Source organism: Musa acuminata, chromosome BXJ3-9, assembly GCF_036884655.1.
Source record: "Musa acuminata AAA Group cultivar baxijiao chromosome BXJ3-9, Cavendish_Baxijiao_AAA, whole genome shotgun sequence".
Classification (NCBI taxonomy): domain Eukaryota; kingdom Viridiplantae; phylum Streptophyta; class Magnoliopsida; order Zingiberales; family Musaceae; genus Musa; species Musa acuminata.
Window position 1 is genome coordinate 45,309,340 of NC_088357.1, and position 60,948 is coordinate 45,370,287.

The 60,948-nt window shown below is 35.7% G+C and overlaps 8 protein-coding genes and 1 long non-coding RNA gene across 13 annotated transcripts; 4 read left to right on the plus strand and 5 right to left on the minus strand.

Moving 5' to 3' along the window:
- Nucleotides 1-14,408: 14,408 nt before the first annotated feature.
- Nucleotides 14,409-15,314, minus strand: LOC135649175 (jacalin-related lectin 35-like). The gene is made up of 3 exons (XM_065167327.1): nucleotides 15,279-15,314; nucleotides 14,937-15,158; nucleotides 14,409-14,835 (listed from the first exon to the last, which is right to left on the minus strand). The coding sequence occupies exons 1-3, from the start codon at nucleotides 15,279-15,281 to the stop codon at nucleotides 14,590-14,592; spliced, it is 471 nt and encodes a 156-aa protein (XP_065023399.1). The 5' UTR covers nucleotides 15,282-15,314; the 3' UTR covers nucleotides 14,409-14,589.
- A 1,276-nt stretch (nucleotides 15,315-16,590) lies between these two features.
- LOC135648660 (uncharacterized) lies at nucleotides 16,591-17,571 on the minus strand. The gene is made up of 3 exons (XR_010501030.1): nucleotides 17,476-17,571; nucleotides 17,112-17,330; nucleotides 16,591-16,981 (listed from the first exon to the last, which is right to left on the minus strand). It is a non-coding gene; the product is annotated as an uncharacterized LOC135648660 (long non-coding RNA).
- Nucleotides 17,572-24,200: 6,629 nt separating this feature from the next.
- On the minus strand, nucleotides 24,201-25,122 carry LOC135648677 (jacalin-related lectin 3-like). Its single transcript, XM_065166566.1, has 3 exons — nucleotides 25,037-25,122; nucleotides 24,674-24,892; nucleotides 24,201-24,559 (listed from the first exon to the last, which is right to left on the minus strand). The coding sequence occupies exons 1-3, from the start codon at nucleotides 25,037-25,039 to the stop codon at nucleotides 24,314-24,316; spliced, it is 468 nt and encodes a 155-aa protein (XP_065022638.1). The 5' UTR covers nucleotides 25,040-25,122; the 3' UTR covers nucleotides 24,201-24,313.
- A 12,086-nt stretch (nucleotides 25,123-37,208) lies between these two features.
- Nucleotides 37,209-37,683, plus strand: LOC103999399 (horcolin-like). Its single transcript, XM_009421156.2, has 2 exons — nucleotides 37,209-37,379; nucleotides 37,507-37,683. The coding sequence occupies exons 1-2, from the start codon at nucleotides 37,209-37,211 to the stop codon at nucleotides 37,681-37,683; spliced, it is 348 nt and encodes a 115-aa protein (XP_009419431.2).
- Nucleotides 37,684-38,140: 457 nt separating this feature from the next.
- Nucleotides 38,141-39,243, plus strand: LOC135649359 (horcolin-like). The gene is made up of 3 exons (XM_065167628.1): nucleotides 38,141-38,192; nucleotides 38,315-38,509; nucleotides 38,853-39,243. Exons 1-3 carry the CDS (start codon nucleotides 38,190-38,192, stop codon nucleotides 39,087-39,089), a joined length of 435 nt encoding a protein of 144 aa, XP_065023700.1. The 5' UTR covers nucleotides 38,141-38,189; the 3' UTR covers nucleotides 39,090-39,243.
- Nucleotides 39,244-40,168: 925 nt separating this feature from the next.
- Nucleotides 40,169-42,296, minus strand: LOC135585306 (auxin-responsive protein IAA30-like). Its single transcript, XM_065166789.1, has 5 exons — nucleotides 41,924-42,296; nucleotides 41,255-41,487; nucleotides 40,752-40,893; nucleotides 40,579-40,640; nucleotides 40,169-40,444 (listed from the first exon to the last, which is right to left on the minus strand). Exons 1-5 carry the CDS (start codon nucleotides 42,172-42,174, stop codon nucleotides 40,407-40,409), a joined length of 726 nt encoding a protein of 241 aa, XP_065022861.1. The 5' UTR covers nucleotides 42,175-42,296; the 3' UTR covers nucleotides 40,169-40,406.
- Nucleotides 42,297-47,062: 4,766 nt separating this feature from the next.
- LOC135648572 (transcription factor UNE12-like) lies at nucleotides 47,063-53,673 on the minus strand. 4 transcript variants are annotated; one of them, XM_065166376.1, is made up of 7 exons: nucleotides 53,274-53,673; nucleotides 53,028-53,117; nucleotides 52,114-52,233; nucleotides 51,385-51,450; nucleotides 50,457-50,522; nucleotides 49,250-49,324; nucleotides 47,063-47,775 (listed from the first exon to the last, which is right to left on the minus strand). In XM_065166376.1, exons 1-7 carry the CDS (start codon nucleotides 53,523-53,525, stop codon nucleotides 47,545-47,547), a joined length of 900 nt encoding a protein of 299 aa, XP_065022448.1. In that variant the 5' UTR covers nucleotides 53,526-53,673; the 3' UTR covers nucleotides 47,063-47,544. The 4 variants fall into 4 exon arrangements, with proteins under 4 accessions (XP_065022448.1, XP_065022447.1, XP_065022446.1 ...); XM_065166375.1 differs by having other exon boundaries at nucleotides 53,028-53,174; XM_065166374.1 differs by having other exon boundaries at nucleotides 53,028-53,204.
- Nucleotides 53,674-54,002: 329 nt separating this feature from the next.
- Nucleotides 54,003-56,805, plus strand: LOC135648485 (uncharacterized). 2 transcript variants are annotated; one of them, XM_065166230.1, is made up of 3 exons: nucleotides 54,003-54,177; nucleotides 56,411-56,535; nucleotides 56,614-56,805. In XM_065166230.1, exons 1-2 carry the CDS (start codon nucleotides 54,046-54,048, stop codon nucleotides 56,510-56,512), a joined length of 234 nt encoding a protein of 77 aa, XP_065022302.1. In that variant the 5' UTR covers nucleotides 54,003-54,045; the 3' UTR covers nucleotides 56,513-56,535; nucleotides 56,614-56,805. The 2 variants fall into 2 exon arrangements, with proteins under 2 accessions (XP_065022302.1, XP_065022301.1); XM_065166229.1 differs by having other exon boundaries at nucleotides 56,411-56,727.
- Nucleotides 56,806-57,992: 1,187 nt separating this feature from the next.
- On the plus strand, nucleotides 57,993-59,091 carry LOC135648483 (chitinase 2-like). Its single transcript, XM_065166228.1, has one exon. It carries the CDS (start codon nucleotides 58,008-58,010, stop codon nucleotides 58,941-58,943), a length of 936 nt encoding a protein of 311 aa, XP_065022300.1. The 5' UTR covers nucleotides 57,993-58,007; the 3' UTR covers nucleotides 58,944-59,091.
- Nucleotides 59,092-60,948: the final 1,857 nt, after the last annotated feature.

The window sequence follows — 60,948 nt, forward strand, 5'->3', positions numbered from 1 at the left end:
AATCAATTATAATAGAACTCATGTTTTTAATTGATATTAATTATTTCTAAACTCTTTTCTTTAACCACCAAGTATTTTTTATCATAATGCATAGAATTGCTAGAGTACTTGCTATTCTTATATAAAAAACTACTATGATATGTCACAAATTATCTTCAATGACTTGACAATTAAGTCTGATCATATCAAGTCCTGAGATAAAATTTTACAATCATAAAGTTTGATTGGTAACCTCAAAGCATACCATAAAATCAGCTTTTATTATTAAAAATATAATAATATATTACTTAATAATAAAATATAAAGTGAACTTCTTATTATCGAGGTAATTTATAAAATCAACATTTGAAAATACTATTATTCCAAGCTAATCTATTCTCATATATGTGAGCATATAATCCTTCATCTCTTCTATATATCATATTATTTTCTTTATAACAGATAACTCTAATATATATTCAGTATTCTGACTACAAAATTGATATATGGTTTGATACAAGCCTGAGCATAATAGAATTTCAATTGCGCATACATAATAAATATTTTTTCTTTATCAAATTTTTTTATGTTATTTTAAAAACACTTGGTTTGATCAAAATTTTTAATCTAATCATTTGTTGAATAAAGTTGTATATTAAATCACACTATGACTAGATTAATAGATATTTTTTAAGATAACCCTAGCAATCCTTAATATCTATCACTAAATATCTCAATACTAATTACGTAAGATGCCTCATTCATATCAATTATCTTAAAATTCATTGTGAAATTTTTTTTTTGGTTTGGTACAATGAACCATGATCCCTATTAGTAAGAAAAATATTATCTACATATAGACCAATATAATAAATTAGCTCCTACTAATTATCATATCTAAATATTGATCAATAGTATTTTTTAAAATTTGAATAAAGTAATAGTATAAAAAAACTTTATACATGATTATGTAGAAGTTTGTTTAATATCATAATGGATTTTCTAAATTTGCATACCAAATTTTATTTTTTTTAATTTTCTATACGAATCGTTTAAGTTATCTATATAAATCTAGATTTTCATAAAAAAATTTTATTTTTACATTCAAATAATGTAACTCAAATCATAATAAGTTACTAATGTCATGACAATTCTTAACAAGTTTATTTAAAAAACTAAAGAAAATATCTCGTTTTGATCGATGCTTTCCTTATGAGTAAAAATTTTGACCAAATATTTGATTTTTATATCATTCGTTATTACTCTTTGAGTCATGTTTATATAACAGACTCTTTTATAGTTATTAGGTAATTCGATGAGTTCTCATTTACTATTCTGGTTTATTGATTTCAACTCTTTTTTTCTGCACTATATCAATTTTCAAAATCACTATTTTTCATCACTTATGAAAATAATGAAATATCCATTTGATTAATATGTCATAATATGATTCCTATAGATATACCACATAATAATAAAAAAATAACAGATCTTTTTTTCTTTTGAGATATTCTCAAAACTACCTATTGTGTTTGTTCTATAAGATCATTAGCGACGATACCAACATCATGTGGAAATTCATCAATGTTATTTTATTATTCAATCTCTTCAATTATTTAAGTGATTTGAGGAATAACATTCTCTTGAAAATAATAAAAGAGTACTATCATATGAATATCAAAAATTAAATTATAAGATTTTCACTTTTACTATAAAATATGATGAGATTAAAAGCTTCTTTAGTCATCCAACTACTGAATATCCCAATGCTTTTTGAGTTTACGTGATGCTGGCTTAGCCAACCCTTGTAGAGGGTGTTTAATTTCTATCTCTATGTGTGCCACTCTTGCAGTGGGTGTTTAATATCTATCTCTTTGTGTGCCATGATGAATAAGGATGAAACTATTTGTTATTGGCATCTATGTTTAAGTTGGGTGTTTGTTTGAGTTGTGTGAAATAAAATCTATTTTCAATTATATGCCACTACTAATAATATGACGTGTCTCTTTGTTAACATTTGTGAATTTCAAACACACCGTGGGCCTATCCGGTAATAATAATAAGTCGAACTCAATATATCAATTAAAAACAATAAAGAAATACTTGTACTTCACTAACTTATATGATATAACATCGTCATAGTCATACCTTAATAGAGAAATATCGTAGATACTCAATTGAAGTCATGATGACATCGTCATAAAAGTAAATTCGATAAATAATGTTGGACATGATTATTTAAAGTCATAACAAGCCTTTTATAATCAACAAATTCTTCTAAGTGGATGACCATTACAAGGAGGGTAGATATATACATTTATATACTCTTTAAAAGAGATCGAAATTGTGAAAAGAAGCATAGCATCATAAATTTCAAGTGCTAATATGGTATAAATTATAGCATATAAATATACGATCATAAAAATTATAATTTTACTATTTATTTTATCTCATCCATTTTTGAAGTCAAAATCTAAACTACATTATATTTGTTATGGACCGTAGCCTTGAACAAAACTATCATATTTTGCGCTAAATTTGAGATACATGTAGGTGTGTCACTCACTTGAGAAAACCTTATATTTGTATCAAGCCAAATGTCATGATGTTAATAGATTGATTCGATGCTTTTATTTTTATCGTTTTATTGTATTGTATACATCATTTTAGGCTTAAGATGAAACTACTAATATTTGAATATATTGTCATTCAAAATAAAAATCCGATAGTCATGATGAAATTTCAAATAATGAATTTGGACGGGTTCTCAAGTCATATTTGAAAAGAGGATGAGCATAAATAATTATAATAACAATAAATTATTATTATTATTATTATTATTATTATTATTATTATTATTAACCCAATAAATAATGTTAGTTTGGCTTGGAAGATCAAAGTCATACTTTTTGCGTGTGTTTTATTTAAAATATGACCAAATGAAGTCAATAGTCGTGCATACTTCGACATAATTGAAAGGCTAGAATATGATTTTTGATATGTTATGTGATATGAGATGTATACATGCCAATCTGATATGTTATGTTATGTGATATGTTACCGATCCTCGATGGAGATACATGATTATGCCAATAGTTTTACTATATTTGAATCAAGATTTTAGTTTATATTTTTTTGTATCTTCTTAAATATCGCAAAAACAGTATGAGAACAACAAAGAAAGATTTTAAAAAAAAGTTTTATTTTTTTACCTATTATTTTTATATTTTTATCAATAAAATTGACAACATTAGGATAAATTGTCTTAGATGTTTTACTTTTATAATTATAGGAATTTTAATATAAAATTTTGAAATCTAGATACCATATAATAAGAAGGTCTAACTACAAAGGTAATATATAATTAGTTTAAAAAAAAATTGATAGTCAATATTTAATTTAAATATACATCTATGTTTGAATGGCATCTTAATCTAAAAAACATTCAAACTTTCATAATAACCATTTACGTGTTTGGAAGAATTCAATGCTAATCCTCAAAGTCATTATTTAAGACTTCAGACAAGAATAATACTCTTCTAGTCTTTTGCATTTATGTTTGTCTTCCTGATATTTGGGCTTTGGTCATATTTAATTAAAAGACCAGCAAAGCAATAAATACTGTGAGTTTAATCTTCCAAGCCAAACTAGTGAAATTGGACATATTATATGATCCATTCCCATCCACCAAACTATTACATCTATCTTGCACCTGAAAATAATGTATCCTTCAAATTGGACTGTTGGAAAGTCCAAGTTTGAGTAGTAATAAAAGTTGAATTTAAACTAATTATTACCAATTTACATGGAGATGCATGATTATATCAATAGTTTTGCTATATTTAAATCAATATTTTAGTTTATATTTTTTTATCTTGTTAAATATCACAACAACAGTATGAGAATAATAATTTTTTTTTATTTTTACTTGTTTACCTATTATTTTTATATTTTCGTTAGTAAAATCGATAATGTTATGGTAAATGAACCTAGATCTTTCACTTTCGAGATTTTAATATTAATCTATAATTATTTTGAAAAAAATTGATAGTCAATATTTAATTTAAATCGAGTGGATATTCAATAGATACATGGATGATATCTTAATATAAAAACCAAACTTTCCTACTGGGGTTATTAAAATTAACCATTTACTTTGTTGAAAGAATTATGCATCAAAATTCCATTCTAATCCTGCTGAGGTTATTCAATAGATACATAAGATAAACCATTTACTTTTTTTGAAAGAATTTCATACTAATCCTGCTGGGGTTATTAAAATTAATATGACATCAAAGTCATTATTTAATTATGCATAAAAGAATAATACTCTTCTAGTCTTTCATTATGCATTTATGTTTGTCTCCTACACCATTGGGCTTCGTTCATATTAATTAAAAGACAGCAAAGCAATACTATGAGCTTAATCTTCGACATTGAAGATGATCCATTCCCATCTACCACACTATTACATCTATCTGGTATATGAAAATAATATATCCTTCATCGGAAAGTTCAAGTTTCGAGTAATGGAAGTTAAATTTAAATCAATTATCTTAATGTTATCGTTTTACGGATGAAAATATAAAAATAATAGATAAAATGATAAAAATTAAAAAATCTTTCTTTGTTGTTCTCATACTGTTGTTGCGATATTTAATAAGATACAAAAAAATATAAACTAAAATCTTGATTCAAATATAGTAAAACTATTGGCATAATCATGTATCTCCATCGGATCAGCAACAATTGGTTTAAATTCAACTTCTATTACTACTGAAAACTTAAAATTTTCAACAGTAAGTCTGTTAAAAAAGTATGAAATAATGGATTCATTGTTTTTAGATACAAGATAGATATACTAATGTGTGGTGAATGGGAATGGATCATCTACAATGTCAAATTTCAATAGTTTGGCTTGGAGTCTGTTAAAAAAGTATGAAATAATAGATTCATTATTTACAGATACAAGATAGATATTCTAATGTGTGGTGAATGGAAATGGATCATCTACAATGTCAAATTTCACTATTACTATTATGGTATTTTAATTAAATATGACCGAAGCTCATTGGTCTACGAGACAAACATAAATTCATAATGAAAGACTAGAAGAGTATTATTCGTAAAAGTTCTTTAATCAAAATAAAATAGTAAAATACTCCCGGGAGTCTTCTGATCAGCATGCAGTGGAAAATGATCAGCCCTATTTGTTTTGTCCAGTTTGAATTCAAAGGTAAGAAGGCGATGTTAAGATATCGCACAGTCATGTTTGAACCGAAAAGGAAGGAAGGAAAAAAAAGAAAAGAGAGACTGCTTGATGTTAATACACGTAGAAGATAGGATCATTCGTATAAAGATTTAATGCAAACCATTCGTATTATAAACGAAGATGAGCATGGAGTGATAATAGTTCTACCGACTTTGGATTAGATTGACTACTTGGAAGTCATATTTTAAGTAATCCAACCTATAATTGGTCAATATGAATCCAATACTTTAAGTAATACAAGTTCCATTCATACATAAATATTGGACAACTTGATGCACCTTTTGGTTCTATAAATACCCCCCCATCCATCCATCCTCTCTCCCCCCATCGAGTCGACTGTGTTTGCATATCATCCGGTGTGAGAGGAGTTCCTTCCTTCCTTCATAAGCTCGCTGATGGTGAGAGAGACGCTATATAGATACTCTGCCTCCACCGAAAGAATATAGCTTTGCTTCCTTTAGATGGAGGCCTATCTATTCTGTAGTACTGCAGTTTCTATTCTAACTCTTTGTGGTTTGTGATGGATGATGCATGGTGGTGCAGGCTTCAAACCATATCAAGACGGCCGCGCATGCCCGAGGGGGCGTCCGCAAATGTCCATGCGACAACGAGTCTCGTTGGGCCATGGAACCTGCAGACAAAATCACTGGCATCAGCATTGGCGCTGCTTCATGCGTAAACTCCATTAAGATAACCTTCGACATCGACGGAACCACTCGCGTAACTCCCAGATATGGAGGCCCCGGCGGTGAACTATTCCAGGCATGCCTCTCCGACCTCCATCCATCCATCCATGCATCTATTATTTTGCCTTCCCCTCCCTCCTACTAATACCTGCTATCAAATATATAAATCGCTAAATGTATCATCGCTCTAATTGCCTTGCAGTTTACTCTCATGCAAGATGAATACCTCACCTCCGTTTCTGGGTATGTCAAATACGACTGTTCTGAATTTCCATGCGTCTCTCAGCTCACGTTTACCACCAATCTTGGAAAGACATACGGTCCATATGGAGGTGGGGGTGGAACCTTTTTTGAAGTCAACGTAGAATATGACGAGATTAAGGGCTTCTTCGGACAAGCAACTACAGAGTATCTCACTGCATTTGGAGTCTACGTGATGCTGGCTTAGCCAACCCTTGTGGAGGGTGTTGACTATCTATCTCTATCTCTGTGTGCCATGATGAATAAGGATGCCAATGTCTGTTACTGGCATCTATGTTTGAGTTGGGTGTGTGTTTGAGTAGTGTGAAATAAAGTCTATCTTCTGTCACTACTAATAATATGACGCGTCTCATTGATAACATTTTTGACTTTTGAACGCATCGGAGGCCCATCCGACAATAATAAGTCTAACTCTACATGCCAACTTCTAATTCACCCTATTATAAACATGAAGGAAATTCTTGTGCTTCACTAACTTATATGATCCAATATCTACAAATATTTGCCATAATAGAGCAAATAGATTGTTTTGACCCCTATGCTTCCAAGCAACCAAACATGACACTTCACAGCTTGTACAATTTGTATCTTAAAAAATCATCAAAAAAACATCGATAACCATAATCTAAGAGGGTCATGGACGTGCATTAATGATCCCTTGACACGACAACGGAACCTTCAATAACTCAACTAAAGCTCTAATAACTCAACCAATCCTTTTAACATGCCAATTCGTAAATCTAGTATTGCGATTTTATGCCACTTCCCTCCGAGTCCACTTGATTGTTTAATCGATTGATTGTTATTATTCACGATGAAATTTTATGTCAGATTTAAATAATGATTTTGGATAGGTTCTCATGAAATTTCAAATATTGACTTTAGACAGGCTCTCAAGTCAGATTAAAGGACCATCGAGCATAACTATTATTGTTATTATTCACATCTTCTAAAACTACATGAAGATGTGAATAAGGGTGATATATTTAGTTATCAGTAATTCTAAGTTCCAAAACAAAGAAGGAGAAACAAAGTGGACTGATGTGAGATATTAATGTGGTGGATGTGATATTAATGTGGACTGATCATCGGCACAGTCAAATTTCAGCTTGGCTGGGAAGATTAAATTCATAGGTTTGCTGGTCTTACAATTGAATATGACCCGAGCTCGATGGTCTTTTAATTAAATGCATAATGAACATTTTGTTCTGGAAGATTAGAATATTATTCTTACTGGTCCTTTAATAAAAATAAGAAAAAGTAAAAGGTTCCCCGGAGTCATCTTTGTTTCATTCATAATTCATTGTTTATAGTGATTTTATGAAAGATGAGAAGAAAGAAGAAGATGATCTAGTTCTTCTTATAAATTAGCATCATTATATTTTTCGGATTCAACGATCACACACCTACAACCCAGATAAAGATTTTCTGAATGACATTGACAAGTATGCATCGTATATTTAATCTATCATTATTTAATTTTAATTTTGAACATTAAAATTTTTCATAGAACAGTAGAATAATCAGGATTTTTATTTTTACAATGAAAACTCTATCTCATCCTAAAAATTTAAGCATTGGATTCATATTGACCATTTATAGTTAAGTCTGTTGGATTATTAAAATATGACTTCCAAGTCAATAGAAATATTATCACTCCATGCCGGTCTTCGATTAATCCAAATCTCTCTTTCTCTTATCACTGTGGTTTTCCATGGTTTTGAAGAGAGAGAACTGGAAAGAGAGAGAAGTGGATGAGAGGCATTAATATATAAGAACCAATGTGGATTTCATTATGAATTCAAGCTGATCAGAAGACTCCCGGGAGTCTTTTACTATTTTATTTTTATTAAAGAACTAGTGAGAATAATACTCTTCTACTCTTTCATTATGCATTTATGTTTGTATCCCAAGACCAGCAAGCAATACGATGAGCTTAATCTTCCAAGCCAAGCTTGTGAAATTTGACTTTGTAGATGATACATTCCCACATCCACAATTTTTCGACAGACTTGAATGTTGGAAAGTTCTAGGTTCGAATAGTAATCTAATCAAAGTTTGAATTTAAGCCAATTGTTACATGGACTTTTAGATACATGATTATGCCAATAGTTTTCTTATATTTGAATTAATATTTTAGTCGATATTTTCTTTATCTTCGTAAATATCATTACAACAACAGTATGAGAATAACAAAGAAAAATAAAAAAATAAATTCTTTTTTTTAATTTCCTCTCTTTCTCTCTTGTAAGAAGACCTGAATAAGTTATTAGTATATGACAATTATGGAGTTTTAGTGACAATGCCTAGAAGAATTCACCATCGAAGCCTCCAAATATAGGAGTTACATGAGTCATCCCATCCAACATGTAGTTTATGTTGATGGAATTAACACGAGGCAGTGGTGGCATTGATGCTTACGATTTAGTCGACATGTTCCATAGACATCGAGACTCAAAGTTTTTTCGACTGCCTCATTCCAGCTGGCACCAAAAAAGTTCATGAAAAAGTATGTAATCCTTTCGACTACCCCTTCAATCTTCAATCTATCCTTAGTGACACCCATCAATTCGATAGTCCAACTACGGCTCCGTTAAAGACAAATTCTCGTACCAGTATTCTTCATCGTTCTGAAAAGGCATATGAACATTCGACTCAATTAAAAAGGACACGGACGAAGAACGCGATGCATTCACCAAAACTCACACTTGGGATCTGATAGACTTACCTTCAAGAGAATCTATAGGGGGTTGTAAATAAGATCCAATCTGATGATAGACTGTCTTATTGCAAAGAGGTTTGTTTCCTCATGAATTTGACACTTATTATTGGAAATACAATCAATAAAATAAGTGAATGAAAATGAAATTGAAAAGGAAAAGAGAAAAGCATATTTCAATTAGTATCACATGAAGTCTATTTATACACGATGAAAGAGAAGATTTCTTTAACTCAGCAGAGAGATTTCCTCATGCAGTTGAGGAAATCTCATCTGCTATGCAGTTGAGGAAATCTCTCTGTTATCATGCCCCCGGCAAGATCGAGCTCCCGTCAAGGATATCGATCTTGGACCGATGCAACAAAAATAGTTTGCGGGCTTCGTGAGTGAGTCTGCTAGTTGAAAGTCGATGGTAATGTGTTTCATGCTTGAGTGAAACACTAGATTGACACATAAGTAGGTAGCTCCAACATTGTCATAATATATTATAAGAGTATGGGTAGAGCTGACTTTGAGTTCCTTGAGGAGAATTGTGACCCAATTGAGTTTAGCGACAGTGGTAGCAATAGCATGATAATCAGCTTCAGTTGTAGACCAGGCCACTATCTTTTGCTTCTTAGAACTTCAACTTATTGGATTAGACCCAAGAAAGATGACATACCCTGACGTGGAGGTTCTATCATCAAAGTTTCTCGCCCAATCATCATCAGCAAAGGTATGGAGATAAAGTGGAGTGGTTTTATAGAAAAAGAGACCATGATTAAGGGTGGCTTTAAGATACCACAAAATTCATTTAACCGCAGGCCAACGCATAGTAGAAGAATGGTGCATGTATTGAGATAATTTATTGACTGCAAATGAGATATCTGAACGGGTGAGAGCCAAGTACTTGTCAGTATTGAGTTGAGTCCGTGGTAGGGCTATCATCACATAATTTGAGTGATTCACTAGTAGAGAGAGGAGTAGCAACTTCTTTCGTATCCTGCATATTTGTCTTTTATAATAAGTTTTGAATATACTTTCTTTGTGAGAGAAGGAGACCTGAGGATGTAAATGTTGCTTCCATTCCCAGAAAGTAGCTCAAGGGTCTTTGAGAGAGAATCGATCAGCCAATTGCTTTAAAAATGTCTGAATCTCCAAGGGATCATTGCCTATAACAGTAATATCATCTATATATACTAGAAGATATATTGTATTTCCATGTTATTATCGTAGTAATAAAGAGGTATCATACTTGGAGTTGATGAAGCTAGTTGATATCAGAAACGATCCAAGTTCAGTATACCAAGCTCTTGGAGCTTGACGAAGTCCATAAATGACTTTTTATAATTTACAGACATGTCTCGGATACTAGTGATGAACAAAGCCAGGGGGTTGCTACATAAAGACATCTTCAGTTAGAGTCCCCTATAAAAAGGCATTGTTAATATCCAATTGTCGTAAGTGTCAGCCTTTGGAGATGACCAAACTTAGAATAAGCCGAATTGTTGTGGGTTTAACTACAGGACTAAAAGTCTTTGTGAAGTCAACTCTAGATCATTGATGAAACCCTTTGGCTACTAATCGTGCTTTATATCGAGCAACGGACTTGTCGGGGTTCTACTTAATTCGGAAGACCCATTTATACCCGATGATATTTTGTGTAGGATGAAAAGGTATAAGAGTCCATGTGGAGTTATGGAGTAGAGCCTCATATTCTTCACACATGGCTTTACGCTAGTGAGGAGATTTTTGGGCTTGAGTAATTGTGGTGGGTTCATTGGTCTCGGGAGAGGATTTGGTGATAGCATGCAGGTCAAGAACCTAACGTGGTTTAAAGATACCACTTTTTGATCATATTGTCATTGGATGTCTAGGAACTGTAAGTTGTGTTATTGGTATGGGTGGTGGAGAGGCATCAACAGGGGTCGGGATAGGATGAGATATATCAGTGGCACTAGATAAAGAAGGTTATTGTATTTCTGAGGATATTGCTTCAGTAATAGGGGAGGCTTGTGAAGAAGGAAGAGGAGAAGGAATGAAGGGAGTGAGGAGCTGTTGAACCGGGAGAATAAAAGAGTGTAGATCTTGAAGAAAAGGAATGGATGATGTGGGAAGAGGTTCGTTTGAGGGGATCGATGGAATACTCCAGTGATATATAGTTGTTGGAGTGGCCTACATGGGAGAAGACTTATGGTTTTGAAATAGAAAGACAGATTCCACAAAAATACCATAACGTGAAATAAAGACTTTTTGAGTTTTTGGTTCGTAGCACCAAAAGGCATTATGTTCAAGAGAATATTCTATGAAGATGCAACGTTTAGATATTGGCGCTATCTTGTGTGGGGCATAGGGACGTAGCCACGGATAACATAAACAACTAAATATTCTAAGTTTTTGAAGGTTTGGGGATTTAGAAAATAATTTTTCAAATGGAGACTAGTATTGGAGAACTGGAGTAAACAGATGATTAATAAGATAGACGGCAGCTTGAAAGGCGGCAGACCAAAAGGTTGCTAGTATGGAAACTTGATATAGAAGTGTGAGACCAGTTTCTACGATATATCGATGTTTGCGTTCAGCAGAGCTAACTAGTTGAGGAGTGTGTGGAGGTGACTTAAGGTGTTGGATACCGCAAGTAAAGAGATAGGATATGAGGGCTTGATATTCACCTCCACCATCAGAGTAGACTGTTTTAATTGTAGACTGAAAGAAGTTTGCAACCAGCTTTTTAAAGTTGGTGAAGATTGTTGAAACTTCTGATTTATGACAAAGAGGGTATATCCATGTGTACTTAGTAAAATAGTCTATAAAAATAACATAAAATCTAAATTTATCAAAAGAAGTGACGGGAGCAGGGCCCCATATACCAAACATCAGTATAAATAATTTCAAATGGTTTAGAACATGATATGGACGAAGTGTCAAAAGGAAGTCTATGACTTTTATTATTGAGACACACATCACAATAAGTGAGAATGCTATTATTTGTAAGATTAGGAAGAGAATAACGAGAAAATAATTTATTTTGGTTAGAGAGAGGGATAACCGAGATAATGATGCCACACATCAATTAGAGCTGCAATCGAGGAGTAAGCAGTGGGCTATTTTTTTTGTGGAACTGATAGTCATTCATAAACATTGTATTTATTTTGACCTTGGACCAAGGATGCCCCCGTGCTCAAATCCTTGACAAGAAAAGAGTTAGGAAAGAATTCAATTGAGGTATTATTTTATTTACAAAATTGAGAAACAGAAATAAGATTTCGTTTAATGTAAGGTGCACACAAAACATCATCGAGTGTAAAAGTTGTGGTAGGTGAATTAAGCAGTGTGGAACCAGTATGAGTAATAGAAATTCTTTTACCGTCACCGATGATGATGTCCTCATTTCCACTATAGTTGTTGTGGATTAACAAGTTCTGGAAATCAGAGGTGATGTGGTAGGATGCATTAGAGTCCACGATCCAATTATGATCGTGTTTGGAGTAGTCGTGAGATATGTTGAGGCCAATGTGATTGAGTAGGAAGTCTAGGTCGAGATCGATAGACCTTTGCAGAGTGATCGACTTTATCACATAGTTGGCAAACAACTCTTTGTTGGTTTGTGTGTTGAGGGCGCTAGGACTGCTGATGATTGAAGTAGCCACCTTGGTTATTATGATTGGAATGTTGATGAAGAGGAGGGATGGTTTGGTTGAAGCTCATAGGTTCAAAAGACATCTTGGTCAAACCTTTGTTGATAGTCTTGTTATATGGATTGCCCCTCCTCGTAGATTTATGATTGACTTGAGCTGTGATGGATGGTTCTGGTTGTTTGTCATCGCGCTTTAGATATATCTCAAAGTCAGTTAGCTTGTCGTAGAGTTCTTCGAAGGACACTGGTGAATCACATGCCCAAATTACTACTGCTAATTCCTTGTACTCATCTCATAGGCCGTTGAGGATATGGGGATATGGACTGCAACTTCTTCATCATTAAGAGAATGACCTATCAAGGCCAAGTTATTGATGATAATATTTATATTGTGTAGATAATCAGCAATAGTACTTCCCTCTTGTTTTATCTTCATGAGATTGGATAAGAGACTAAGCATATAAGTGCGGGAACGATTGGCCAGGGTGGTTTGCAACTTGCACCAAGCTTCGATAGTAGTGTCGCATGAAGAAATGAGTGGGCCGAGGGATCTAGTGACCGAGGCTTGAATTGCTTGAAGGATGAGACGATCCTGGCGTAACCATAGTTTGTGGTCCAAATTTGATACTAGACTAGGTGCACCTAAAATGTTGAGTATCGCTAGTGGACAACGAAGAGAGCTATCGACATAGCCTAGAAGATCATAGCCAAATAGAAGATTAGATAATTGAGCACACCAGGATGCGTAGTTGCCACCTTTGGATAATTTGAATGGGATGAGGGTTCCTGCATTGATGGAAATAAGTTTGTATGTGGGAAAATATTATGGTTCCCTGTGAGAACAATAACTGGAGTATTAGAGGTAGATGATGAGGACATATGGAAGATATGTACCAATATGTGGGAGTAGGTAAAAGTTTGCAACAACGACAATGATCAGGGAAGCAGAAGTGGTGGTGCAGATCTGTGTCACCTGAGGTAGATTGTTGGCAAATGAGGTCTTTGAAGGAAGAGATTAGCTTTGTGCAAGACAGCTGCAGATCTTTGTGCAGCAGATCAGTAGTTAGGAATCTGGGCAATGATGCAGCAAGTAGCGTGGAAAGGTTCCAAATGCTGCTTGTCGAGGCCAGCGGTTGGTGAACCAGACGACGGCTTTGGGAGTCGGTGGGGTAGAATCCGAAGGCGAAGTCACCGGAGGGAGAGAGCTAGGAGCTAGTCAATGGTACCCAGTGAGAGAGTTATGGCGACCAGGTCCACAAAGAGGGCTGCCTGATGGTCCAGCGCACGGAAGCAGAGTAGGTCTAGAGCAGAGGTTCAGTGATGGGGCGCTGGTGGTGGTGGAAGGTGGGAGGTGAGAGGTGGGTGACTGCGGTGGCTTGAGTTCGTGCACGCAGTGGTGATCCACGTGGTGCTATGCGTGGCACGACTGTACATATATGCGAAGGAGAGCGTGCCGGACCACTGAGTCCTGACATGCAAATTGTTGAGGGCACAGGCGTCCCCTTTGTTCTCCTCAAGTCCGCCGACTAATGGCAGATCAGCGAAGACTACCATAGTGAGGAAGATGAGGATTGACCACAGAGCCTCTTGAGAATGTGGAGCGGTGGTCACTGGCTAGAGGTAGGGGCGAAGCTTTGCTTTTCTCACTGCTCTAATACCATGATAAAATGAGAGATGAAGAATGAAATTGTAAAGATAAAAGAAAAGCACATTCCAATTAGTATCACATGAAGTCTATTTATAAATGTTGAAAGAAATCTCTATGTTATCAAACTCTTTGTTATCAAAGGAAATCTCTCTCAACAACTTTTATTTCTCTTTCAGCTGCGTGGCACTTGAAATACAATATATGCTCTAATTAAAATTCACAAATGATACCAATGACACATAATTTCACTAGTAGAGACACGTATGAAAGTGACACATGCATGAAGGTAGACTTTTTTATTTGACATTACTCCAACGATATGACGTAGATGTCAGTAACAGACGATGGCATCCTCATTCATCATCACATACATAGAGATGGATAGTAAGCACCCTCCAAGAGGGTTTGCTAAGCCAGCATCACGTAGACTCCAAATACAGTGAGATGCTCGGTAGTTGCAAATCCAAAGAAGCCTTTGATGTCGTCATATTCTACGTTTACTTCGAAAAAGGTTCCACCCCCACCTCCATATGGACCATGTGTCCTTCCAAGATTGGTGCCAAACATGAGTTGAGATATGCAAGGAAGGTCCGAACATATGTGTTTGACATACCCAGAAACAGAGGTGAGGTATTCATCTTGCATGAGAGTAATCTGCAAGGCAATTAGAACAATGATACACTTAGCTATAGTGTATCTGTTATCAGGTGGCAGCCTGATTAGAAAGTACATCGATTGATGTTGGAGAGGCATGCCTGGAATAGTTCACCGTCGGAGCCTCCATATCTGGGAGTTACGCGAGTGGTGCCGTCTATCTCGAAGGTTATCTTAATGGAGTTTACGCATGAAGCGGCGCCAACGCTAATGCCTGTGATTTTGTCAGCAGGTTCCATGCCCCAACGAGACTCGCTATCGCATGGACATTTGCGGAAGCCCCATCCTCGAGCTTGCGCCGCCGTCTTGATCACGTTTGAAGCCTGCACCACCATGCATCCATCACAAACCAAATAGAGTAGAATAGAAACTGCAATGTGTACTACTTAGGCTTCCCTGCAAAGGAAGCAAACCAAATATACAGAGCTCTCTCTCGCTCTCACCATTCTGAAGCGAGCTCCTCTCGCACCGGATGATATGCACACACTGGGGCGAGAGCGAGTGGGAGTGTTTATAGAATCAAGGTGAGGTTGTTCAACGTCGATCGAAGGTGAAATGATCGAGACTTCTAATTCAGACTAAAGCTGGTAGTCAATATTTAATTTAGACCGAGTGGATATTGGATGGACACATGACTCTTATTCATGTGTGGATGACATCTTAATCTAAAATTAATATGACTTCAAAGTCCAGCTCCATCCCAAGTCATTATTTAAAACTTCATGGTCTTTCTTCATGCGTGCACGCTGCAATCCATCCTTCCATGCATGAATTCATGCTTGTACACCAACTCGATTATCCACTCTATGCAAGGACATATTGAATGCATCAAGATTTGAATCCATGATCGATCGGAACGGCATATATGTATCCCATATCACAAAATAATATTGTAGCCTGGCTTTTATGTCAAGCAATTAAATACAGGCCCTTTCTATGATCAGTTAATGGAGAATTAAGTTTGTGTCAATTTGAGTTTTAAGTTTCATTATATTGATTTCTAATTCATTCACTTAGAATTTATAGTCTAAATAGTTGTAAAGAATATATTCTTATGATTGGGATTATGAATAACCTGTAAAAGATATGATAATATATGTTTTAGTAGACATTATAATTGACATTCTTATTTTTATAATTAAAATTATTTATTTCTGTTATCTTATTTACATTTATGTATGTACATATTATGATTGAATATTTATAATAGAATTGTCATAAATAGATAAATTATAGGAGATATTTTTTACTGCAATAGGAAGGACTAATAACATGAAGAAAGTTTGACATTTATGATAAACGATCGCTATGACACACATTAGCAGTTAGACTTAATATAGTATTATTATGTTTATTAGACATATTTACCTATTTTATAAAATTCATGTGCATGTGTAAAATATTTTTTAAAAGATTTAAAATCTAATTAAATAATTTTTTTAATAATCTTTGTTTTATTATGATATTATTTCTTAAGATATGACATTGATGGGAGGGACTCTTTTTATTATAAACTTAATTAATCCTATTAAACTTGATTTATCAAATTTACTTTTGTGACAATCTCATGGCGACTTCAATTGAGTGTTTATGATATTGCTCAATTAAGGTACGACTATGGAGATGTTACACCATGTAAGTTAGTGAATTTATAGTAGGATGACTTAGAAGTGAGCATGGTAAGTTCGACTTATTATTACCGAATGGGCCAACAATGTGTTGAAAAGTCACAAACGTCACCGATGAGACACATCATAGCATTAATAAGATAGACTTTATTTCACACTACTCAAACACACACCCAACTCAAACATAGATGCCAGTAACAGACATTGGCATCCTTATTCATCATGGCACACAGAGATAGAGATAGATAGTCAACACCCTCCACAAGGGTTGGCTAAGCCAGCATCACGTAGACTCCAAATGCAGTGAGATACTCTGTAGTTGCTTGTCCGAAGAAGCCCTTAATCTCGTCATATTCTACGTTGACTTCAAAAAAGGTTCCACCCCCACCTCCATATGGACCGTATGTCTTTCCAAGATTGGTGGTAAACGTGAGCTGAGAGACGCATGGAAATTCAGAACAGTCGTATTTGACATACCCAGAAACGGAGGTGAGGTATTCATCTTGCATGAGAGTAAACTGCAAGGCAATTAGAGCGATGATACATTTAGCGATTTATATATTTGATAGCAGGTATTAGTAGGAGGGAGGGGAAGGCAAAATAATAGATGCATGGATGGATGGATGGATGGAGGTCGGAGAGGCATGCCTGGAATAGTTCACCGCCGGGGCCTCCATATCTGGGAGTTACGCGAGTGGTTCCGTCGATGTCGAAGGTTATCTTAATGGAGTTTACGCATGAAGCAGCGCCAATGCTGATGCCAGTGATTTTGTCTGCAGGTTCCATGGCCCAACGAGACTCGTTGTCGCATGGACATTTGCGGACGCCCCCTCGGGCATGCGCGGCCGTCTTGATATGGTTTGAAGCCTGCACCACCATGCATCATCCATCACAAACCACATAGAGTTAGAATAGAAACTGCAGTACTACAGAATAGATAGGCCTCCATCTAAAGGAAGCAAAGCTATATTCTTTCGGTGGAGGCAGAGTATCTATATAGCGTCTCTCTCACCATCAGCGAGCTTATGAAGGAAGGAAGGAACTCCTCTCACACCGGATGATATGCAAACACAGTCGACTCGATGGGGGGAGAGAGGATGGATGGATGGGGGGGGTATTTATAGAACCAAAAGGTGCATCAAGTTGTCCAATATTTATGTATGAATGGAACTTGTAACAACTATAAAGAAAGAAAGAAGCAGTACCGGTACCGCTTCCAAGTCAAAGTTTTACTTAAAACGAGAGGATACTAGTTAAGTCTGTTGGATTACTTAAAATATGACTTGCAAGTTCAGCTCAATCCAAAGTCAGTAGAAATATTATCACTCCATCCTCATCTTCGTTTATAATACGAATGGCTTGCATTAAATCTTTATACGAATGATCCTTTCTTCTACGTGTATTAACATCAAGCAGTCTTTCTTTCTTCTCTGTTTCTTTCCTTCCTTTTCAGTGTAGAAATGTTGTCGATTCAAACATGATTGTGCGATATCTTAACACCGCCTTCTTACCTTTGAATCCAAACTGGACAAAACAAATGAGGCTGATCATTTTCCACTGCATGGTGATTAGAAGACTCCCAGGAGTATTTTTACTATTTTATTTTGATTAAAGAACTTTTAAGTAAAATACTCTTCTAGTCATTCAATATGAATTTATGTTAGTCTCGTATACCAATGGGCTTCGGTCATTTTTAATTAAAATACCAGAAAAGTAATACTATGAGCTTAATCTTCCAAGCCAAACAAATGAAATTTGACATTGTAGAAGATCCATTCTCGTTCACCACATTAGTATATTTATCTTATATCTAAAATTAATTATTCCTTCGAATGATCATACCATTATTCATAATTTTGCAACAGACTTATGGTTGGAAAGTTCAAGTTTTGAATAGTAATGTAAGTTAAATTTAAACTAATTGTTACCAATCCTATACTTGTCCATGGAGATACATAATTGTGCCAATAGTTTTGCTATATTTGAATCAAGATTTTAGTTTATATTTTTTTGTATCTTCTTAAATATCACAACAATGGTATGAGAATAATAAATAAAGAAATTTTTTTTTTGTTTTACATTTTTACCTATTATTTTCATATTTCTGTTTGTAAAATTGATATCATTAGGGTAAATAGATCTAGATGTTTCACTTTCATAATTATAGGGATTTCAATATAAATTTATTAGATCTAGATACCAAGATAATAAGGTATAACTATAGAGAATAATCTATAATTAATCCAAAAAAAACTGATAGTGAATATTTAATTTAAATCGAGTGAACTTTTGATAGATACTTCCATGTGGATGACATCTTAATCTAAAAACCATTCAAACTTTTATAATGGCTATTTACTTCTTTGAAAGAATTCCATACTAATCCTGTTGGGGTCATTAAAATTAATATAACATCAAAGTCATTATTTAAAACTTGTAGAAGAATAATACTCTTCTAGTCTTTCATTATGCATTTATGTTTGTCTTTCATATATTGGGCTTCAGTCATATTTAATTAAAAGACCAGCAAAGCAATACTATAAGCTTAATCTTTCAAGGGACATTATAGATGATCCATTCCCATCCACCACACTCTTACATCGGTCTTGTATATGAAAATAATGTATACTTCAAATTTGACTCTTGGAAAGTTCAAGTTTCTGAGTAATGGAAGTTAAATTTAAACCAATTATTACCGATTCTATACATGTACAATGAGGCACATGATTATACTAATAGTTTTACTATATTTGAATCAAGATTTTAGTTTATATTTTTTTTTATCTTCTTAAATATCGTAACAATTGTATGAGAACAACAAAGATTTTTTTAAAATTTTTTATATTTTTACCTATTGTTTTCATTTTTTGATTAGTAAAATCGATGATATTAGAATAAATAAACCTAAATATTTTATTTTTATAATTATAGGGATTCTAATATAAATTTTTTAGGTCTAGTGACCAAGATAATAAGAAAGTCTAACTACAAAAAGTAATTTATAATTAATCTAAAATATTTAATATTTAATATTTAATTTAAATCGAGTGGATATTGGATGGATACATATACGCGTCTCATATCACATCATACATCAGAAATCATATTCTAGCCTTTCAATTATGTGTGACTACTGGCTTCATTCGGTCCAATTTTAATTATAACACCCTAAAAACTATGACTTTGATCTTCCAAGCCAAACTAGCATTATTTTGACTTTGTAGATCAGCCATTCCAATGTCATCAACATATCTAGTTTGTATCTGAAAATTGAACTCCACATTCTCATCGGTCCACTTTGTTATTCTTCTCAGTTTCGGAACTTAGAATTAATGAAAACCCTGCTCATCTCATATCGTCCGTCATTGTTATATGAATGTGAATTAATAATAAAGAAACAAACAAAAAATTATATTTTGACTGGATAGAACCAACGAAACAAAAAGAATTTCAAGTGGGTTAATAATAATAATAATATATTATTATTATTATTATTATTTTTATAATTATTTATGCTCCTCCTTCTTTCAAATATGACTTGAGAGCCCATCCAAAGTCATTATCGGATTTTTATTTTGAATGATAATACATTCATATTTTAGTAGTTTCATAGTGTGTTCCTTGTACATGTCATCCACTTAGAAGAAATTGTTGATTATAAAAGGCTTATTATGAACTTAAATAATCATGTCTAACATTATTTATTGAATTTACTTTTATAATGATGTCATTAAGACTTCAATTGAGTATTTACAATATTGCTCGATTAAGGTACGGCTCTGCCGATGTTATATGTTATAAGTTAGTGAAGTACAAGAATTTCTTTCTTGCTTTTAACTGATATGTTCAGTTAGGGGCACATAAGTGAAAATAGATTTTATTTCACACAACTCAAATAAACATCCAACTTAAACATAAATGCCAGTCGCACACATAGATATAAATATTAAACACACTCTACAAGGTTGATTAAGCGCATCGCATAAACTCCAAAAGCAATGGGATATTTAGTCGTTGCATAATTAAAGAAGCTCTTAATCTCATATGATATAGATTTTATAGTAAAAGTGAAAATCTTAAAATTTAATTTTTAATATTCAGATGATATAAGTTGGTACCTTTTATTATTTTTCAAAGAATGTTATTCCTCAAATCACTAAAAGAATTAATTAGATTGAATAATAAAATAATATTTATGAATTTACACATGATGTTGGTGTCGTCACTAATGATCTTATAGAACAAACATAATTGATAGTTTTGAAAATATCTTAAAAGAAAAAAAGATCTATTATTTTTTATTATTGTGTGGTATATCTATAAGAATCATATTATGACATATGAATCAAAAGAATACTTCATTGTTTTCATAAGTTATAAAAAATGGTGATTTTAAAAAATGATATGGTACAAAAGAGTTGAAATCAATAAATCAGAAGAGTATATAAGAACTCATCGAATTATCTAATAACTATAGAAGAGATTGTTATATAAACATGACTGAAAAAGTAATATCGAATGATATAAAAATCACACATTTAGTTAAAAGTTTTACTCATAAGAATGCACCGATCATAGCGAGATATTTTCTTTACTTTTTTAAATAAACTCATTAAGAATCATCATGACATTAGCATCTTATTATGATTTTGAGTTATATCATTTGAATGTAAAACTATTTTTTTTAATGGGAATTTAGATTTATATGGATAACTTAAACGATTCATATAGAAAATTTAAAAAATATAAAATTGGGTATGTAAATTTAGAAAATCCATTATAATATTAAACAAACTTCTACGTAATCATGTATAAAGTTTTTTTATACTATTACTTTATTCAAATTTTAAAAAATACTATTGATCAATATTTATATCTGATAATTAGTGAGACCTAGTTTATTATATTGGTCTATATGTAGATAATATTTTTCTTACTAACATGGATTATGGTTTATTGTATTAATTTCTAATCTATTCACTTAGAAATTATAGTTTAAAGTGTTTGTTAAGAATATATTCTTATTATTGGGTTTGTTAATAACTTATAAAACATATGGTGATACATATATAAGTGGATATTATAATTGACATTCTTATTTATGTAATTAAAATTATTTATTTTTACTATTATATTTATATTTATATATGTATATATTATGATTGAATATTTATAATAGTATTGTCATAAATAGATAAATTATAGGAGATATTTTTTACTGCAATAGAAAGGATTAATAGTGTTATAAAAAATAGTGATTTTGAAAAATGATATAATACAGAAAAGAAGAGTTGAAATCAATAAATCAGAATAGTATATGAGAACTCAACGAATTATCTAATAACTAAAACAGAGTTTGTTATATAAACATGACTAAAAGAGTAATATCGAATGATATAAAAATCAAATATTTGGTCAAAGGTTTTACTTATCAGGAATATACCGATCATAACGAGATATTTTCTTTAGTTTTTTAAATAAATATTTTCTTTAGTTTTCTTTAGCTTATTATTATTTTGAGTTACATCATTTGAATGTAAAAATAAATTTTTTTTAATGAGAATATAGATTTATATGGATAACTTAAATGATTCATATAGAAAATTAAAAATAAAATAAAATTTGGTACATAAATTTAGAAAATCCATTATAATATTAAACAAACTTCTACATAATTATGTATAAAGTTTTTTATACTATTAATTTATTCAAATTTTTAAAAATACTGTTGATCAATATTTATACATGATAATTAGTAGGAACTAGTTTATTATATTGGTCTATATGAAGATAATATTTTTCTTACTAACAGGGATCATGGTTTATTGTATCAAACCAAAAAAAAATTTCACAAAGAATTTTAACATTATTGATATGAATGAGGCATCTCATATTAGTATTGAGATATTCAGTGATAGATCTTAAAGATTGATATATATATATATATATATATATATATATATATATATATATATATATATATATATATATATATATATATATATATAAATCGAGCCTCAGTGTAATTTAATATATAGCTATAGTCAACAAATGATAAGATTAAAAATTTTAATCAAACCAAGTGATTTTAAAATAACTTTAAAAAATTTGATTAAGAAAAAATATTTATTATGTATGTGCAATTGAAAGTCTATTACGTGCTGAAGCTTGTACCAAATCATATATCAATTTTGTAGTCAAAATACTGAGTATATATTAGAGTTATCTAGAAATGAAACACTAAAAGGTATATATATATATATATATATATATATATATATATATATATATATATATATATATATATATATATATATATATATTAATCGAGTCTTAGTATGATTTAATATACAGCTTTATTCAACAAATGATAAGATTAAAAATTTTAATCAAACTAAATATTTTTAAAATAACTTTATAAAATCTGATAAAGAAAAAATATTTATTATGTATGTGCAATTGAAAATCTATTACATATTCAAGCTTGTACCAAACAGATATCAATTTTATCATCAGAATACTAGGTATATATTAGAGTTGTCTAGTAATGAAATACTAAAAGGTTAAAATATAATAATAAGATATATAAAAGGAACGAAGGATTATATGCTCACATATATGAAAATAGATTAGCTTGAAATAATAGTATTTTCAAATGCAGATTTTATAAATTACCTCGATAATAAGAAATCCACTTTATGTTTTATTATTAAGCAATATATTATTCTATTTTTAATAATAAAAGTTAATTTTATGGTATGCTTTGAGATTACTAATCAAGCTTTCTTATTGCGAAATTTTATCTCAGGACTTGATATGATCGTAATCAATTGTCAAATCACTAAAGATACTTTATGATGTATCATAATAGTTTTCTTCTATAATAATAGCTAGTACTCTAGCAATTCTATGCATTATGATAAAAATTACTTGGTGATTAAAGAAAAGAGTTTAGAAATAATTAATATTAATTAAAAACTTGAGTTCTATTATAGTCTAAAGTGTTTGTAAAGAATATATTCTTATGGTTGGGTTTGTGAATAACTTGTAAAAAATATTGTGATATATGTACAAGTGGACATTATAATTGATATTTTTATTTATGTAATTAAAATTATTTATTTCTACTATCATATTTACATTTATATATGTACATATTATGATTGAATATTTATAATAGGATTGTCATAAATAGACAAATTATAAGAGACATTTTTTACTGCAATAGGAAGGACTAATAGTGTTATAGTATATAGAAAAACGTTTGACATTTATGACAAACGATCGCTATGACTCACATTAGCAATTAGACTTAATTTGATGTTATTATGTTTATTAGACTTATTTGCCTATTTTATAAAATTGATGTGTATGTGTAAACTATTTTTTCAAACATTTAGAATTCAATTAATTAATTTTTTTAAACAATCTTTGTCTTATTATGATATAATTTCTTAAGATATGACATTGATGGGAGGGACTCTTCTTATTATAAACTTAAGTAATCTTATCAAACTTGATTTATCAAATTTACTTTTGTGATAATGTCATGGTGACTTCAATTGAGTGTTTATGATATTGCTCAATTAAGGTACAACTATGGAGATGTTACATCATATAAGTTAGTGAATTTATAATAGGATGACTTAGAAGTGGGCATGGTAAGTTCGACTTATTATTATAGAATAGGCCAACAATGTGTTGAAAAGTCACAAATGTCACCAATGAGACACATCATAGTATTAATAAGATAGACTTTATTTCAGACTCCTTAAGCTGACACCCAATTCAAACATAAATGCCAATAACTGACATAGGGATAGATAGTCAACACCCTCCACAAGGGTTGGCTAAGCCAGCATCACGTAGACTCCAAATGCAGTGAGATACTCTTCAGTTGCATGGCCAAAGAAGCCCTTAATCTCGTCATATTCTACATTGACTTCGAAAAAGGTTCCACCCCCACCTCCATATGGACCGTATGTCTTTGCAAGATTGGTGGTAAACGTGAGTTGAGATACACATGGAAATTCAGAACAGTCGTGTTTGACATACCCAGAAACGGAGGTGAGGTATTCATCTTGCATCAGACTAAACTGCGAGGCAATTAGAGCGATGATAGATTTAGCGACTTATATATTTCATAGCAGGTATTAGAAGGAGGGAGGGGAAGGCAAAAGAATAGATGCATGGAGGTTGGAGAGGCATGCCTGGAATAGTTCACCGCCGGGGCCTCCATATCTGGGAGTTACGCGAGTGGTTCCGTCGATGTCGAAGGTTATCTTAATGGAGTTTACGCATGAAGCAGCGCCAATGCTGATGCCAGTGATTTTGTCTGCAGGTTCCATGGCCCAACGAGACTCGTTGCCGCATGGACATTTGGGGACGCCCCCTCGGGCATGCGCGGCCGTCTTGATCAGGTTGGAAGCCTGCAACACCATGCATCATCCATCAGAAACCACATAGAGTAGAATAGAAACTGCAGTACTACATAATAGATAGGCCTCCCTCTAAAGGAAGCAAAGCTATATTATTTCGGTGGAGGCAGAGTATCTATATAGCGTCTCTCTCACCATCAGCGAGCTTATGAATGAAGGAACTCCTCGCACACCGGATGATATGCAAACACACTCGACTCGATGGGGAGAGAGAGGATGGATGGATGGGGGGGTATTTATAGAACCAAAAGGTGCATCAAGTTGCCCAATATTTATGTATGAATGGAAGGAACTTGTAACAACAATAGAGAAAGAAAGAAGCAGTAAGGGGACCGCTTCCAAGTCAATGTTTTACTTAAACCCAGAGGATTGAGTTCTTTGCTGTTTTCTTCTTTTTAGTTAGGTTTATGTGTGGATAACATCATCAATAACCTACAAATGTAAGCATTGGATTCATAATGACCATTTATAGTTAAGTATGTTGGATTACTTAGAATATGACTTCCAAGTCAATAGAAATATTATCACTCCATGCTGGTCTTCGATTAATCCAAATCTCTCTCTCTCTCTCTCTCTCTCTCTCTCTCTCTCTCTCTCTCTCTCTTATCACTGTGGTTTTCCATGGTTTGGAGAGAGAGAACTGGAAAGATAGAGAAGGGGATGAGGGGCATTAATATATAAGAACCAATGTGGATTTCATTATGAGTTCAAGCTGATCAGAAGACTCCCGGGAGTCTTTTACTATTTTATTTTTATTAAAGAACTAGTAAGAATAATACTATTCTACTCTTTCATTATGCATTTATGTTTGCCTCCCAAGACCAGCAAGTAATACAATATAATGAGCTTAATCTTCCAAGCCAAACTTGTGAAATTTGAATTTGTAGATGATCCATTCCCACATCCACAATTTTTTGACTGACTTGAATGTTGGAAAGTTCCAGTTTCGAAAAGTAATCTAATCGAAGTTTGAACTTAAGCCAATTGTTAAATAACATATTGATACATGATTATGCCAATAGTTTTCTTATATTTGAATTAATATTTTAGTCTATATTTTTTTATCTTCTTAAATATCATTACAACAACAGTATGAGAATAACAAAGAAAAATAAATAAATAAATTTTTTTATATATTTTTTTACCTATTATTTTCGTATTTTCGTTGGTAAAATCAATGATATTAGAGTAAATTAACCTAAATATTTTATTTTTATAATTATAAAAAAAAATTTAATATATTTTTTTAATCTAGAGACCAGGATAATAAGAAGATCAAACTATAAAAGGTAATATATAATTAATCTGAAAAAAATTGATAGTCAATATTTAATTTAAATCGTGTAGATATTCGATGGATACATTCATGTGTGGATGATTTCTTAATCTTAAAAAATATTCAAACTTTCATAGTAACCATTTACGTGTTTGGAAGAATTCAATACTTATCCTACTTGGGGTCATTAAAATTAATATGACGTCAAAGTCATTATTTAAAACTTCACAGTCGTTCTTCATGCATGCACGCGGTAGTCATTCCTTCCATGCATGTACACCAACTCAATTATCCTCTCTATACAACCAACATGGGACATATTGAATGCACCAAGATTTGAATCCATAAAACGCAGATTGACATATATGTGTCCCATATTATGTCGAAGTATGCGTGACTATTAGCTTCGTTCGGTCCTATTTTAATTAAAACACCCCAAAAACTATGACTTTGATCTTCCAAGCCAAACTAGCATTATTTTGACTTTGTAGATCAGCCATTCCAATGTCATCAACATATTCAGCTTGTATCTGAAAATTGAACTCCACATTCTCATCGGTCCACTTTGTTATTCTTCTCAGTTTTGGAACTTAGAATTAACGAAAACGCTGCTCATCTCATATCGTCCCTCATTGTTATATGAATGTAAATTAATAATAAAGAAACAAACAAAACATTATATTTTGGCTGGATAGAACCAACGGAACAAAAAAAATTTCAAGTGGGTTAATAATAATAATAATAATAATACTTTTATTATTATTATTATTATTATTATTATTATTATTATTATTATTATTTATGCTCCTTCTTCTTTTGAGAGCCCGTCCAAAGTCATTATTTGAAATTTCATCATGACTATCAGATTTTTATTTTAAATGATAATGCATTCATATATTAGTAGTTTCATCTTAAACCTAAAATGATGTACACAATACAATAAAATGAGAAAAATATGGCCATAATCTATTAACATCATGACATTTGGCTTGATACAAATATGAGGTTTTCTTAAGTGAGTGACACACCCACATGTATCTCAAATTTAGCGTAAAATATGACAGTTTTGTTCAAGGCAACAGTTCATAACAAATAAAATGTAGTTTAGATTTTGAATTCAAAAGTAGACGAGCTAAAATATAGAGTAAAATTATAATTTTTATCATCATATATCTACGTACTATTATTTATGCCATATTAGCACCTGAAATTTATGATGCTATATGTATATATGTATATGCTAAAAATAATAAGTACTTGAACAGTTCTATGCATTATAGTAAAAATTACCTAGTGGTTAAAGAAAAAAGTTTAATAATAATTAATATCAATTAAAAACTTAAGTTCCATTGTATTAATTTCTAATCAATTCACTTAGAACTTATAGTATAAAATGTTTGAAAATATATATTTTTATGATTGAGTTTGTGAATAATCCGTAAAAAATATGGATACATATTTAAGTGGACATTATATTTGACATTATTATTTATGTAATTAAAATTATTTATTTACTATATTATTTACATTTATGTATGTATATATTATGATTGAATGTATATAATAGGATTGTCATAAAATCATAAATTATAGAAGACACCTTTTATTACATTAGGAAGGACTAATAGTGTGTGCATGTATAAAATATTTTTTCAAAGATTTAAAATCTGAGTAAATAAAATTATTTTCAAATATTTTTTGTTTTATTATGATAAATTTTTTTTAAGAGATGACATTGATGGGAGAGACTCTTCTTACTATAAACTTAAGTAATACTATCGAACTTGATTTATCAAATTTACTTTTATGATAATATCATCCAAGTGTTTATGATCTTGCTTTATTAAAGTAGACTATGCAATGTTATATCATATAAGTTAGTGAATTTATAATAGGATGACTTAGAAGTGGCCATGGTAGGTTCGACTTATTATTACCAGATGGGCCGTGTTCAAAAGTCACAAATGTCACCAATGAGACACGTCATAGTATTAGTAAAATAGACTTTATTTCACACTACTGAAGCTGACACCCAATTCAAACATAAATGCCTGACAGTGGCATCCTTATTCAACACACATAGAGATAGAGAGTCAACACACACATGGAGATAGATAGTCAACACCCTCCACAAGGGTTGGCTAAGCCAGCATCACGTAGACTCCAAATGCAGTGAGATACTCTTCACTTGTTTGTCCAAAGAAGCCCTTAATCTCGTCATATTTTACGTTGACTTCGAAAAAGGTTCCACCCTCACCTCCATATGGACCGTATTTCTTTCCAAGATTGGTGGTAAACGTGAGTTGAGATACACATGGAAATTCAGAACAGTCGTGTTTGACATACCCAGAAACGGAGGTGAGGTATTCATCTTGCATGAGAGTAAACTGCGAGGCAATTAGAGCGATGATACATTTAGCGACTTATATATCTGATAGCAGGTATTAGGAGGAGGGAGGGGAAGGCAAAAGAATAGATCCATGGATGGATGGAGGTTGGAGAGGCATGCCTGGAATAGTTCGCCGCCGGGGCCTCCATATCTGGGAGTTACGCGAGTGGTTCCGTCGATGTCGAAGGTAATCTTAATGGAGTTTACGCATGAAGCAGCGCCAATGCTGATGCCTGTGATTTTGTCTGCAGGTTCCATGGCCCAACGAGACTCGTTGCCGCGTGGACATTTGGGGACGCCCCCTCGGGCATGCGCGGCCGTCTTGATGTGGTTGGAAGCCTGCACCACCATGCATCATCCATCACAAACCACATATAGTAGAATAGAAAGTACTACATAGATAGGCCTCCCTCTAAGAGAGGCATAGCTATATTCCTTCGGCGGAGGCAGAATATCTATATAGTTTCTCTCTCACCATTAGCGAGCTTACGAAGCAATTCCTCTCACACCAGATGATATGATGGGGAGAGAGTGGGGAGTATTTATAGAACCAAACGGTGCATGAAGCTGTCACGACTGGGACTTGTACCAATACAAAGAGAACCAGCAGCAGCAGTACCTGGACGGATGGGGTATTTGTAGAACCAAAAGCTATTATGAACCTGTTTTGAATGGGATTTGTAACGATTCATTATGCATTTAAGCTGATCAGAAGACTCCTGTGAGTCTTGTACTATTTTATTTTTATTAAAGAACTAGTAAGAATGATGCTCTTTCTTTGTGCATTTATGTTTGTCTCCCAAATCATTGAGCTTCTTTCATATTTAATTAAAAGATCAGCAAAATAATACAATGAGCTTAATCTTCCAAGCCAAACTAGTGAAATTTGACATTGTAGATCATCCAGTCCCATCCACCACCACATTCGTATATCTATCGTCTCTGAAAATAATGAATCCTTCAAACGATCATACCATTATTCATAATTTTTCGACACTTGATGATCAGAAAGTTCTAGTTTCGAGTAATAATCGAAGTTGAATTTAGATCAATTGTTATATATACATGGAGATATATAATTATGCCATTAGTTTTCTTATATTTGAATTAAGACAAGCAACAAGCAAAAACTATCTTAACACTTTTGAACCCCTACGTAGGGTCGTGCCAAATAATACTTTGATTATAAGGTTAGATCATTGCATCGCATGAGCACTTTTACCTTAGATTGTTTGTAAGCTTGTAAAATCTATCTTTATATTGTACAGCTCCTAAGTTTATATTTGCATCGAGCAATAATAGTACTTTGCTTGTACGGAAGACTTAGCTCTTGCAGACGAATATCACAAGGGTATTGCAGACTTAAAATTAGCTAAGTCCAATTTGTGAAGATGGACAGCCGATGGATCTGTCGAGCTGCCCATAATATATATATATATATATATATATATATATATATATGTATGTATGTATTATCCTTAGATTCATAATAATATTTATTGAATTGAAGCCGAAATCACTTGATGATTTATTATGAAATCTAATAGGCCTGGGTATTGTTCTTTTTGAATAGATATTGGATTTCCCCGCTTATCTATATTCTTTAGACTAGACGAGGTATTCAATCACAACGATCGAACACTTTTCAGATCATGCCCGCCCTGTGAACTTCCTAACCCGAATTCACCTTAAACACCTTACATGTCTTTGAATCTATCTATTTCCTAAACCGACAGGTTTGAAGCAAAAGAGACAAGCAACTACTAGAAAGGCAAAGAAAGTAAGAAGACACAAGTGACGGCATGACGCTCGTTGTGTCGGTAGGTAACAGTATCTATTGTCTTTCAAAAAGGGTCTGGCTTATCTCAATCTATGGAACATGAGATTTATGCAATTGTTTGATTCTTCTGTTTGCACAACCAAATCCAAGTAGAGTGCCCTCAGATGTGGATCACCTAAAACGGGGAATTGACTCGTCAATAATTTTCATCCACCGATACCGAAAGTGCTCTAGTTTTCCATGATTTGAAGCAATGGTTCTCTTGGTGACCCCGTGCCACTGCAGATTGGTGCAGATAGGCGAAGAGAGTCCACGTACGAAGGTGGAACTCAAGAAAGAATAATGGCAGATTCAAGCAAAAGAACGACTAGAGAGGACTGTTGTTCCTGCTCTTCTTTCTTCTTCGCTTCGGGGGACGTCTGGTTTGCTTTAGGGCGTCCTAATCCTCTGAAGAGACATAGGGCTACTGAAGATAGAGCCAAAAAAAAGGATCTTTCCACGAGGGAGAATTCTGGCTCCACAGAGGTTCAACCTTTCTTATGTGGATAGAGCAAAAAGTAGAGTGTTGGAAGCTTTAAGAACGAACGGCAAACTGGCCTATTCTATTACCAGACGGAATTATATGAATGATTATATGCATGATTATTATAGGAATCAACAAAGATGATAGGTGTGCGAGAAGAGTGTGATTTAGTTGGCGCTTGAGTTCGCCTCTCAAAAGATTGAAGCGGATTCAGTAATTAATTGATTCGGACGATTGGGATCCCTCTAAGAAGAAAAAGAAGATATGGAATGATCAAAATGGGTGTAAGGGAGTGAAGGAGAGGAGCTGTGAGAATCTGATTGAAATCAGTATGGCGAGAAAGTTCGACCGATCAAACGGAGGAGTCTTTTCAAGAGACCAGAGACAGTCGCCTGACTTGCTTCTCGCTGTGCTCGATCTGGCTTTGACTTGGGTCTTCTAGTCACAGCACCAGGAGCAAATGAGATGGATCTTTGGTTATGGATTAGGCCGGAATCAAGCACCTTCTTTGAGTTACCACAAAGTCAAGTCAAAGGGCTTCCTTGTGCGGACCCATGATCTCCTGATCCCGAGGCATTTCTCCTTTACCCTTCGATTAATAGGGAAAGGGCTGATGGCTACCTATTCTTTTCTCTGTTATACAAGTGCTCGATGGAAGCTATATTCAATTCATACGATAACACCATCTGTTGGTAACTAAACTTCTTTACGGGCTTGATGTAAAGTTTCCTCTCTTCCTCTATTCTTGCATTTTGCCTATAGTCACTTTCTTGTGCTGTGACTTCTGTAAGCCTTCCTTCAGGTTCAGGGGCTCACGCTTTTGTCTCTAACTGCTATTAAAACGGAGGATGAAGAAAAGAAAAGGGGTTCACAAACTAGTTCTAGCCCAACTTCCTACTTAGTTCCTGATTGATAGCAGATAAGATTTATAGAATTGCACGATAAAATCTCGTTACTCTATTAAAAAAAATCTTTCCTTCTAACTTATATAAATAAGAAACATATTAATAAACTTCTCATCAACTTTTGTATCACACTCTTTTATCATGGTATCAAAGCCTTTGCCTTAGAACAATGATCAACATCCATGAAGAACCCGGTCTAATATCAAATTCAACCCACAAAATATGGTTACATCAAGATCGTTTCATCCTCCAAGCTATTCAAACCTCAGTCGCTAGATCTATCACCCCACTGATATCTTCATGTGCGACTACTACAGAAGCATGGTACAAGCTACAAATAACTTTGGCAAATCATTCGCATACTCGTATGCTTAATCTTCTATCCAGTCTAATAAAAATAAAACAAAAGGGAAGTACTATTACTGATTATCTATAAAATATCAAAGTTATCATCGATGACTTAGCTTTGATAGGTCATTCTCTGGCTTAGGAGATGAGTACAACGAACTAACAACTGTAATTTAGGCACGTGACTTACCAATGTCATTTGAAGAACTCTATGATAAGTTGACTAATTATGAGACATACTCAAAGCCCGAAGATAGATTAACCGGACCAAATATCATAGCTCAAGTCAGTCAAAAATCCAAGAGGAAAAGCAACCAATACAATAAGGACATCAACAAAGGTTTGGCCAATATGTCTCCTGACCCTATGGGTCCCAAACCAACATGAGTCATTTGTTAGTTATGTGATAAAATCAGACATTGTGTGAAAGTCTATCGATCTCGACCCAGATTGATATTGTCCAACATGAGGATTGAGTTCTTACAGTCTACTTTTTAGTCAGGTTTATATATGGATAAAATCATTAATAACCTATAAATTTAAGCATTGGATTCATATTAATCATTTATAGGTTTGGAAAATGTGAATACTAGTTAAGTCTATTAGATTACTTAAAATATGACTCTTCATCCTAAGTTCGCGAAGGTCCTCATTGCTGATGATCTTGATCTTGGCGGCCATGTCGAAGCTCTCCAGCTTTAGATCAAACATCGTCTTCTCCTCCTTAGGTGCTGCACCGATGACACTAGCAGGTTCAAGGAAGCTAGCGACGACACCCATGCCGAAAGAATAACAGTGATTCTCTACTGCTAAGCAAAGAATAGTAGCAATTCTCCTCACAAATGCATACTCTAGCTCCTCAAATAGCAAACACTCAACTAGTAAATCTGTTGTCAAAAATCACAATCGTAACATTTTGTGACATCCATCGTGGGGCTCTATCAAACAATCTAGTGGCAAAGGCTCTGTCATCACCATAGAAGGCCTCTCCTCTGCAAATCCTCCCTTTAATCGATGATCAGATATGCAAATCCTTCCTTTGATCGGCAATCAGATATACAACCATAAACCACTCCTTCACTAGTTATAGATACGATAAGATCATCTTATTCTATAAGCAATTTAAGTCTTAGTTGTTAACTAAAGTAGTATTGTTGATTATATATATAATTTAAAAGTTATTATAGATGACTTGACTTTAATAGGTCATCCCCTGAGTGATGATAAGGTCATTATCCTTACTCTCAATAACCTAAAATATGAATATAATAAACTAACAATGGTAATTCAAACATATGACTCACAAATGTTATTTGAAAAACTCTATGATAAGTTGATTGATCATGAAACATATTTGAAATAAGAAGAGAGAATGATGAGACCAACTATCATAGCTCAATTCAGTCAAAAATCCAAAAGTAAGAGCAATCAAAATAACAAAAAATTTAACAAAGGATTGAACAAGATGCTCACTTGACACATAGATAATACATAAAGTCATCCCTTCTATCATGGTAGTAACTTCAATCCAAACAACTCAAGGAACAACTTTAATTATAGCCATCAATATTTCTGCATCCCAATAATAATAATTAACAAAAAATCATCTACTAGCTCTATTACAAAATTAGACATATAGCAAGTGTTTGTCGATCTTAACCTAAGCTAACTACTACACCTAACTGGCTTCAAGAAAATACTATAACTACTCCGACCGCTCATCTTGACTCCGGGGCTTTTCATTATATCACTTCAGATTTGTAGAATTTATCTATCTACAATAACTATAGAGGCAATAAAGACATAATCATTGGTAATGGTAACAAAATCTCTATTACTCACATTAGTTCTACAACACATAATTTAAACACAAACATTTGATGATATTCTATGTGCACCTTACATCAAAAGAAACATTATCTTTGTCTCTCAATTCTATAAACAATATAACATCATTATTGAATTATTTTTTAACTTATTTGGATATAAGCACGAGAGTATCCTTTGTCCGAGGCCACAATAAAGATAACATCTATGAATAGTCATTAGCTTCACAAATCACCAACCAATTACTCTTGCTTTAGTTGTTGCTCCAATTGATGTGTGGCATTGTCGCCTTGATCATCTGTCATCCATCATTTAACAATAGCTAATTTCTCATTACTCCCTTCTAACTTTCAAATCAAATAGAATTACAATTCATTGTGATGTTTGCCTTAGCAATAAAAGTCACAAGCTACCTTTCGGAACATCATTATATTTTGCTCCAAACCATTTGAAATTGTTTACATTGATATTTGGGCTCGCCCCATTCACCTCCTTTAATAATTTAGATTTTTTGTAATTTATATAGATTACTTCACCAAATATAATGACTATACCCTCTCAAACATAAATATAAAGTCAATAAAATATTTACCCATTTTAGAATGGTGGTCAATAACTTTATCAAGTCTATCATCAAAACAGGTTACTTTGATAGAGGAGTTAAAGACCAAGCATGAACAACTTACCTCTTATCCTATGATATATAATATTTTAAGTCACCACCACACACACCTCAACTAGTTGACTATGAGAAACAAAAGCATCAACATATTATTGAAATTAGTCTCACCCTTTTACACTAAGCTTCCATGCCACTAACCTTTTGGTTAGTATTCTTTCAAACTATAGTTTACCTTATTAACTGCATGCTTACCTCCAATCCTACAACACCAATCACTATTTGAAAAATTATTTCACAAAATCACAAACCTTCAAAAACTCAAAGTACTTGATTGTTTGTGTTATCTCTAGTTACACCCCTATGCATCACATAAGTTAACACTAAGATATAAGCATTACATCTTCATTAGGTACCCCCTTGAACATAATATGTTTCGATGCTTTGATCCTCAAACTTAAAAGGTATTTATATCATGTCAAGTTATTTTTTTTTAGTCCACCTTTCCCTTCCAAAATCATGCTCTTGCAACAATGCAAGCCACTACAATAACTATGCATCAATATATTCATATAAGTACATATCAAACACCCTCGAACGCATCTCTCACCACATCAACTAGTAGTTCTCCTCTAAAACTATCCTTCATTATCACTCTAGTTCAACAATACCTCACCCTCTTTACAACTTCCCCATCACTTCTATACCAACTCACTCTACAATGCTTGATGAAGCAATGCTCTCGGCACCACAAATGAGGTCTTTATCCTCTCCTTGGCCAAGTGACACCAAAGTACATCAGCCTGATTTAGTATGTGTTACTAATTCTCTATCAATTCTTATACCTCCAACATAACCTAATAATAACACCAAGCCTGAACATCTCATGACAACTTGCTCAAAAAATGATATCCAATAATCCTTTACCTCCATGCTACCACAAGTTCTCCATTGAGCCTATTGAACCCACAACCATCACCGAAGCCCAAAAATCTCTACCTGACACAAAACCATGTGTGAAAAATATGATACCCTACTCAATAATACCACATGGATCCTTGTACCATCTCAACATAAAAAATATCATCAATCGTAAGCAAATCTTTCGAACTAAGCAAAACCCAAATTGATCCATAATAAGATACAATACATGTTTAGTAACCAATGGTTTTACCAATGATCAAGTGTTGATTTCATAAAAACATTCAATCCAATTGTTAAACTAATAATAATCTGACTCATCGTGAGTTTGACTATTACTCAAGAATGGCATATATGCCAACTAGTAGTTAACAATACTTTCTTAAATAAAACATTAACTAAAAATATCTTTATATAACAATCTTCTAGCTTCATCCACCCTCAATATTCAAGTCATGTTTATAAACTACGAAAAGCTATTTATGAACTTCGCCAAGCTTCAAGAGCCTGATATACTGAACTTGGCTCATTTTTTATGTCAAGCGACTTTGTCTAACTTCAAGTCTTACACGTCATTTTTTTCTACGATAACAAAAGGAAAGTACTATATATCTATTAATTTATGTTGATGATATTATTTTAATATAAACTTAATTTTATAAGAGCATGATAAAAGATCATTATAGAGATAAATATAAAATGATAATATTCCTTACATTCTCAAGATTAGAATCATCAATAGGTAAAATCTTTTTTCCAAACCATGTATAAATACATGTCACCTAATAACAAATTCTTTAGGGTTTCTGCACGTTGTAGCCGTTGCGCTCCGCTGCTAATGCACATCGCTGCCACTGCATCCTGCTGTTGCTGACGCTGCTGCTACTGCACGTCACCGTGGCCGGATACCGCCGCTGATACGTGACGTCGCCTGATCTGCCCAGATAGAGCGCCGCTAATTTGGCGGCCACAGCTGCTGCTCGCCGCTGCTACACGTCGTTGCCGATTGACTTCGCAGCCTCTGCACATATCGGTGCCGCTGCGAACCGTTGTCGCTGCTATTGCACACTGCCGCGCTTCGCCACCGATGTGCGCGCTCTTCTGCAGGTTGCCTCTGCTACATGCCGCGCTTCTGTAAGTTGCCGCCGATGTACGCCGCTAACTCTGCTAGCCGTCGTTACTTCACGTCAGCATCGAAGCGCACCGCGCTACTGTCAGTTTCGTATATTTATTGGCTACATCAATAGAGCATCACGTACTCCGCGGAACATTCTAAGAAATAATGATGTTATCTTCGACCGCAAGGCCCATCCATGTGTTCACGTAGCCCATTTCTTTTGGGGTCAAAATTAGCCCCTCAATGTCTACGTTTACACCATTAAAGCAAACAAAGGTAACATTTTCACCCTTAAATAAATCTAACAAAGGTAACATTTTATCTTCTTTCTTCACTATTTTTGTTTGACAACTCCGCCACATTTCTATCACAAATTACCCTCTCTTAGTCTCTACATAGTGTGTGCACACCCTTGCGCGGGAGGAGCAAGCATGCAAATTGATGGTGAGAGACAAAGCAGGCAGCAGCCCTTCCAATTCTCTGCGCTACATTTTGGCTGTCGATGGTTAAACACGTCGGGTTGTGTTTGCCATGCATGCATGCAGGCGGGAGCGATAAAGGTGGGGCCGCTGGGGGGTGCGGAAGGAGGGTTCCACCGGGACATGGGACCCGCGGGCCACATCATGAGCATCAAGATTGGCTCTCGGGGAGTAATCGACTACGTCGCCTTCGCCTACGTGTTCGAAGGGACGACCTACGAGACTGTCCGCCATGGAGGCCCCGGCGGCGGACTCAACGTGGCATGCGATGTTCTTCTGCCGTCCAAGAAAGCAGTGATGACGTCAAGCTAACATGAGAGATAAGATAACTCAGACATCACCAACAACACTTGCTATCCTTCACCAGAAAGCTTTTTGACACCTCATGATCTATTCCGTAATAACCCTTTTTCTGTTGTAGGTTGATCTTTCGGATGAGGAATACATGAATAATATCTCGGGATGCATCGGAGAGTTCGCCGGAACTCCTTGTATAACTTCTTTCAACCTTCCTGTGCAAGAGAGAAAGATCGTCGGCTTGTTTGGGCGTGCAGGAAAGTATCTTAAGGCAATTGGAGTCTATTTGATGCCTAAGTAGCAGTTCAGCTGAAGGATTTCTACTGCCGTTATATGCTGTTGAAGTTGTGGGTTTCTGTGTTTGCTCATATACCTCAAAAAGTTGTGCTTACAAGCATGAAAATATTTTTTGTTTTCACGCTTTCACACAAATAAATCAAAAAATCAAATGGTCGATCAATGCGTTCACACAAATATACGTATACATGTGTTGACGAACAACATCATACGTGGTTTTGATTGAAGTCTCGAATCTGAAAGAGATGAAGCATGTGATTCACATGCGATTCACGATTACCATTCAGTCCTGCACCATCCCAACCATTACCCCAAAATAGTCAGCAACTTAGTTAACGTGTCTCCATGGCAGGATCAAACTGTGTGTAGAGCCTTCCGTAGACTGCGAGTCCAACAGAAGAGCCTCCCCTCACTCACCGTGGTCTTATAAATACCTCTACCCATCTCTACCTTGTACGTGTGCATATTGTGGCGGAGGAGGTGTTCATCAAGCTCGCAAAGTTCAAAGCGATGGTGAGGGATAATAATAATTTGCTTGCTAGGGGGGAAGCAGCAGCAGCAGCTGAGCTTCTCTCTCTCTCTCTCTCTCTCTCTCTCTCTCTCTCTCTCTTTCATGCATGCATGCTTTCGTGCAGGCGGAAGCAGTGATCAAGGTGGGGACCTGGGGTGCGAACGGAGGGTCCCACTGGGACATGGGGCCTGCCGACCACATCAAGAGCATCAAGATATGCGCCAAGGGAGTAGTCGACTCCATCGCCTTCATGTACGTGGTCGGAGAGACGGCCGAAGATACTCCCCGATATGGAGGCCCCGGCGGTGCACCCAACCTGGCATGCCTCCTGCTTCACCTCCGTTTGCCTTTTCACCTGCTATTAAATCCCTTCCATTAGTCATCAAAGGAACATAGAACACAAACAGTAGTGATTCGAGTGGGAACCCTACCGAACAAGAACTAGGAATAGTATGAATGTTAGTCCATACTATCACTGCTAGACTACTTAGACATCACAAAAATGGCTTCTTATCCTTCGCTACAAGCTTTTTTACACCTCAGTATTCAACAACGTAAGAAAATGCAACAAAAAAGGAAGAAAGAAATCATGTGCATGCTTATTCCTCTCTCACCATGAAATCAACACCTCGATTATCCATACGAACTCTGTGCCGTTGCAGATCAAATTTTTTGACGAGGAATACCTCACTGCAATCTCGGGATACATCGGAGAGTACGGTGGAACTCCTTGCATATCTCAGCTCACATTTACCACTAATATGGGAACCTATGGACCGTACGGAGATGGCGGCGGAACTCCTTTCAACCTTCCTGTGGAAGAGGGTAAGATCGCGCGCTTCTATGGACGTGCAGGTACCTATCTTAAAGCCATTGGCGTCTACTTGAAGCCAAACTAGCAGCAGCTCAATGGAGTGGAATTGAAGCTGTCTACTACTCGGGTGATCCCATAAATAAAGGATGTCATATACTACCGTTGACATCTCTCGATGTTTGTCTTATGTTTAAGTTGTGTGCCTAAGTATGTCGTTGTGATCCTACAAATAAAATGGGTTGTGCTTATTATGTGACTCAATAACTTACAGTATCATGCACCTCCTTATCTTTCATTAGAATGCTTATATAGGGCCGTGATTATTATGTGACTTTATCGTTCTATTCCTAATCTTTTCCCTCATGAGACCAAAACGTAGCTATAGATTATATTCTAAGCAAACTTAAGCAATAGATATCTCGTTCGAGGTAGTAGATTACGTACACATTGAGTTGCTTAAGCTTCAGAATTATATATGAACTGATCATATGTTATGCCTTCACGTTGACTGAATTTGTGCCACAGTGCACTAATCAATAGGATGTCTCAATAGAAACTTTAGACGATAGTTCTTAATGAATGCTAATCTTCTCCCGAATCTTTGTATAAAAAAAATCTGAATAATTTATGTTATTGATATTGCGAACATTTCTGCACTATGTAAGATCGATGAATCCTAACTAATGACAAGCAATTGGCTTTTGGGTAAAACCCACTTCCCTATACTACAATTATTCCTTTGGCAATTGCTAGTGCAGTGCAGTCTCGAAATACTGATATAAAAAGTGATATTTTTTTCATGATTTCTTCAGTAAAGATGATTGAAATTAACACCAAAAGAGGTTTAATTTATGAAGTGGCTTAAAGCTCATGAAGAGAATATTTCTTTGTTAAGAGCTTAATTAACTGTAGATGACTACTTATCCCAAATGGAAATTAGGTGATTAAATCCTCAGAGACTTGTAATGAATGCTAATCTTCTATCAAATTACTTTGAATCTCTAATATCTGAATTATTTAAAGGCTATATTATTCATAAACATAATCAGCAAGCACCAACATAATTAACCAATGGCTTTGCCCCCTCTTCCAGTTGATTGTGGATTTAATAAGGGTGAAGAAGGCAATAAGAATCTCATTAGGGATTCCTAACTACTTCAAATATAGATGCAAACCCACACACTACATACATTAATAACATGTTGAACAATCTATTAAACACACCAACAGGGGGCAACACAGACATGAAAAGAGATAAAAATAAAACAATCAAGAAATGATGCTGACAAACATATATATCACTAACATATGTGGAAGCACAATACACATGCAGATGCACCACTCGATCCAAACCCAGCAAGGTGTTTGTTGTTGTCACTGTGCTGTGATGGAGGAGGAATCTTCAGCTTCTGTTCTTGCATTTCTCCATGGCTCTTGGGGCTGCAATTAGGAGATCGAAGCATTATGCTTTTCCAAAGAACGTACAAAGATATGCATTCATCAAATTTTGATGATGGAGAATGATAGCTAACATCCATGTCAAGTTGACGATTGATGAACAAGAAGATACTCACCAAGTCCAATGGCTTCTGATCCCTTCATTATCCTCAGACGCTTGCAGGAGTCAACAAACATCCTGGACCAAGTTGAAATGGAGTCAGTGATGCAAGTTTGTAAGAACAACTGAGACAGGATGATCACAAAGATTTCAATGGCCTGCAGTTCCCTCGACAACATAGAAACGTACTCCCATGGAACATCTCCGACGAGCATCCAGTCGCCATCCTTGTCTTCGTAGGTTGGCACATACTCAGATCCATTCAGAAGATCCATCACCTCTCTCTCGTTCATGAAGTCCCTCCCGCTCATCCCCTGAGAGCCACAGTTTCCTGACAATTGAACCGGGGAAATCAACACTCTCTATCTTGCATGCTGTAGAGGTTAATTATTGTGTCTATTTGGATACAGCTTTATCACATGCTTTATACTAGCATTATAGACACTGAGCTGGAAACGTATGCATGCAAAGTATTCGACACCAAAACATAGTTGGCTTGCATGAATGCTGTGTTCTGGTAGGGATACAGCATTGCTCATAATTGGTGGGTCGTCTCCATGTGGCGAAGCAATGTGTGCTGCCAACCACATGGTGTGTCTCACACACACTGATTCCCTGATTCTGATGGATCCAACGGCGGACATCACTGATGCATGCACGTAGTTAGGAGATTGATGAAGCCAAAGATGTACCACTGGTGAAGGAGCCGAACATCTTCTGCAGGCCCATGGAGAGCTCTTGGTAGCTTCTGTACATCTTCAGATCCACCTTACGGAGGTACGGAGCGCCGTCCATGCTGACCTTGACGAAGGCAGCCACCGGGTTGCCGGGCTTCTCACCTCCCTCCTTGCTTCCCTTCTCAGAGTGAGCAGAGAGGATGTTCTTCCTGAATGATCGAACTGGAGGCCAACCCACAACCTGTGCCCTGATGTTGACCACATATAATGATAATGATCAATCATATGCCCTGAATTTGTTGCTGTAGTTGTGCATATATATATAGTAGGATTATACTGACACCCTATCTTCTGATACTTTTGACCTTTACCTTTGTAGTAGCCAATAACTCTCTTTGAGATGTAAGATCAAGAAAAAAGCAGCAACTTCTTCTATCCAAAAGGAATTGAGATGTGTGTTCTTTTTCTTGTCTCAAAACCCAAAGTTAATTGGTGAAAAAAGACTGATTACAGAAGATCTTGTTTACTGATCACAAGAGAACAAAAACTATGTATTTGTTTGATAGAATTATCAAGAGAGAGAGAGAGAAATCCATGATCTTGGAGATGGCATCTTTTCAACTATGAGAACAAAACCTTTTCAGCAAAACACACATCGAACATTAGAGAGAATTGGGAACATACTTGGGAGCAGGTGGCTTCTCGGGATCGCTGCCACAGAAAACACCAAGGTTCCTCTGGCTCGGCAAGCTGCCTCTCGCTTTCTCTATGATCTGTTCCTCTGCGTCCACCGGGGTCTTAAGCTTCAGTTTCAGATCGATAGTCTCAGCGAACCCCCTCTTGCAGGAGTTCTTCGCGGCCTCGGCTTCCCCGCCGCCGCCGGGCAACCCCAGGCGCAGCTCGGTCTCCTCCAACCCCAACGACCCACTCGCCATCCTCCGACGACGACGACTCTCTCACCCCTCCAATCTTCTTCTTCCTTGCTTCTGCAACGCTTTCACTGGAAACAGAGTAAACTAATCAGAATCGAAAGGTGGTTTTTAGAGGGGGATTTCTGCTCTCTACTTTGCGCGTATATTTGTAGAGTCGGTCGTACGCTCCAACACTTCTGAAATCGCGACACGTGCACATGTCAGCGTGTTGGATCTCGAGGGCTTTGTCGGGAAACCCAAAAAAGAGAACAAGATAATCGTCTTACTATTCAAATTTTACTCGCTTGACTACCTTTCTTTTTACTTGACAATATAGTGGGCTCCACAGGTTGTCGAATCCCCTTCCGAGTAACTCAGATAGTGCCCTTGGTGACGACAATTACAAGTAATTATCAAATGGAACTGCAATGTTCAGTTTAATTATAAATAAAATAATAATATATTTATATTTATAATATAGCGATCAAGCATTGGATTTCAAGATATAGAGATTTTTTTTCCCTTAAACACTAAAAACATATTTTATCATTTTTGAGCCTTTTGATTTCAAAGAAATTTTATTCATAATCATAAAATTGAGGGCTGAGATGTAGTTTGGAAGGGTTGATGAATCTTTGACAAGTGGGTGATGTCGGCATATCTAATTGGTCAAATTAGTCAATGACTAATTAAATAAAAGAATTACTTATAGTTATTTTTAGCATCTCGATATTTATATTTTTAAAAACTAGATCTCTATACTTATAACTTTGTTTCTTCTCACGTTATCGATTCTGCTAATGAAAATATTGTATAGTTTATCATGGAGCATGTGTTGACTTTCTCTCACTTCGGTTTATCACTAAGCACATATGATATTTTTATCAATAAAATCGACGGTGTAAAGAGAAACAAGATTAAATGTTTTACTTTCGTAAATAAAAGGATCCCAATGTAACTTTTAAAAAATATAAAGATCAAAATAATAGAAATAACTAATTATATAAATAATTTATAATTAGCCCTAAATAAAATGATATGTCTTCGTTTAATGTTTTTGATGCATTAATATATCATTAGTTACTTCTGCTTTTGAGTAAGTAAAAGAACTCTACAGTAGCTATGCAAAAGTTGGAAATGTAGCATTTTTATTGCTTTAAGCAATGGATGCAAGTGAAGGATAAACGAAGCATGCATCCACCATTTCTCTTGTCGTCATCCTGCGTAGTTATTTCATGTGCCACATACTTTGAACACGCTATTACGAGGATTCGTTGGCTGTAGACAAGGGCACATTGGTGCTGCATTATATAAGGTTGGTACGTGGGATCACTCACCGAGGTGCATGAATTGATAGATTCTCACTAGGGGATGTATGTAGACTTAGGACAAGACAATCCTATAGTTAGATTCTATCTTTTAACTCCAAAACTTAGATGCTAACTTCAGTTGAAAGTTCTCCTCACCAAATCTTGTATGTACAATCAATTTCTGCAGTGAGTTCCTTCTTTATTGCTGGTATTTCCCCACTTTCTTCCTTCTTTATTGCTGCCATGGGGGGATGAACTGTGCAAATTGTGCAATACTGAAGCGCGAAATAATGTGTGTAAGAGCAGTTATTGTAACATCATCATGAAGTAGAAAGGAAAAAGGAGATAACAACAAATGTAGCTACAAGTTTCATGACATTTCTTAAATGATCATAAGATAATGCAGCTTTCAGAACTTTGCTTTTCTGTAGTTGCTTTATGAGACAGCCAAATGCATCATTCACCATCCTACAGTAATGCCTTCTGTACTCTAAGTCATCCTTTCTTGTGGAGGAGTGCTGAGAAAGGTAAAGGACTGCCATGAGATCAACATCATGCTCTCTCTAGGTCAGATATATACATGGCTAGAATAGCTTAATGTTGACTGCTTCAGCTACACAGCATGCAGTTGCTTCTCATTCTTTCTCTCTGGATCCTTTTCCCCATCATTGTGGAGTGTTGTTGTTTCTCAATGCCAAATATATCAAACCAATCCACAAGCTTATCTTATCGAAGGCCATCATCCAAGATTGATTCTTCTTTTCAGCTAGCATTACATGCCCATAACTTTTAGCATCAAGTTCCTTTAATTTAAGATAACAGTATGCAACTTTCTTGCCTTCAGATGGTGTAGCATATGATTGGCAACATCATAGATCATGTGCTATTAATTGGCTTAAGACAGTCATCAAACTTTGAGATGGTATCAGAGCATATGAATAGGTGTGAGCACACTTAGCGCATATGTAATTAGCCGAGGAAGATGTTGACAAGGAAGAGAAGCGAACGAGATGAGACAATGAGTGGCATGCTGTAGTTTCTCTCCTGCAAGCAACAAGACATCACCTTCTCATTTAATATAGTGAAGCAAAGAGAACTAATGGCATAGTAAGATAGCCAAACTTAGGGTTTGGCATATGTTCTCTTTCATGTTCCAGTATGTTCAAACTCTTCTTGTATACAGTAAGACAGACAACATGTCAGTGTTCTCTACTATAATTTGACTCAAGAACACAGTGCCTTCCCCCAATGTAGTTCTGATTCAGTGGACAATGCTACTTCTCCATCTCACCATATGAAGCAATTCCCTTTACCCAGTAAGTTCCTACAAGTAACAAAAAGGGTGGCTGGCCATTGATGTTGGCTTCCCTTCTTCTCCAGACAAAGTTAGGGACGCTGGTCACGATTTCATGTAGCGATCTTATAAGAGCCCCACCGATGACGCCAAAGGAGAACGCCCGGGCACCGGACACTCTGTGTCGACATGTCGACGTTACATTGCTTCGGCTGGAGAGGCCATGCTCTTCCCACAGTCAGCTATTGTTCGGCTTCACTTGTCGAGATGTGGGCACTGATTGATCGTTTCTATGGCAGAGCATGGTCACACGTTGCTCCTCTTCTAAACATGCATCCTTACTTGTTACCTGCAGGAGGAAGTGCAGATTGGAACTGTGACATGATGATTCCCGGGTTGAAACAACAACGATATCGATCTTGGGGTTTAGTAAGATGATGATCAATTTGGTAAGGAAAAGTCAGCCTTAATTACGAATCAAGGTTTTTCTGTAGTGTAAAAGAGAGAGAGAGTGAGAGAGAGAGAGAGAGAGAGAGAGAGAGAGAGAGAGAGGAGCATAATAATAGTAATAATAATAATATTATTATTATTATTTTTCTATTATTAAAGACGATTATCGAAAAAAAGGGAGGAAAAGAAAGAGAGAGAGAGAGAGAGAGAGAGAGAGAGAGAGAGAGAGAGGAGCATAATAATAGTAGTAATAATAATAATAATAATAATAATAATATTATTATTATTATTATTATTATTATTAAAGATGATTATCGAAATTTGTAAAAGATTTTTAAAAACAATAAATGACAAGTTTATCCTCCACTTCCACATGACGGAGGGTATTAAGAATATAAATTAAGATCATATTTATAGATTAAATATAAATTTTAAAAAAAATTCTCATATTTATACTTCAACAATGGGCTTAGGCACTTGGAGATGAAGTAACATTGATTATAACCTTAATTTGTAAGAAATAAAACTGTAATGTGGAATAATTTAATTCCGTAATTGAAATCATAAATATCATAGATCTAAAAAAAAGAGTGGATATCCTTTAGATACGATAATCAATAAAAATACCTTTGTTATCATGAACTATCTCTATCATCGCAAAGCATCATTGTAGCACCATATAAATTTGCATAGGATCACTATAATTGATGAAGCAGAGATATATCAATAACAGATACGAGAAAATATTTTATGATGTATCGATCCTTACGAGATCTTATAATCTCCTAAGATATCCTAAGGACTTTTTTTTCTATTAATCAATCATTTTAATTTAAATATAATTAGATATTTAATATATCTTAATCAAAATTAAATAAAATCACATAATCTAACATAATTACTGATCGACTATCGTCCCTGCACATAAACACATTACAAACAACATAAAAGTCGAATCCTCAACATGATGAATATTTGATGGAAGTTGATTGAACACCCGAAAGACTCAGATCAGTGGGTAAACATCGGCAAACTCATGGGAGTGCATTAATGCAAACCAGAGGAGTGAAGCAGGATACAAAGTTCATTGATGTTATGAGTCGTCCACTAAGCTTCATGGAATGGAAGGATCGATGAAACCTGCAAGAAGAAGAAGATGAGTACCTCCACGCTAATCTATAGCACTGTCCACATGAATCAAGCATAGGAGAGAGAGAGAGAGAGAGAGAGAGAGAGAGAGAGTAAAACAGGCTTTAAACGGGCCATGTGTTTTGATCTCAAATCAAAGCAGGCTTTCGGCTAGTCATGATGATCATGAGATGACAATCATATATATATATATATATATATATATATATACAAAATATACTTATTATTTGTAAATTTGATTACTTTATTTTGTTAGAATTCTTCATCAAAATAGGTTATTTGTTTCTTTTCTTTCCCCATCTATTGCATTTACAAAGATAACAAAAGAGAAAGGTGTTAACTTAGAGAGTTGAATTTGACTTGTCCATTTTTCTAAACCATAGGGACATGAGAGAAGCACTTTGACAAAAGGAAGAAGAACATGTAGAGGAAGAGTGAACTTTCAGTATGTTGATATTACATGGTATTTTTCTTAATTACTATATATTCATGTCATAGAAGATCATATCTATAGTGCTTTTATATATTTTTACTCAACTAGTCAATAAATACACTGCACAAGAAAAGCAAAGAGTGCAGATGGCAAGATGGCCAGTAGGCTCCAGTTCAAACATGAAATGAAGTTGAAAGGTGAGGAAAAGATCTCTATCCATTAGATCAGCAAGCCACACCCCAATAAAGCACAAACCACTAAGGAGACAAGCACCACTTAACAGCAAGAATGAGTGCATGATAGAAAAATATAACATCGCGATCATTATCATCAATGATCATGTCAAACTTGCTTTCCATTTCTATGAAAAGTGTGTAAATCCACACTCATCAAGCATGCTGCCCACTACGCTACAATACAGCAATCCCCACCCAAAAGTAATAAGCTTAGTGCATTACAGTACCCGACAACAATTAAGAGCAAGTGAGCACTTTGGCAGCTAACCTCTTTCACTTAGAGATACATTGAGATATTTAGGTAATCGAGTAGAATCTTTACCGTGGGATTGTAATAATAACACCTTCATCAAAAGTAGGGGAAAGTAAACAGGAGAATGACATCATCTAGCACTTGCGCGACACACAGGACCTTTTAGGTCACATCCAACATGCCGTTGAAGGTCGGAGAGTGCTGGTTTCTACATACTGATGGAGACACATATTTGCTGTCGCTATAGAGTTCTTGTTGATTGCTCGATCCTATGAAGGGGTATTTGGTTCAGGCTTGACTGTCTTGGATTCAGATTGGTGATGTGTGTCGAGGATTGCCATGGCAAGTGAAATTGGCATCATGCAGAGGGATTTGGATTGAAGGAATTGCATTGCAGCTCCAATATCTTCTTCCATAAGTTTTGCAACTTGCCGTTCTGTACCATCTGTTGACCACTTCTCCCAAATATGCTGTGTGCTCCCGCCCTCACTAGTTTCCCCCTTCACAAGTATATAATGGAACCAGGTCAAACTATTTATAAGACAGTTTAATCGGACACCCACCTACATAAAGTATCTTCTATAAAATTGTGCATGATCATCGTGAATATGTAGAAAATGTCAACAGGCATGTAGAATATATGATGGGATGAGAACATGATAATTGGGAAATGCTTTGCCACTTTACAATTGTAGAAAACATCATCCTATGCTCGCAGGGTCTAGGGTTTAAAGATATGGAACGGTGTGATGGGCTGAAAATTTGGAAGTCAACATTCCAACTGACTGTGTGTACTCCATTAGTAAACTAAAAAGGCTTTTATTTAAACATAAATAATGCTTCAGATATCAGCAGAATGCTTGGGGTTAAACTCTCTATTAAGGTTTAATGACATAAAATCTACCAGAGTCAAAGAAAAACGAAATCATTCCATATTCTCAAGTTTAATTATCAATCATAGCAGCAAGCAATTCTTTACATCAACTCCTAAACTCCTCACGTTTGCATCCATTAGTTCCTTGTATAATAAAACCACACAGCCGTGCTCCCTATTCACATGAGCTCAAGCCACATGATAAAAAAAGGTTTGGCCTCAACTCAATCTATTTTCTCAATTTCAGGCATGCCTATGAGCCTTTTTATGCAATGCCTCAATTTGTGGCACATTATGGCAAAAGCACCATCAAGAGCAATACATTGTTCCCAATTATCTCTGGTCAACTACATGAAGATTTTTCCAAAATATAGCTCCCGTTAAGGAAAGTGTCACTGGATGATCAAAAGTCATCATCTTCCCTATATATCTGGCCCCCTTTTTTGTTATTCCAGGCTTCCACTAATTGAACTGATTCACTTTACCCTAACATAGCCTATGCATTATTAGTTCTTCCATGGAGCAAACCACTTTAGATGGTATTCTTTATTATATCTTTAATTAGTACAACCAGTACCTTTCTTTCTACTCTACCTTTCAACTAATGTCCATGGGATGTTGACATTGCTTTCTTCTAACTTTCTTATTCCTTTTAACTTTCAATATGTTCTTAAATAATAACCTGTTTTCACATTTAAAGTCCACCAATTAGTTCAAAATTTTCCTGTTACCCTTTGTTTCCTCTTCAAATTTCATACACATACATCTAATACCAGCATTTATGTGACATAGTCAAGTTTTTTCCTAAGCACAAACTATACATTCAATTATCCTGTGCAACAATAAAAGATATTAGCACTAAAATCTGCAGTCGTTTACCTTTAGATTTTTTTCAAAAAAATTCGATCCATGAGTTAGCTGCCTATGCACATGCAATATATTATATAGGACATGAAATTCAGCTACTACTTACCTATTTGAACTAGGAATCAACAGCAGATAAAGAAAATACACAGAAACAACTTACATGTATATTAAGAGTGACCATAGTAGTCCCTAAAAACAATGATTTTATCCACCAAATGGAGTTTTGAGCTTACCTCAACTGACACTGGAATATCAGCTACCAGCTGGGCAACAGCACCTGCACCACCTAATCTGCTCATGCTTAGGACCTGCCATTAGTGAATAAAAACAATAAAGATCCACTTTCAAGAAAGATTTACTAAAGAAACGCAAAATCTGAAAAGAAACACTTAGTTAACTTCTCAGATCTCAGAATATGCTCTTATTTGAATTACTGAATGTAAGGTTCAAGGAAAGACATACATCGTGTGGCTTGGGAGAAATACAAATAAGAAAAACATCTAGACAAAAACAATAATAGCACAAAACAGAAGTTTTGAGCCTCAAAGCAATTCTTAAATTTACCAAAAATCAGGTAAACTTCACATTTATTCCACCTGGCTTGGGTATTTTTCATCAACCCTCAAAAACTGATGCAGATGGAGTATCTGAAATTAATACAGCAGATCTAGGCTAGAGTTTACAATAAATCCTCTTTTATGTTGCTTCAAAATCATAAAAATTAACTTTAAGTATGTGTTAGTCTAGAATAATATGCTATCCACTGCAGATGGCTGTTTTTTGGAACAGAAATAGAGGTTCTTGACTCATTCAAGCTATCACTAACTTCACTTCTGATTAATTTACTATAGTTGCAAGCTATAGTCACTCAAACAAAACAAGATGGTAATATTATTCAGTTAACATATAATGATCCTTTAATGTGGACTCAAGAATAATGACCAAGATATATAGATGTTTGACACAGTTAAAACATATATAGTCTATAAGAAGCTCAAGAGAGAGAGAGAGAGAGAGAGAGACTTACTGATAAGAAAAAGTATTTAAGGCAAATGTATTGTTTTACAAGGAAGCCAGCAAAAACAAGCTAAGGTTACAGCTTTAGACTTTGTCACCATCAAGTCATGAGACTTAAGATCTCCTATAATATGTTGGTTATAAATTAACAGCAATGGCGTATCTTTTCAAAATATTCCTCACTTAGCATCTTGGATGAAATGCTAATCACATTATTACAAATTTGACTAAATGCCATTAAATTTTAATATAAGAGTACATCAAATTTTGTTATGTTTAATGTTTTGAAATCGTAGCAGGTAAAAACTGTTTAACACATAAATCTAGCAGAAAAGAGACTAAAGATATAACTATAAGCATCATTGTAGTTTCTAATAAACTATATATCATAAATATTGCTCATTCAAATCAGATAACAATTACCTTCACTTGCAGCCTCAAAAACTTTACATAGTCTAGAATCTCATCAAGCATGGCTGCTCTATCAGTCTGCATATGTGAAATAAAACTATTGGTACATAGACAAGATAAAAATGTTTAGTCACTGTCAATAAGAATCACACTTTTAACAAACAGGTAATTAATCGAATTTAGAGAGAAATATTCTACATTTATCTCTGGAGATTCACCAGTCTTATTAGTCTGGTAACTAAATGGCAAGAATACCATCCTTAAAGAATGTAGTTCATTTAACTAACATGTATTCAGAGTTTTTTTACCATGTTACCGCATAACTTGGATCTGCAATCAGCAGATATTTCTCTTCACTTCATGCAAAATATAAAAATGTAATCCCAACAAAGCAACTCAGGGTCAACAATAAAAGAACCAATTAAGTTATGGTCACAATAAGACCAGACAAAAATGTTCTTCCAAATACCAGGCAGACAGGTATATGCTGACTCACATTTGCTGGTCTACCTACGGACAGATATCAGACCATATAGCTAGCTACCAATCAGTTCTTTTATTTATTTTTCAGTTATGCCGGACAGTACTGGTCATTGTGCTACCTGGTATACCAGTACCATATTGGTGGGACAGGGTGACATAACCAGTATCAATCACCCGGTATACAACCACCTGGTTGCATAGTTCACATATGCTGTTCTCTAAAATTTTCTCAACTCCCCAACATATAACTAGAATAATGAAAAACCAATCATTATTTTACTTTATGAACACTGGAAATGAATCACCAAGGGTTGGTAACAAAGCTAAGTTCTTCTCAAGGCAACCAAATCAGATTTCAATACAACAAAGATAATTCCTCTAAACATGCAAAGAAACAAATAGTTACAATTCTACGTGCTTTGTATTTTTATAATAACATAATATGCAAGATACTGACCTTATTAGTGTTGGGGACCAATTCCTGCAAAGCCCTTAGTCTTTCTGCTATTCTTTCTCTCCGTTGCTGCAACCACAAAAGGCCTGTTCAAAATGCCTTCATGCAATATGAAAATAAAAAATGGACAAAATGACAAGATATAACTAGATCATAAACACTTTATGGCTTGATATTGCTATTCTTGTTGAGTGTACTTTAAAAAAAATCCAGTTGGAATATAAAAGATGATTGACCAATGCTGATCCACTTATTTGCACATTTTCTGACAGTATGCATCAAAAAATTTCCACACAGTGTAGATCAATATTAATAAAATGCTGTTGTTCTCTAATGAAGAATGATTTCATATCCCACAACAAGAAAAAGTACAAGAGAAAAAGTAATATTTGGATCCTGGTGCTTAGCAAGTCAATTGATACTTCAGGTCATGCTAGAAAAACAGCACAAAAGATCATACCTTGCCTAAGCAATTAAAGATCTAGTGCAGATTGCAGGTCTGAATAAGCAAGGGCTAGAAAACCCATTTGAGTATAGATTTGACTCCCCAAATCCCATAGTCAGATTAAAAAATAGTCAATTGAATAACTCAATGACAGAATGACAAAATGGAGATCATTGTAAAGTTTTCCTTCTGAGATTCACTAAAAAGAATTAATTTCAATATAGGAGAGATGTTGATGGAGAAAAAATGGGGAGCTGCAAAAAAGGTACCAGACAGCCAAACATTACCCGCTCTGCAATGCTATGAGGATCTGTGGCTTGGCCACGCCTGGCTCGCACCTTTGGTCGTGGGGCTGGAGGCTGTGGCACTGTAGTGACTCCACCTTGTTTCACTTGTCCATGGAAAGCCTGTAAAACAATTGATAGAAAGAACTCACAAAAGGCATATATTACCATGTCAAACATATGAACTTTCCAAAGAATGTCACATATGATAAGCCTCTAGCCATGCACCGCATGAGAGAAGAGTGTGTCAAAGCAAGCGCATGGATTGATATGCTCCTACTGGATGAATAGTATAAGTTCCTCTTCTCTTTTTCTTTACCCTTTGGTACTCGAGTACAAAGAAGAATACACAGCTCACCAGTTAGCATCTTTGAAATGAGAGTTCACTCCGGTAAAATGTTCTTTTTTTTTCATATTAGCCATTCACACTTGAAATTGAAGAGAGAAAATATCTTCAAAAGTTTCATCCTCCAACACAATTGACAATCACAACAAATTAACAGTAATATACTAAAACCTATATTGTTTTGTCCTTATCAATTTTTAATCTAGAAAACCCAACTATACATCAATTGGTAAATTTATGTTTCCATAATGATAGTCAATTTAAACCTTAACATAACACCTTCAAAACTTGAAGTCACCACCACCAACACAAAGGAAAGATAAAAGACTCCGGATGGGCGTATTTCATGTTTGAGCAGATGACACCTTCATCGAACAAGATTCTTCCTAACTGAGCGTTATGCTGACACAACTACCACTTAAATCATTTCCAGAAAACACAATTTTTTCGTTCCATTAGCAACCCAATGGCATAAAAGAACCACTTTTTCAAGTATTCAATGAGTGACATTCAAGAATTTAAATTTCCAACCAAATCAGAAATAGAATAAGGTTTCTAGAAGCCAACGCACGTGCGGAGGAGGATTAGACCGGATTTGATGAGGATGGATGTGCCCAAAGCCCGGCGGGAACAATCCCGCCAATTGCATCGAATCCCTCTCCTGCTCCACAGCCACACCCAGTGAGCTTCCCAACTCAAATTCACCCCCAACACCAGACTGCCAATTGGGAAACGAAGGCGCAGGATTCTACACACCCAACATTAAGGACAAATCCAACGGGAAAACAAGACGAAACAAAAGAGACGATGCGCTCACCATCTTCGTGTCCTGCCCCTCGAAGAGCCGCTTCCCGGTCGAGGACCCCTGTTCCGGGCTCAGCCCCAGGGGGAACGCCCCGCCCCCGCGGGCGGCAACGGAGGACCCATCGCCGGAGCTCCGATGGAGGGCCATCCCGGCGGCCAGCGAGGCGTCATCCCCACCGCCAAAGGACGAGGGCATGGAGAGGATTTGCTCCAGGAAATCGTCGCCTAGGCCCTCCGACGGGGGCGGGGGCGGGTGGCTCGCCATGACGGCGGCGTCAGCGGCCAGGAGGTTTGGATCGAGGCGAACGCTGCACGAAGCGGGCGGCGGCTTCGGGCACCGACGACTCAAAGCGCATCCAAAGGGGCCGAGGAAGAGGAAGAGGAAGTGGAACCGTGTGATGTTGGTGGTGAAACAGAGTGCTTGTTTATATACATATATAGAGAAAGGAAAAGACGGGCAGCGAAAAGGATGTGAAGAGGGAAAAAAAGAAGCTTTCTTTAGAAAGAGGGAGAGAGAGAGAGAGAGAAATATTTCTCTTTTAAAAAGAAATTGATATTTAATTCTTTTTATTGTCAGTACAAAACAAGATTATGTATAATAATTTAATGACAATAATGATGAAATAAATGTGAGCTTATATTATCAATCACCATTTTTAATCGCCGTCCGTAGGGCTAATGCACGAATCTTGAAGCTCGGGCTTGGCTGGTCCTAACCCCGTCGGCATCTTAAGCCCGCTCGAGGAGTGGCGCTCGCGATAGAAGGAGCGAGGAGAGAGAGAGAGATGTCGTCGGTAGGGACGTCGTCGAGGGGGCTGTTGGAGATCGGCAAGTTCGCTCTGTACGTGACGGTACCCGTCGTTGCCACCTATTGCTTCGCCACAGACTCCAAGACCCTCCACAAGCTCATGGCCTTCGTACGCTCTTACCCCGTCTCCTGCTGCGCCTCTCCCCGTTTTTAGATATTTGGCTGATTATGAGTAGTGAGGGGATATATGGAAACTCTTGCTTGTGATCTCGTTCTGCCAATTTGGTTCCTGATTACTTGATTTTGTATGTGTTTGCTTTTCCTCTCGACATGAAACATTTAGGGCTTTAGGTTTTCTCTCTTAATTTCGCCTTCCAATCGTTTATGAAACGACTTGGATACACGAAAAAAAATTATTTTTGTGAATGCTGCCTCGGTACTTTGATTTTGCTTGTTTGTATTCATTTTTGCTCTCAATTTCTTTGTATTCTTGTTTGCTCTCAATTTCCTATTCGGACGTATCAAATGGAAAAAAAGACGATTGTTCATGTGTTCAATTCTCCTTTTGAAAAGTACAAGAAAGAGTGGGCTTTGAGAACAATAAATAAATATCAAACATGGGTTTATATGCCAATGGGAATCATAGTAACTGGAAGTGGTTACGAAGGATCAGTGGTTATCGATCATGTGGAACAGTACACTAGCATACAATTCTTTCTGAACGATTTATTGCGACTTCTGGTGAAGACCGATGCAGAAATTGCCCGTGGCCATGAATTGAATGAACTTTTTTCGGCCTTGGCTATCCTAATTTGAAAATTAATTGGGATATGCATCAAGAGTCATGGCACCTTTTGGTTCCAAGGTGTAAACATTCTAAACAAATTCGACTGGTGGCCCCAGTCTGTTCAACCTTTTCCAGGTCAATCAAGCTAGACACCTATCCATTCTAGCTTACACCCTTCAGTTGCTCTACGGGGAACAAAAATTGAATATTCTCATGGGTGAACAAATAAGCTGATTGAAGGTCTGAGATCTGAGATTTTGTGAGGTAAAGACTAATGCTACATGACAATTCTCACCTATCTTTTGTTCTTTGATTAGTTGTGGTTTAAGGTTTCACAATATTGTTAAATGTGAATGTGTTGATGAGTGACTGTCGATCTTCTTGTATTGTTCATCATATTAACCGGATAATGTGGCTTATTCTCTATTCATACACGACAGGTTTATGTGATGAAGAATCATTTTTTAAAATGCAAATTTCTTAAACATTTTTCTGCACTTTAGATTGTGTATCTAATCATTACAAATCCAGAATTTACTCTGCGATCATAGATGGCACTTGGACTCATGTACCCATTTTCAATACATTTCTTTCTTCTGGCCTTTTCAATGATATAAACAAATTCTTTCTCCTGTTCTTGTGGTACTTCATCATCTCAGTGATGCTTGGTTTGAGCAGTGAGGCTTTTCTGACTAAATCATACAATGTATGAGAGTTAATTTTTTTTCCCGCTTATTAAATTACAAAGTTTCAATGAAAAATAAATGGAAGGGCAGTGAATAAATATTAACAGTTAATCATCAGTTAGATTGTGATTTAATTTGCATTTGCACCATATCATTTAATTAATGTGTTTAATTTTTTGATAATGAGACAGTGGTCTGTTAGTGTGTCTCATCTTCTTGAACCAAATATATATCTCAAGTCAAATGGCAGCAAGATTTTGTGGCTTGTACAAATCTTGGTATCAACCAATATCAGCTACTTGGTTGTCTTGAATGCCTTGGATGAGTCCTGAATCATCACCCATTTGATATTTAGATAGTCATGTGTCTTACTTTTGATCAAGCACCCCTTATTCTTGGTTAAAACCCATAGCATATTTGCTAGAATAGTTAAAGGATGCAACTGCTGAAGTCATTACTGTATCCATTATCTAAGAAATAGGAGAACAACCATTTTGATAATTGTTGATTTAATGGAGATCCCATACGTTTTGTTTCTTTCTTGCTATTTACCTCTGCTGCATTTGTGCATCAATAAACTTATTTCGCCTGAACTTTGTTACTTGAGATAATTCCCAATCCGATGGCCATAATTGTTTGACCTGTTAAAGCAAGAGGCATTTTGAACTATTCGGGTAGCTTTTAGAATGTTTAATACTTACTGCATTTTGACAAAAGTACGAATATATTGGCAAAACTAAGTAGTGTATAGCTTATTTTATAAACTTATTGCAGAAAACATGAGATTAGTCTGGCTACTTGGTTAAACTTCTTGATCTGATTACCATTCCAGTCGTTTTGATAGTGGTTCTCTTTTTGTTTTGTGAACTCAGGAGAAATTCTCTATTTAACCATAACAGAAAGTGTTACTAATAATGAGCTTTATGCAGCGTTCTTATGTAGTTTATCCGCCCGAGGGTCCTCGCCCTCCTTCACCAGAGGAACTCAGGGAGATGGCCCGACAAGTTGCTCGCAAGAACAACAACCAATGAATAATTCACAGTGCAAGTTTAAGGTAACAAGAACTTCTGGTGTTGCTAAGTTACTACAACACTGATCATTGAGATATTTTTGTTGCTTGGTGCTGTGGTAGGTGTTTGCTGGCAAAAGAATGATGTTATTTGCTGGTTAATTTCAGTCTTGAAGCTGGCAATAAGTTATGTTAAGAAAGAAATTACCTTCAAATCTCAACATTTAGCTTGTTTTATCTTGATGCTTGTCTGTAATTTCATATAATTTCCTACAATCCACTGATATCCAAAATAAATGAATTAATTTTGTTTTCTTTGGGTTGCATTGTTAACATGTGGTCATAGTTTGCTACAACGGGAAAAGAATCCGAAGACAGAAAACACCCAAACAGGAAATTGTCATAGAATTGGAAGGTTTAGGATATCATAGAAACTATAATTTGATTGTAAATGCTCTGACTCTCCAATTGCCTCTGATAGAAACTTTGAGGTGCTCTGTAAAATACAGAGATCATGATTCAGTCGTGGCATTAGAATCGGGAGATGAGATAGATGCTTTGTTTCTGGATGTTGAACGTTCCAAGGAGGACAAGTCTGATATGGCAACTGTGGGATGGGTGTGGATAAGAACTCTGACTTCCTTGGCCATATTATAGTCAACCCCTGGACTAGTTGTTAGATTTTGACTGAGAAAGAGGAATCTCAAGGCATGAGGTGATTCTTTTCTAATCTTTATTTACATTTAACACAATCATTTTAATTTTTTCTTAATCCAATTTGACATAATGTAGTCTAATCAAACATGTGATGTGATATTTATTGCCTCCATCTGTTAGATTATATTTTCTTGTTCCTCAATCTATAATCTATATTCTTTTTTGGTTCCATAAATCATCACGACCTCCCTCTCATACTCTTACGTGAGATAATGATCGACTGTCGTGGGACTGATGTAATCATACCACCACCCATTGACCGAGTGCCGTCAAACATCAAGTTCCACCGAATCGGCATTCAAGATGTTACACGCTCGGATGCGTCGAGTGGACGCTGTGTTCTCCCAACCACAGCACAGGGTCAGCGGTGCCTCAACCAATCACGTATGACTGTCGTGGGAAATCCTTAATCAGTGGCATGACACAGGCTCGAAAGCCAACCCGGATTCGGATCTGTGGGCATATTGTATCCGACCCGATAACATCCCTATCAAGTTTGGCGCACACAGTCTGTCTGTTCTTCACAAGTCATCATCGAGAAAGCAAACTATTGCAATGGTGCACCAAAAATTGATCCCACAAGCTTTGCCGGCTGCATAATCTATTCGACATTTTAAATGATCGATGATTTTGTTTCTACTCCTCTAAGAAAAATTTAATCTCATTAGCATAGTATAATGGATCACATGCAAGTCTCAAGCATATTTATGCAATAAATTTGGATATCGGGTCCGGATCCGAGAGGATCCGGATCCGACTAAGCACACCGAGTGGTCGCGTATAAGTAGTGACCGCGTCACATGGTCGCAGGCAGGAATCTAATGGCTTCCTTCGCTGTCTTGTCTCTCTTCTTCCTCCTCCTCCAAGCTCTCCTCTTACCGCCACCTTCCGCCGCCTCGAGCTCCAACCTCTTCAGGGAGTACATCGGTGCCCTATTCAACGGCGTCCGCTTCTCCGACGTCCCCGTCGACCCCGGCGTACAGTTCCACTTCATCCTCGCCTTCGCCATCGACTACACCTCCGTCGGCTCCCCCTCCCCCACCAATGGCAAGTTCAACATCTTCTGGGACAGCCAGAACCTGTCCCCCACGCGTGCCGCCGCCATCAAGAGCAGCCACCCGAACGTGCGCCTCGCGGTCAGCCTCGGTGGCGACACCGTCGGCGGCCGCTTCGCCAACTTCACCCCTTCCTCTATCGACTCCTGGGTCGACAACGCCGTCGCTTCCCTCACCGGCATCATCAAGCAGTACCACCTGGACGGCATCGACGTCGACTACGAGCACTTCTTGGCCGACCCCGACACCTTCGCGGAGTGCGTAGGGCGGCTGGTGACGAGGCTGAAGCGGAGCGGAGTCATATCCTTCGCCTCCATCGCGCCCTTCGACGACGATGAGGTGCAGCGGCATTACTTGGCTCTGTGGAAGAAGTATGGGCAGGTCATCGACTACGTCAACTTCCAGTTCTATGCGTATGACGCGGGGACGACGGTGTCTCAGTTTCTGAGCCACTTCGATCAGCAGAAGTCCAACTACAGGGGAGGAAGAATCCTCGCAAGTATCTCCACTGAGAAGAACCCTGGCGGTCTGTCACCACAGAACGGATTCTTCGGGGCATGTAGAACTCTCAAGAAGCAAGACAAGCTCGGTGGCATCTTCATCTGGGCTGCAGACTCTTCCAAGAGCGATGGTTTCAGGTACGAGAAGCAAGCGCAGAGCCTGTTGTCAGTCTCCAGTTGATCGAACCTCCATGATCTGTGGTTGTAGTGCTTGTGTTCTTGGTGTTCTTCACCAGAATAATTCTTCACTTCATCAGTCGAGTGGCAACTCTGTATCTTTACTACAATAATGAAATCACCCGTTGGTTTGGTTCGTCTAAAAGCAAGAATCAGAATGAGGACAAAAATTCCAATTTGTTTTCCTTGATAGCGACATGTGAATAACATAATGGTGTAGCATTTAGAACATGCATATGATCCATACAAAACGTTGACCTTCTCGCATGAGACTTTTGATGGTCTCGGGTTATCAATGGCAGTAAGCTCTTCAGATAAGTTTTTGATGGATAGATATGTCCATCAAAGACAGGGATCTGTCTCAAGGCAACATTGCTTTCAGTTCTGACTATTTCATCTTATTAGTCATCAATCTCCAACCACTTCTATTGATATTTTGATGCTTATAATCTGCACACCTAACATTCATCTCAGCTGACTCTTTACCATCATTGATCAAGACAAAAGAAGTTTCAAACTGCAGCTAAAATACTCAGAGAGAGAGAGAGAGAGAGGTTATTGAGTGGAAAATCACAAGAAATTTTATCCAAAAAGAATATTTTTTTTGGCAGCAATCTGAAACATCCACTAAAAAACCTGCAGTGTGATAGAACCAGTTTTAGGATAGGATAAAGTGGCTTATGATCAGAAGATTCTACAGATATCTATTAAACAGAACCAATAAATATTATTGAGTAACATGATGATATTTGTTAGATTGAAGATGAATCTTCAACTGAGTTAATCCAAATATTACTGAAGAAATTTTTTATTGACTAATATATGCATGTTTTTAGGACATAGGATTATTATTAGGTGTTTGTGGGTTATATATATATATTTTTCTTTCTTCTTAACTCCCCCAGTGGATCATGTAATTAGAGGTTGTTAGTTTGGCAAGTCCCATCGGGAAAATCAGGCTTGTTATCTTCTGTTGGAGGTATAAATTAAGGTTTGGGTTTTGAAGTCAAATGCACCACAAGTGGCACCACAAGAAAAACTTAAGTGTTTATTTTGGGTTTAAGTCCACACTCAGTTAAATAGTTTGGGCTTACAATTTGGGTTTTTCTTGTTTAGTATTTTCGAGTGTTTTATGGCTTAGGAACATCTTCTTAAGGCATTTGTAATTGTCCCTTTTATAGTAGTGATTTGCTCCTCTTTCGTCCGTGGATGTAGGTCAATGTTAATTGACCGAACCACGTAAATCTGATGTTCTTGTCGCTTTTATCTTTCCGCTTTATTGTCTTTGTTGGGTTGCCAAAATTATCCTTTGGTAAATTTTCTGGGGCTAGCTCTAACAAACTGGTATCAGAGCCTGGTTTCAGGATCTTTTGGCAACGATGACAATAACAAAGATTGTTGTCGAGAAATTCGATAGAAATGTCAACTTCGGCTTATGGCAACTTAAGATGGAGGTCATTCTAGTTTAAGACGGAGTTGATTTTGTAATACAGGAAGCCGAGAGCATTCCAGATGATATGTCAAAAGAAGAGCTTGTAGGTATGGATAAGAAGGCTCGATCAAACATCATTCTAAATCTCTCTGACGAGGTTTTACGGGAGGTAGCTACGGAGACTACGGCTAAGAGCATGTGGGACAAGCTTAAAGCTTTATACATGAAGAGGACAATGGAGAATCGTCTCTACTTAAAGCAGAGTCTGTATATGCTTCGGATGATTGAAGGTACATTTATACTCTCACATCTTGATAAATTTGATTCCTTGATTATAGATTTGGAGAATATATATGCAAAAATTGATGACGAGGATAAGGCCCTATTACTCTTGTGTTCTCTTCCCCAATCTTTTAAGCATTTCCGTGATACTTTGATTTATGGAAAAGAAACAGTTTCGTATCAAGAAATTAAATCTGCACTGAAATCTAAGGAGCAGATAGACAGGAATATCACTGGGAAAAGTAGAGAGAATCAGACTGAGGGTCTGGTTGTCAAGGGTAGAATGTATAAAAGA

Bases quoted from the DNA above. Each gene is read 5' to 3' on its own strand.
- LOC135649175 (XM_065167327.1), bottom strand. The intron at 14,836-14,936 runs GCATGCCTCTCC...ATTGCCTTGCAG, and splicing joins CCGACGGTGAACTATTCCAG to ATTACTCTCATGCAAGATGA.
- LOC135648677 (XM_065166566.1), bottom strand. The intron at 24,560-24,673 runs GCATGCCTCTCC...ATTGCCTCGCAG, and splicing joins CCGGCGGTGAACTATTCCAG to TTTAGTCTGATGCAAGATGA.
- LOC103999399 (XM_009421156.2), top strand. From the start codon at position 37,209: ATGGGACCCGCGGGCCACATCATGAGCATCAAGATTGGCTCTCGGGGA. The intron at 37,380-37,506 runs GTGATGACGTCA...TTTCTGTTGTAG, and splicing joins TTCTGCCGTCCAAGAAAGCA to GTTGATCTTTCGGATGAGGA.
- LOC135649359 (XM_065167628.1), top strand. The intron at 38,510-38,852 runs GCATGCCTCCTG...GTGCCGTTGCAG, and splicing joins CCGGCGGTGCACCCAACCTG to ATCAAATTTTTTGACGAGGA.
- LOC135585306 (XM_065166789.1), bottom strand. From the start codon at position 42,174: ATGGCGAGTGGGTCGTTGGGGTTGGAGGAGACCGAGCTGCGCCTGGGG. The intron at 40,894-41,254 runs GTACATCTTTGG...TTCAATTGTCAG, and splicing joins GTTCGGCTCCTTCACCAGTG to GAAACTGTGGCTCTCAGGGG. The intron at 40,641-40,751 runs GTACGTTTCTAT...AACTTGGTCCAG, and splicing joins GTCGGAGATGTTCCATGGGA to GATGTTTGTTGACTCCTGCA.
- LOC135648572 (XM_065166374.1), bottom strand. From the start codon at position 53,525: ATGGCGAGCCACCCGCCCCCGCCCCCGTCGGAGGGCCTAGGCGACGAT. The intron at 53,205-53,273 runs GTGAGCGCATCG...TTGGGTGTGTAG, and splicing joins AGGGGCAGGACACGAAGATG to AATCCTGCGCCTTCGTTTCC. The intron at 49,325-50,456 runs GTAATTGTTATC...CACTAATGGCAG, and splicing joins TTTTGAGGCTGCAAGTGAAG to GTCCTAAGCATGAGCAGATT.
- LOC135648485 (XM_065166230.1), top strand. From the start codon at position 54,046: ATGTCGTCGGTAGGGACGTCGTCGAGGGGGCTGTTGGAGATCGGCAAG. The intron at 54,178-56,410 runs GTACGCTCTTAC...AGCTTTATGCAG, and splicing joins TCCACAAGCTCATGGCCTTC to CGTTCTTATGTAGTTTATCC.
- LOC135648483 (XM_065166228.1), top strand. From the start codon at position 58,008: ATGGTCGCAGGCAGGAATCTAATGGCTTCCTTCGCTGTCTTGTCTCTC.